This window comes from Arvicanthis niloticus, chromosome 15, assembly GCF_011762505.2.
Source record: "Arvicanthis niloticus isolate mArvNil1 chromosome 15, mArvNil1.pat.X, whole genome shotgun sequence".
Taxonomy (NCBI): domain Eukaryota; kingdom Metazoa; phylum Chordata; class Mammalia; order Rodentia; family Muridae; genus Arvicanthis; species Arvicanthis niloticus.
This window is the reverse complement of record NC_047672.1, coordinates 34,558,711-34,628,211: the sequence shown is the minus strand read 5'-3', so window position 1 is coordinate 34,628,211 and position 69,501 is coordinate 34,558,711. Positions and strand designations below refer to the sequence as shown.

Here is a 69,501-nt window from a genome sequence, read left to right as displayed (position 1 = left end):
AATGAACCTGGGTCAACCTAGTTGCTGACATATGCAGATGTTTGAGATCAGAGTAAGTTTTAAAAGATACAGGAGCATCACCATCCTCCTCTCTTTAAAGCAGTGAGAATTTCCATTCTCCGTCATTAGTCAGAGCTTTATTACAAGGAACTTTTATTTTCTGTCAAAATGTCTTTGGAGTCACCAGGTATTGCTGCTTCCCTCTGACAAATAATCCTACACTTCAGTAGTTCCTGATACAAGTGCAAGAGTTTTAATTTCCTGGGTTTTCTTTGTCTTTACCTAAGTTCTTTCCAGCTAGAATATGTATAAAATACATCCTGTGGCAGTCAGAATTCCAGCCATCCACCATCACATACACACGGATGTCAGTACACAATCTGCCAGAGGCTATGATGTAGGTGAGAAGGTAAGGAAGACTGACAGCTGCTAACTGGGGAAGTTGGGTATGGTGGCACACAACTACAGTCCCACTCCTGGAAGACTAAGGCAAAAAAATACAAAGGATAAGAAGATTGTCTGGATTATCTGGACATGGTTAATATAATCACGAGGGTCCTTAGAAGTAAAACATAGCAGAGGTAGGAAGGAGGCTGTGGCAGTGATTCAGTGAGATGCTTGTCTTATAAGCATGCCAGCGTGTGTAAATCTGTTCAGAACTTCATGCCCGGGAGGTCACCGGCCCTAGTGGGTAATCTATTACTGCAATTTTGCTAAAAAGACATGATAACAAACTGCCCTCTAGTTACCTTTGTACTCCTAGGCTAGCCCCCCTCTCAGCTGTGGCCAGAGAAGCTTCTTTCTATAGTAGGTGGGAGTCGACAGGCTCATTACTGGTTGAAATGCAACAGTGAGTGACTGTTGAGGGCCAAGCGCTAACCAGTCATCTGTATGTCCCACACACCCCTGTACTCAAGGAAAGCTATGGAAGAGGGGCAGGAAGAAAGTAAAAGCTGGAAAGTGGGAAGGGATGCTGCAAATGTCTTCTGGATATGGTGTGGTCGGTGTTATCATGGTCGTGTGGTTACTTGCATAAGACCTGTACAAGACTGGGCTCATTGATATGCCATTGTGGATGGGAGAAGGGTCCACAAGGTCCCATGTCTCCCTAAGGAACTATGGGCAATTAATGGTTGTCAGGGACAAGGGAAGTATTTTATTCAGTGGTGTAGCATTGAAGTCATCAATGCTCCATTAAATCACCTCCTGTCCATGCTTATGCAAACAGTCCTACTTAATTTAAACTCACTGGGACACACACACACACACACACACACACAGAGGGGGGAGGAAGGGAACAAAGGGAGGAAGGGTTTCAGTGGAAAAAGGATGGAACTGAAACAGGACAATATGTGGTAAGGACTAAAATTCCTCACATACATGAAACTGACCAAGAATTTTTTGATTAAGTACAATAAACTAAATTGAAAAAGAATATAAGTATGCTTTTCAAAAAGAACTCAAAGGAAAAGAAAAAAGAAAGGATAATATAATGAAGGATAAATATAGATTGTACTCTGAAAATACATCTCACTAACGTGTGAAACTATACAATAAATTGAACTCAAACTGTCAGTGCCTGTTCACTGGGGTCCAGAGACAAACGTCAACAGTTGTGTTTTATGACTTGTGATGAAGTTCTGTCTTACATTTCACAGTTATTCACTGGATAGGACGGTGAGCAACGGCGGCATCTTCTGCACACGCAGAAAGAGCTCCACAGCAATGTTACAATTTTAGACATGTTTGTTTTTTATCCCTTTGCTTGTGGATGCCTTTTTCTTTTCAGTCCTTCCTCTGACTGCCAGGACACCTGTGTTTTTGATCTTTGGTCACTCTCACTATTCTTCCTGTCAGTGTTTTGAAATACAAATTAAATTCTTCATTATCAAATGCAAGGGCAGGGGGGAAGAAATACTCGTGGTTAAAAGGAAAGTGACAGCAGTAAATGCAGTATGATCCTAGACACAATTCTGTAGTAGAGACGGGAAATGACACGAAGGATGTTCGGGCTAATTAATAATTTGGAACGCAGATGGTAGATTATAGTACCACACAGGTGTTAAACTTACTGTACTTGATGATGCTACTGCATTCTGTAAGAGGATAGCCTTGTTCTTATGAAATACTGATGCTTTCAAGGGTAAAGAGTGTGATACATATGTGCAATTTACTCTCAATGGTTCAGAAAAATATAACTGACAGAGTCCATGAAAAGGCTGAGAAAATAGAATAATTTTTAAAAGGTTTATATTTCCTGGGGACTAGAGAGGTGTCTGAGTGACTAAGAGTTCTTGCTGCTATTCCAGAGGACCTAAGTTAGATTCCTAAGCACCTACATCAGGCAGCTCACGACCACCTGCAATGCCAGCTCCAAAGCACCTGGTGCCCTCTTTTGGCCTCTGTAGGCATATGCACACATGGAGAATAAATAAAAAGGTTTTTTTTTTTTTTTTAACTATACACACACACATAGGTATATACATTGGTATATATACATTGTATATATTGGTATATATACATTTTTCAAGACCAGGTTTCTCTGTGTAACCCTGGCTATCCTGAAATTGACTCTGTAGACCAGGCTGGCCTTGAACTCAGAGATCTGCCTGCCTGTGCCTCCTGAATGCTGGGATTAAAGGCATGTGCCTTTAAAGTAAAGACAGTAAGTTCTGTCTTCTTTTTAAAAGGACAGATAAACAGTGATGTAGCCTAATGTTCCAGGTTTCATGTGTGGGCTGGTTGAATTTTGGTACGTGAACACCAGCACTCACAGGTGGACATTTCTGAGAAAGTCACCCTTAGTTGGCTCAACTGGTAGCAGTGTCCTTCTGGTCTCTCCCCTTCTCCTCCTTGTATCTCCATAAGTGATTTAGAAGCACCAGTGGAAGAGGAAAGACTCTTGCATTCACAGAGCCTTATAGCTATAGTGAGAGCCTTATAGTTCTCTCACTCTGTGCCTAGTGTACCCTGGAAGCCCAAGTCCATGGTTCACCAATCTGTTGTGTATCTGATGACCCACTCACCAGCCACTCAGCCACTGCTCATCACCCTACCAAGAACCTTTATGTCACTTGGTTAAGCATCATTGTGGTCATGCTAACAGATCCTGCGTGTATCTTGGTCTCTTCTTCTGATGAGCAAAGAGAAATGTGATTTGACAAACTCTAATATTTCTTTCAGATCTAACATCCTGGACTTTCTTCAACATGACCACCTTTCACAAGGCGAAATGGGTTTAAATAGTCCGGGTCTCAGAACCCTGCCTTCTTCCTCTGTGAGATGTACTCCTCACATCCTAAGCCACATGATAAATGCTGTTCATTGCTCATAGCTGGGTTCATCCTTAGGTCTCTGTTCTTCCCTGTCTCCTCACACTCATATGATCCACTGGTCATCTACTTCTTCATGTGCAGAACCTGAATCTGAAAGAAGACGGAAAAAAGAAGTGTACAGGCAGTATGACTCATAACGGGGTAGAGAATCCACTCTGGTTGGTGACCTGGATGATTCTCTCCACCCCTTGCCCACGTTGGTCTCTGCAACTGTGGGGATAACAGAGTTATGACTCCGACTTGTACACAGCCAAATATGACCTGAGTCATGAATGGGATAGAGCCTCTAACACAAGTGATGTACGGGAAGACAACAATATATCTCCAAAGGATGGTCCACTAATTGCTAAAAACCCTGTTCCCTTACATGCTGGAGAACTCACTGGCCGCCAGCATCCTCAAGTATTGACTAAAGTACCAGAGGGGAAGGCAGACAGTTCACCAGAAAAGCTCATCAAAAGACTGTACCGATTCCTGCTATTAACTATCAGGCAAGCAGATCTTAGCTTTTATTCTCCCTAGACGCTGAGCGCTACTTTAAAGGCTCAGTTTATTTTAAAATCTACTTTTTTTTTTTTAATTTATGACTAAGCCTAAGCATCAGAGAGAAGACAAAGTTCTGCTAAGATCTTTTCTATAACCATAGAGGGTTATTTTTTAAACCTCCTTAAGATCAAAAAGTAGAGGCCCCTTATCTCCTATTCAACCTCCAAGTGCAAGGACATTCCCTAGTGAGAAGCATACTGTTCAGCCGGGTAAGACCTGAAGCCTTAAGCTTGGTTTTGCTCTTGAACCTTAACAATCTCCATAGCTTATTTTCCTCTTCTCGGGCGTCTTCCTGCTAGAAAGGAAAACCCACTGATTAAGCCAGGTCTAATTCCCTAACTCCTCTAACAACCAAAGGAGGCTACTATACCTGAGGTGAATTCTAGTCACACTCAAGAGAGCCCCAAGGAATCAAAGCACATCCAGTAATGTGCCTGAGAAAGCAGCCCCAGGAGAGATGGAAAGCAAGAGCAGAAAAATAAAATCTCTTACTCTGAAGATACCAGTATTTTTGGTCTCTTTCCATCCATTTGGCTATTTATCAAATACCATATACTAGGCTAGAGAAAAAATGTTGAGAGCGCAAAGACAAATGGGCTGTGAAATGTGACCTGGAGAGATTTGCTGAGTAGCTATGATGGTTAATATTGTCAATTTGACAGAATCCAGAATCACCAAAGAAACAAGCATCCAGGCGTGCACGTGGGGGATAACTTTAATTAGAATCAGTCTGAGCATGCCCATGAGAGATTGTATTGACTAGGTTATTGAGGAAGGAAGAACCACCCTAAATGTGGCTGGGTAGTACCATTCCCTGGGCTAACATCTGAGAATGCAGAAAAATGAGAGAGCTGGCCGAGCGGCAGCCAGCCATGCTCTGCTGACTGAAGTGCAGTGGGATCCCCTGCTTCGTTCATTCCTTCCCCGGGACTTCCTGCTGGGGTGGGACTTCCTGCCATGATGGACTGTAGCGCGGAACTGTGACCTTTCTCCCTGAAGTTGCTGTTGGCGGGGAAACTTTATCACAGCAACAGAAATGTGAGCAACCAAGGCAGAAGCACGTTATAAACCAAACAAGAGCAATGCACAATGGCACACACCTCCAACCCCAGGACACAGGAAGCAAAAGCAGGAATGCTGTGGGTTTAAGGCAAGCCATAGGTGGGTATCAAATCCAAATCCCCCAGCCCCCAAAACACTGCCAACCAATCAGTGGGCCCATGGCAGTTCTCAAAAGAACACAGGTGGGCAATATTTTTTTTTAAAGTGTGCAGCACCCTTAGCCATCAGCAGGATGCAAACACTGTGTCTGAGCTTACATCTCGTCCCAGTCAGAACGGAAGTCATCAAGGATAAAGTAGCAAGACTGCTTAAGATGCGGGGAAAGAGGACCCCTTAGTCTCTCATGCAACCACTGTGGAAACCAGTGTGATAGTCTTTCAAAAAACTAAAACTGGGGGTGGGGAAGTAGGGCTGGGAGTGAGAACAGAAATCAGTAGGGGACATCTCTGGGACTATCTGAAGACCTAGGATGGGGGAGGCTCCTGGGAGGCTATGGGAGTGACCCTTGCTAAGACTCCTAGTAGCCAGGGATGTGGAGATTCAAGTGGCTACCTCCTGTAGCTAGGTAGGACTTACAGTGGAGAGGGGAGACATCAACCCACCCACATACCTTCGACCCAAAATCTGTACTGCATAAAAGATATGCAGGGGTAAAGATGGAGCAGAGATTAAGGGATGGCTAACCAATGATTGCCACAACTTGACACCCATCCTATGGGAGAGAGTCAATCCCTGACAATATGAATGATACTCTGCTATGCTTGTAGACAGGAGCCTAGTATAATGGTCTTCTGAAGGCTTCATCCAGCAGTGAATGGAAACAGATACAGAGACCCACAGCCAAACATCAGGCAGAGCTAGCAGAGTCTTGTGGAAGAGTGGGGGATATTAAACGAGCCAGAGGGCTCAGGAACACAACAAAATGACCTACAGAGTCAACTAACCTGGGCTCATGGGGACTCACGGGGACTAAACCACCAACCACAGAGCATGCAGGGGCTATCTGGACCTAAGCACCTCACACTTTTGTAGCAGATGTGCAGCTTAGTCTTGATGTGCATCCCCTAGCAGCTGGAGCTTGGGGGCGAGGCGGGTACTGTCTCTGACTCTGTTGCCTGTCATTGGATCCCCTTCCCCTAGCTGGGCTGCTTGGTCAGGCCTCAGTGGGAGAGGATGAGCTTAGACCCAGAAGGACCTGATGTCCCAGGGCAGGGTTGTACCCAAGGAGGATTTCCCCTTCTCTGAGATAAAGGGGAGAGGGTAATAGGGGGAGGGATTTGTAAGGGTAGGACTGGGAGAAGAGGAGGGAAGTAGGGCTGTGATTTGGATGTAAAGTGAATAAATTAACAAATTACCATAAAATCCAATTACAACCAATCTTCAAGCTTCTAATTGTTATATAAGTGTATTTATGTGTAATTAAGTGTAGGGGCCAGAAAACTAGAAAAGGAGTGGGTCCATGGGATGCAGGAGGCCTTAAACAGGGGCTATGGGGGGGGGGGGGAGTAATAGAATCCTACAATGTAAAAATGAGAGAAGGAACACTAGGGGCAGAGGGGACCGTGGGGATGGGGGTGACAGGGACAGAAGGTAGGCAATCAACCAAACTAAGTAGGCATGAAAATGACATTATATCCTAATTAAAATATGAAGATGAGGGGGCTTGGAAAATGACTCAGTGAGTAACCTTGCATTGATGAAGACCTATGTTCCTATCTTAAAGCTTCGTGTAAAAAGCAGGGCACAATGACACACATCTATAACCTCGGTGTTCAGGAGGCAGAGAAACACAGAGATCCTGTGGGCCTGCTGGTCAGCAAGAAATGCTGTTTTAATAAACATGGCAGAGGATTGCAGAGATGGCTCAGTGATTAAGAGCGTGTACTGCTCTTCAGAGGGCCCAATTTCAGTTCCCAGCACCCATGATGGATGGGTTACACCTCGAATTACAGCTTCAGGAAGATCTGACAGTCCAAGTTCTGAGGGTACTTACACCTACCAACACACGAGCGTGCACGTGCGCGCGCGCGCGTGTGTGTGTGTGTGTGTGTGTGTGTGTGTGTGTGTGTGTGTGTGTGTGGTGTGTGCGCACACACAAAATTTTAAAAATAAATCTTTCTGGAACCAGGCATGGTGGCTCACATTTTTCATCCCAGTACCTGGAAGGCAGAGGCAGGCAGAACTCTAGGAGTTAAAGGCCATCTGGTCTACCTAGTGAGTTCCAAAATAGCCTGTGCTACATAAAGAAACCTATCTCAAAACAACAACAACAACAAAAAACAAAAAGCAACTATTTCAAAAGTAAATAATATGGAGAACAGAAGATATTTAACATTTCCCTATGGCCTTCACATTTACATATGCACCTATACACACATATGCAATACAACACACGCACACACACACACATATTAATTTTTCAAGAGTTTAAGGCCACGTAGGGCTACAGAGTGAAACTCTGTAAAAACAAATAAATTCCAACAACTAAAAAATTGATCTCATCGAATGACTGAGATTTCTATGATTAGGATTTCTATAGACTGGGAGAGTTCCAAGGGGAAAGAGATGGGGGGATGCATGAGTACTTGCAGAATTCTGGCGTGCCATTGCAGAGGTGTGGTTATAAATAAGGCTCGGCATACCGCACATGTCAGGATGCTAGGATTCTGAATGTTCTCATCATAAAGAAATGACAGGTGTTTGAGAAGGTATGTTTAACCTGACTTAGTATATGTTACAGGTTTAGAAACATATTGCAAGATACTTTACTATTATGTACACATTTTACGTCTATGTATCAGTTGAAAATGTTCAATAAAAATATAAATAGTAGACAGAAAGCACCATGGCACACCACTGTAATCCAGCACTTGGGGAGTAGAGTCAGGAGGATCAGGCAGTAACGGTTACCTTTGGTTACATAGCAAGTTCAAGGCCAGTTACCCAAGACCCTTTCTCAGTAAGACAAGCACAGGGCTGAAGAAATGATTGTTCAAATGGCAGGTAACAAGCCTCTTAAACTCCAACTCAAGAATGCCAATGTTCTCTTCTGCCCTCTGTGGGAGGTGCACATGCATGGTGCACAGAACACATGCAGACAAAACACCTACATACGTAAAATAATTTTTTAATTTTTATTTAAAGACTCAGAAATCTACCTGACTCTGCTTCCCTAGTGCTGAGATTAAAGGCTAGTGGCCTGTTCCATAACACCCATGTATAAAATCATTTTTTAAAGAACAAAAATTAAAACAAAAAAAATATAATATATAAGATAAGTTAAATTTAGATGACTATATTAATACTATTATACCACCAGTGGTGTGTGTGTATATTTTACTGGGCATGGTGGTACATACTTATATTTAATTCTACTATTCCAGAGGCAAAAGTAGGCAGATCTCTTGGCGTGTGAAGACAGCCTGGTCTACATAGTGACTTTCAGGCCAATCAGAGCTACATAGTGAGATTCTGTCTCGAAAATTATTTAAATTTCTACCTTAAAACTGATCCGATTGTTGTTTTCTTAGAAGTCATACACAATACAAAGATAAGAGCAAAACAGAAGTGGGCTGTTGGGGGCGAGGGAGACAGAACACATCAGGACATGAAAGCAGAAGGGAAGGGGATGGAGGTCGAAAGCTCTAAATCATGAAGAAAGGGATGGAAGGACAATGAGGTGTGGGTGGTGGGTAAACAAAACTAAAGGAAAAAACAGATGAACACCTATGACTTTATTAAAGATGTACAATCTTGGCCCTGGGCATCATGGTAGCACGGACCTTTAATGCTAGCACTTGAGAGGCAGAGGCAGAAGGAATTCTGAGTTTAAGGCCAGCCTGATCTACAGCGTGAGCTCTAGGAGACTTAGGACTACAGAGAGATCCGGTCTCTAAATAAATTATGTATAATATTTATCTTTTTGAAAGTTTTAAATAGACGTGTTCTCCATGAATGAATGATTCTTCTAGAAGCTATGGATTATTAAATAAAAATCCCAGTCCCTGGTGTGGGACATCTCCCTACAAGTTATTGCCTAGGAAGGCCACAAAGGTTCCCCCAAACAGTACAGGCTATTGATGTTTCTCTTGGTTTTTCACCCTAAGTTGGTGGTAAGACCCGGTTGCTGAAGACATTGTGTAATTTGGTCACGTGACATAAAGAAATAAAGCTGGAAATGAGCTGCAGGCATCCTTCCGACTAGCTAGCCTTCATTGTGTCAGAAGGTGGTATGCAAGCTACTGTGGGCGTTACGTTATCAACATTCTTACTTGTACATCAGTATCCTATGAGCTGCAATAATGACCTGCCAGGGAAGATGTGTTCTCCGGTGTAATAGTGGTATGATTGTTATGGGGATTACCAACCTCCTTTGGGTTGAAGTTGAGGCCCATGTTGCAGAACACTAGGTTCTGTAAACTTGATCAAGAACCTGTAGTCCCAGGCCCCAGGGAAAAACCTACTAGTGTTGTTTGGCTAGATGATCTTGTCAAACCACCTTCTAAATATCCATGCATAGACTCACAGATCAAGGCTGAGCCCAGTTATTGTCAGGGAAGCTTCTTGTTGCAGCAGGTCGTGATTACTGTGGAAGCTTCTAAATGGCCGAAATATTTGAGCAAGAGACTCTAATTAAGGTGCTAGAGAGGTGGCTCGGTGGTTAAAGGCGGTTACTGCTCTGCTAGAGTTTCTAGGTTCAATTTTTACCATCTACATGGGAACCTGCTATTGTCTGTAACTCCAGTTCCAGGGGATGTGACAACCTCTCTGACTCCTAGGGGTACAAGGCACGCATGTGAAACATAGTCAAATATGCAAGCAAAACACTCATACACATAAAAACAAAGTTTTTTTTTTTTTAATTTAAAAAAAGGAGAGAGAAAAAAACGCCTTTATATTGAACTCCCTGGACCTCACACAAAAAAAAAAAACATGAAAGTTTGATGGGGATTTGCTGACAAGAATTCCAGTGGAGGAGGAGAAGGAACTTGAGAGGAGGAACTGAAGACGTAACGAGAGTGTGTAAAATTCGTTTTATAAATGCATGAAAAGGACAAAGAAAAGAATTTAAGCTCAACAAATATTGCAAAAGCAACTATGGCTATGGATCTGTCCGTCCTTCCTAGAACTACCTAGAAATAACAGCAACCACAGGACTGCCTACATTTAATGGGAGCAAGATAAAGAAATGAAGGAAGTCTATTGTTAGCTTCTTAGCTTGATGTGCCGAGATAGCTTTCCAGGGTATCAGGAATCCCAGCTGTGGTGAAAAAGAAGCACGCATAAACAGATTACATCTTGACTATGAAGCGGTAATTATGAAAGCATCAGGCCCCCTCACAAAACCCTTTAGAAAGCTTTTCCACTATGGCTGCTCACACCACACACACACACACACACACACACACACACACACACACACACAATTCCAACCTAAGAAATTTGTTATCTGTCAGGCAGTTAAAGCCCTGAGGTAGCCCTCCCTGGAGTAAAGCACATAGATTAACATAATGGAATATGGATTTGAGCTCAGAGATCAATATAAGGAACTATATATCCAGCCTTTTCAGTCACCATTTACTTTCACACTCTACTTGTGTCCAGATGTATAGACACCACCATTGAGGAAACACAGCTCAAGTCACTCAGGTTTAATGACCACTGCTATTACCACAAAGACACCACTTCTGTTCCACTGAAGTCTGCTCATGCAGATAATCAGGTCATCTCCTCCCATCAAAAACATTGTTAATCAAAGTCTTCTGCACCCCCAAACCCTCACAAAACAGATCTCAGTAATAAAAATAGCAAAAAGATATATATTAACGGCCAAACATTGGTCTTTCAGGTCCAAAGGTCTTTAGAACCAGGAAGAGCAGACTGATCAAAGAAAAGAATTGGGCAACTGAGAGAGCTTTGACCCAAGTTGTATGAGAGCTATCTTTCCTTAAAGAATACAATTAACCAAAAGAGAAAAAAAGAATAGAATTAACTTTTGTCAGGATCACAGAGCAGAAACTATTTCAGCTGAACTTTGCTTTTCCTGTGAGGGTCCTAACAGTGTTTTTGGAATCTGCAGCAAATTACCTCTTTTTTCCTGTCCCTGCAAAAGCAAACACAGCTGGGAATAAATCTTGGCAGAAATTCCTTGTATCCCTGCAGGCCCCGGCTTACTGTCCAAATGCTCTGAAAGAAGCTCAGATTTCATTTCTTATACAAGCTCAATGTTGAGGAAAAGACCATAAAGTCATCCATTCACACTCTCGGGCCAGCCTTAAGCAGGAGAGGTTTATTTTTAATCCTGTCCTGGCCCAAATAGGACCAATTTGGAAATCACAACGCTGCTCCAGACCCTCTCTCTGGGCTATGCGCACAGTGTTAAAGTAAGCTGGTTCCCGGAAGTGAGGTTCCAAGTTCTGGGATGAACTCACTATTCCTCAGCCCTTTGGACAAACGGTTACTGTTTCTAACTCCCTGGTCTCTTTCTAGCTTGATTTTAATGTCCCAAGAGAATTAGGACAAAAGTGGACCAGATTCTGACAGAGAAGGAATACATACTTACTGTGTATGTTCCAGAGTCAGATAAACTCCCCTGGGAGTCATATTTACTCCTAGCTCTGAGCCGGGAGCATAATAAAATATCTTATTTATAAAGACTCTCGCCACTTCCCTAACTTGCACCTCCTGCCCCCCAGCCTTTCTCCCTAGCCTGCTCCACATACACACCATCACAGGATGCTGTCTCAACACTGGCAGTATCCCGAGAGCCCAAAGATAAAGCAGCGTTAATGGCACTTGGCTGATAATCCCATTCTACTTTGAACTGCTCTGAGTTCAACACAGTGAAGAAATAAATAAGAATGCAAGAGAAGAGGCCGTAGAAATCCGAGCCTGCCCTTCCCACATAAAAGAGGCACGGAGATTTCAGGAGTTGGTGAAAAAAGAAAGTATCTATCATCTCTTGCCGGAAGGCCACCAGCTCCCTCCACTTGGGAGCCGCATTAGCACTTGCTTCTCCTCAGGACTGAAGTGCAAGATCGTGAGGATGGCGGTAAGCGTCTGCTGGCGGCCCAGGCTGTCTGGCAAGGTCAGGAAGCGGTAGATGATGTTTTTGAGATACTCCAGGTTGGCTCCCTCCCTGCTCTGGTCCCTGATGTTCTTTTCGATGTGGCTCTGAAGGACTCCAACCTCCTCTCGATGCCGCTCGCCTTCTTCCAGCAGCCTTTCCTGCAGCTGATGGGCCTCTACCTCCAGCCTGTGTTTCTGCTTCCTCAACGAAGTGATCTCCACCTCCTTTCGGGCCAGCTGCTCCGCATAAAGAAAGAAGGTGGGCTCGTTGGCTGCAGCAAGCTGCAAGGCTTGAGTCAAGCTATCTGAGGAAGCTGTGTCAGCTGGGTCCCCAAGACCTCCACCACCCACACCTCCCACAGGACTTCTGCGTCCTGGCAACCCGGAGGACAAGGCCACAGAACGTAGTTGCTCCAGCTCCAAGTCCTTCTCAGCGAGCACAGCCAGGGCCCGGTCCCGCTGCTTATGTAGCTCCTCCTCCAGTTTCAGTGTGCGGTCCCTGAAGTCCAGCTGGCTGCGTTCCAGTTCCTGCCGATGGAGCTGCTGCAGCCGGGCCAGCTCCTGCTTCCAGTTCTCAGCCTCCTGCTGGCGCTGGCTTTCAAGCTCCTCACAGGATAGTCGCAGGGAGATATACTTGTCCTTCAACTCAGCAAGCTGCTCCTGTGCTGCCTCCAGCTCCTTCCCCAGGTTCCCGTCTTTGGTGTTCTTGCTTTTGAGCACAACCTGGGCTCTCATCTTGTAACGCTCAAACTCTTCCTTGAGCTGCTTCAGCTCTTGTTGGTAGTAGAGTGCGGTAGCCTTTTCCCCATCGGCAGCCTCGGAGTGGGCCATTATCTCAGGGTCGCAGAGCTTCTCCACATCCAGGGTCACCTGGCTCTTCCTAGCTGCAACCTGCAGTAGCCTCTTGAGCTTCTCCATCTTGTCCTTCAAGACATTGATATCCAGACTGGATTCATCTCCGTGGATGTCAAGAGAGGACCGGCTAGAGGCTGCCAGGGCCAGTGTCTTGTTCTCCAGATCCAGCTGCAAAATTCGCTCCTTCAGCTTCTGGATGGCCTGCTGGTCTTTCTGTTTGGCCTTCTCATAGGTGCCCAGCAGTTCAGACACCTCAGAGATCTGGTTCTCCAGGGCTGCTACCCTTTGTTCTTCTACCTGAGACTGCTGTCGAAGCTGGTCCTCTGCAAGGGCTGTCTGCAAAGCAAGGAACAGGTGACAAGGCATCCAGGAAAGCCACAAAACCCTAGAGTCAACTGGGTGTCAAGGAGGAGACAGAGAAGTGAACGGAGCTTGGGACGGCATGGAACACGTGGGAACTGGGGGTTTCTAACTGAAGTTCCTTTGTATATGTGCTGTTTCTACCATAGTTTTTCATTTCTCATTAAGCTTGAATAACAAAGTATGTTCCCGCTAGCCACACACTTTCCGAATCATTTAAAGAAGCCCTGTAACATTCTTTCCCTTTCCCAACATTCCTGGAAATTCAAAACCAACCTGGATCCCTCTCTCTATTGAAAGGGAACACTATAAAAACAGTTTTCTAAAACAGGCAAACCTCAACTGATCGCATACGCAACACATTTCTTCTGGGAAAATCCCCTTTGCTTCCTTCAGTCACTCTACCTATAAGCACACACTTCTCAAGATACACACAAGCGTTTCCTACACAGCTGTCACTATATTGCCTCAAACAGCACAGCTGGTAAGATGCCAACACCCAGAGGCCTAGATAGAGCTTGAATCCAGAAATACTCAGAAACTCCTCATCCAGTTAGAAGGACACCACACAAAACCAGACTTCCTAGGACTCCCTGGTGGAATTTTTCACTTGGCATCAAATACCAGTGTGCGTGTTGGGAATGTGGAACCACACCGAAATCCCAGCACCCAAGCTAACAAGCACCAGACATCCCTTGGCTAGAACAAGACCCTGTCTTAAGTAGGGAGAGGGGTACCTTTAATCCTAGCACTTGGTACAGAAAAGCAGGCAGATCTCTGTGAGTTCAAGGGCAGACTGGGTTACATGGTAAGACCCTGCCTAATGAAATACACACACACAGATGCACGCACATGAACTATAGTTATCTAACGGTCAAAAGAGAAAAATAATAAAATAGTAATATTTCCTATGTCAGTTAAAATGACTGTTTGAAGGACATAAGAATAATTACCTTCCTCATTTCTTGCTGCAGTTGGGCCTGGAAATGGCTTTTAAGACGGGCAGCCTCTTGCTGAAGCTCCTGCAGCCGGGGGTCTGGTCGGTTCTTCTCATCTCGAATGGCTTGCAGCTCACCTTTCAGCTCCTCTACCTCCCGGGTCAGCTGCTTGGTCTGCAGTTCAAACCCTTCTATCTGATCAGCTGCATAGGCCCGCCCTGCCAAGGCTTCTCTGGTCTCTTCTAACCGAAGCTCCAGGTCCTGGCGCTGGGTCCTCTCCTCCTGCAAGAGCTTCTGTAGCTCCCTCAGCATCAAGGCATGGTCGCTCTGCTCCTGGGCACGATCATGCTGCTGTGTAATAAGTCGGGCTTTGGTTTCTGCTATCTGCTCTTGCAGCCCCTTCAAGTCTCCCTCCAGGCGGTCCCGCTCTTCCTCTGCCTTTTTATTGGCATCTTCTAAGTCCTGCTTCATCTTCTTCTTATCAGCCAGGTAAGATGCTTCCATACGGGACTTTTCCTGAGTGACTGTAGCCAAGGAGCTAGTCAAAGTGGCCAACTGAGTCTTCAGCTGATGCACTCTTTTGTCCATCTCACTACCCGCAGATGGCCCATCCCCACTGCTACTACTAACGCCACTCTCTGACCCACTGGCCTCTTCAGACTTTGGAGGAAGTGGTCCACGGGCCACTCTGTCATCTTCAACCCCAAATTCACCCTTGACACTTGTAAGACTGGCTGCAGTATCCAAGCTAGTGGCAGTTCCGGTGCTATCTTCACTGTGAGTGGAGCACCGGTCATCCACAGAATCAGGAAACGTGAGACCTGGAGGCTGGACACCTGAGAGGCCTACATCCGCCTCGTGGGATACAGACAGTACCTTGATGCTGGCCTCCAGGGCTTCTTTCTCCTTCAACAGGCTTTTATAGGCGCGGACCACATCCTTGAGCCTTGCCTGGTACTGGAGAAGCTGCTTTTTCTGTGTCTCTATAGTTTCCAGGAGATCCTTCTTGCTTGGGCCGCCCCCGAAATTCATCCCAAACTTCTCCATGGGGGTTCTGGAGTGGGCTGCCCCGCGTCAGCGTTCTTGCAGTCCTGGACAGAACCACAACGACAGCTAGAAGTGAAGCAGAGAGAATCGTCTGGCTGCTGGCAATACACCCGGTCCGTCCGGCGGTCCAGGCGGGATGAGGGGCCACAGTGGCCAAGCAAAAGCACTGCGGGAGCCAGGCCGAAGGTGGGAGCCAGTTCCAACCTGGAGGCGGAGTGACACTGGCCTCGCAGGAGCACACTCAGCCACGGCTCTCCAGTACAGGCCCTGAGCCTGTTCCACCCTAGCCGCTCCCCTGGCCACCGCAACCTAGATCCGCCTCCCTCCGCCCACGATCAGCCCAGGGTTTACACTAAGACCGGTTCCATCACGATTTCCCAACAACTGGGACAGCACCGCTTCCGGGTCCACTGGAAGTGACGGCAGCAAAACGCCACAGACACCGCCCCCAGTGGGCGTGAGATGGGTGGGGCTTCCGCATCCAGTGTATGCTGGTGGCTAGGAGAGGGAGTAACCTGCAGGAATAGTTAGCAAAAGCAAAGTCTAGACCACATGAGCAATGGTTTGGAGAAGCTGCCTAACTTTGCCCTCAAGCTACCACCAGTGAGCGACAGGGGGCGACGTCGCACTGCAATTGCCCCCAAAACCTAGACGAAAGACACATAAAACTATTTGGGGCAATGTCCAATATTTGGGGCAACGATTAGGACTCATTCTAGAAAAATGAGCCTAGTACCTAGTTAACATAAAACATAGCCCCCTTCCTTAGTTTTGCTTAGTAAGAGAGGCATTATATAGCTATAAGGTCCATCTTGCATACTGGCATGTGCTGGGGTGGGGGCTGTCTCACAAAAGTTTTTGCTATTTAGTCTTTGCAAAATTCTGTTCAGAGGGTATCATTAGCACCAATTTACATTTACTGAATCATACAGTAAAATGTACAGCGGGGTAACATGTCCAATGTCACCCAGCTACTAAGTTTAGGAATTCTATCTCAGTCTGCCTCTCAACATACAACATACTAAATGCTATACCAGATAGCACCATTGAAGAAACATGGCCTTGTCCCAAGAAACTCCTAACAGCCAGGAAGCAGACATGCAAACAAGTATATTCTGCCTTCACACTAGTATGTATGGGTATCGTGGAAGTGGTATAAAAGAGACAAGGCACCTGTCAGAAGGACAGAGACTCTTAGGGGAAAGGATTTGAAGTTTGAGGGATGAGCAAAGACCACCGAGCTAAATGCAGATGTGGGAAACCAGCATCAAGGAAAGTGAAAACCCCATTTACAGGGACCTTGAGGTATCAGTGAGCCTGACTTGCCCAGGAAGCTTATCGTGTGGAAGAGGGGTGGCTACTGAGGAGGCTGGAACAAAGGGTGGGACCCAATTTAAAGGCATTTAGATTTCATCTTGGGTGACAAGACATTAAAAGATTTTCATCTCAAGAGGACACCGTCAAGACTCTGTAGGGTCTGTAAGAAGGCTCAGCAGTAAGGCACTATTCCACCAGGCCCAATGACCTGATCTGAGTTCTATCACCAGGTCTCACACGGTGGAAAGAGAGAAGATCCCTACAGGTTGTCCTCTGAGCTCTACACACCTCCACACACGAGCATGAAATAAAAGTGGGGAGGGGCTAAAAACAAAAGAAGATCCTGTGACACTATGAAGATACCAAGGGTTGGGGGAAGAGAGAGATGAAATAAGAGTGACAATGGGTTTATTGAAAATATTTCTGTAATAAAAATCTACTCGGGAGGTCAAAGCAGCCGCCGCATCTCTGAGTTTCGAGACTAGGCTGGTCTACATAGCAAGTTCCAGGCCATGCAAGGCTACTTAGTGGACATAGTGTTTCAAAACAAAAGGCAATGAGCTACTTTGAGAATCTTTTACATGTACTTTTCCACCCTATCAAAGCCTTCTTAGGAATGCAAGTCTATGACTTAAGAGTAAAGCAAAGTCGTGCAGTCACTTGAGACGCAGAATAACTCCCTTCCCAAGCCCTCGGCCTCAGGCAGGCTGCCTGGCCTCGCTAGACTTCAGTTCTTCCGCAAACGCGCCTGGGGGCGGGGCTGGGGCGGACCCGGAGGGGCGGGGCCACGTGACGTCGGGCGGACCCGGACGCGCGGAGGTGGCGGCGGCGGCGGCGGCGGCGCCTCCTCCTTCTGCTGTTGCGCCCCATCCCCCCGCAGCCGGCCGGTTCCAGCCCTCGCCCCGCGTCCCCTGCCCGCACCCCCGCCCCGGGCCCCGCCATGGGCCTCACGGTGTCCGCGCTCTTTTCGCGGATCTTCGGGAAGAAGCAGATGCGGATCCTTATGGGTGAGGCAGATCGAGCGCGCGGCCCGCTTGGGGCGCCGGCCTCGCCGCAGCCCTCCCGCCCCCGCGTCCCTCCAGCGCCGCTCACCTGGTACTCTGACCCCGAGACACCCCACCGCCAAAGCCTCTGGGGCCGCGCTCCCGTGCAAGCCAGGATCTGCAGTGTCGGCCCCGGGCCTGAAACCCGGAGCTGGGGCCTGGGTGGGGTGACGCTTCCTCCGCCCCTGCCCGGCTGCTAAGAAGGGAGGATTCCGCCCTTGGAAACGACTTTTCAAAGGAACGCGGCCTTCCTTCCGGGCCCCTTACCTCCCTAGCCCCTCTTGCCCCTCGGGCACTTGAGGGGCAGGAGTTGGCACTGGCCACCCAGACTGCCCTCAAGGCCCGGAAGGTGGAGAGCAGCGCGCACCTGGAGGCGCTCCCGCTCTCCGCCCCCATCACCATCAGCTGGCCAGGCCTCTCCCTTTCCCTGGTCTCTAGGGGGCTCCCTCACTCCCGTCTCCATTCTTTGCCCCTCTCTCCTTTGCAGTTGGCTTGGATGCGGCTGGCAAGACTACCATCCTGTACAAACTGAAGTTGGGGGAGATCGTCACCACGATCCCCACCATAGGTGAGTCTGGTAATAAGGCAGGGGAAAGAGGGAATGTCGCTTTGGGCCTTGTCGGGGTCTGCTCCCACTTATGCCGAGGCCCTTATCTGTTCCTGACCCTGACACCAGATACGGCTACTTGAGAAGTGGGTCACCGTATCTCTAAGCGCCTGATGGTGCCTGAGGCGTGGACCGTGAACCTAGCCTATCTGTTGACCTCCGGTCCTCTGGATTCTATTCCCCTTGGCCTTGATGGTCATTGCCTTCTGGGTTTGTGTGCTTTGCAGAGATCCAAGTGGTTTTAATGAGTTCCTTTCAGGACCTTTTTCTTCTCTCAAAAAAAATTTCTGCAGGCTTCAATGTGGAAACAGTGGAATATAAGAACATCTGTTTCACAGTCTGGGATGTCGGAGGCCAGGATAAGATTCGGCCTCTGTGGCGGCACTACTTCCAGAACACTCAGGTGGAGTTGGGTTGGAAGGGGGAGGGGAGCAACCCCCGGGAGAGGGTGTTGAAGCAGGACTGAGTTGTTGGCTGAGTCGTATGCTGTCACCACTCTCCCCTTTGCTAAGCTTAAGAAGTCACCCTCATCTTATTCTGGGAAGCAGAGTTCTAGGGCCATGCTGTCTACTGTAGCTCTCAACAGCACATCTTTTAGCTCACTCCCTCAGTGGCCTGTGCAGACCCTTACTAGAAGTTTACCAGATGAGAAAGGCTGATACAACTCAAGATGGGAGAAGGGAGACTGGGCCAGGTAAGGGTGGGACTTAGGTAGGAGTGATCCCTTCTGCCTCCTTTCTTCCTTCCCACCCAGGGCCTCATCTTTGTGGTAGACAGCAATGACCGGGAGCGGGTCCAGGAGTCTGCTGATGAACTCCAGAAGATGGTAAGTACCCAGCTCTGGGAACTGAGCCCTTGGCTTTTGGACAGAGAGTCCTCTGGGGTGGTGTGGAAGTCCAGTACACTAAAGGCAGGAGGTTTTCCTTCGTGGCACTGGTTAAGTATTACCCCACCCAGTAGACAGGACTTTTTCATTTAAATCCTTTTCCATCTGAGTCTGAGGAGTTGGGAGAAAGAGAGAGGATTTATCTATGCTAAAGACAAACAGCATCTTACTTGTTTTGTCTGTTGTTTTCTGTTGGAATTTTTGTCATTTTGGCTTAGAACAAGTTCGTAGTTGTTTTTTGTTTTTGTTTTGTTTTGTTTTGTTTTGTTTTTTTGTTGTTGGTGTTGTTTTCCCCAGAAGGTAAAGTTTAGGGCTTTTGAGCTCTAAGTCTGTCTTGTGTTCTCAGCAGTGAGCTACACAGTACACTGTATTTTTCCTGCAAAGAATCTGGACGTTTGAAAGGGGTGCTCCCCAACAGTAGAGTCAGCAGGGAGCCTAGGGATTCCTGCAACCCCAGGTTCCACCCTCTCTTCACCCCTCAGCTGCAGGAGGATGAGCTCCGGGATGCGGTGCTGCTGGTGTTTGCCAACAAGCAAGACATGCCCAACGCCATGCCTGTGAGCGAGCTGACTGACAAGCTGGGGCTTCAGCACTTGCGTAGCCGCACGGTAAGGACCGTGTCCCCTTTGCACTGGGCGCTAGGCTTTCCTCTGGAAAAGGTATCCCTTTTCTTCCCTGATGCTGATTCCTTCTTTTTCTTCCTACAGTGGTACGTCCAGGCCACCTGTGCCACCCAAGGCACAGGCCTGTATGATGGGCTGGACTGGTTGTCCCATGAGCTGTCAAAGCGCTAGCTAGCGAGGGGCAGGCCCCTGCTGCCCGGAAGCTCCCGCGTGCATCCCGGGATGACCAGACTCCCGGACTCCTCAGGCAGTGCCCTTCCTTCCCACTCTTCCTACCCACAGACAGGCCTCTGCTCCTGTGCCTGCCTGCATGCTCTCTCTTGTCAGTTGGAGCCTGGAGCCTTGCTCTCTGGGCACAGAGGGCTCTGCTCTCCTGCCTGCTGGGACCTGTGGAAGGGCTTCCTGGCCAAGGCCCCCTCTTCCAGGGGAGGAGCAGGGATCTGGATTTCATTTTGTTTTGTTTTGGGTTTTTCTTTTTTTTTTTTTTTTTTTTTTTTTTTTGTGTTTTGGGTGTACCCTTGGGGCCAGGTTTGGGGGGGGGAAGAAAGCGAGGGCTCCGGGTGGTGCTATGATGTGGAACTGGATATTGAGTAATAAATTTGCTGTGGTTTGTACCCGGTGTTGTCTGTCGCCTGGAAGTTGGGAAGCTGAGTTACTGTGGGCTCAGAAAGACAATGTGGGAGAAGCTGAACGCAGCTGAAGCCGGGAGGGCAACATAGTTAACATGGTTAATTTAGGCTATGAATACCTTTCTGATTCCACAAACCACAGAGTCTGCTCCCTGTCTCTTACCTAGCTACTTAGCAGTTCATCATAGCTCTGTACACTGGGGAGAAATGGAAATTAAGGTCCCCCAAGACACACAAGAACAATGATCAATCCCGATCCCGTCACCCCAACAACATGCGTGTTTAAAATTACCCAGACAATTCCAGCGCCCGCCGGTGAACATCTGGGACCCTCATTTACTGAACACTGGTTGAGCCTTTGCTGGGAATCACTGGGACACTGTCTACATGGGAAGATTCCATTGATGCAAAATCAGGAAGTGCACCTTAAAGACCGGACTCTGGGCTATTCTCCAAGCAAGGTTCATTACTTGTTTCTCTGTGGACCCCAGCAAAGCTTAAGCAAGGCCTGTTGTCCCCAATTCAAGTACCTCTTTTCATCCTCTCAGTTGGTCTAGATTCTAGGCTGTTTTCTCCTTGAGCTTTGCAGGAAGTGATCCAGCAGAGCTTTTGGGGGGAGGGGAAGGCTGGTATCCTTTCTGGCAGATCTGGCTTTCTGCCCAGCCAGGTCACCTGTAACCCAGCTGGGCTTGGTAAAGCACAGTTCTGGGGTTTCCTCCACCTTAGACTGTCCTTCCTGAGCCTTTAAGGTTTTAAAAGTAATTTAATCCTCAATGGTTACGTATTCAGTTTCCTTGCCTTCTCTACAAAATAATTTCCAAAACGTTCTGACCTTGTCTTCATAAGGTCCCTAAAGAACGATAAACTTTTTGTTTGTTTTTACCTAGGCTGACTTGAACTAAAAAAAAAAAAGAGAGAGAGAGAGATGAGCCACAGAGAACCAAGCCCTTGTTAGGAAGTAAATAGGTTGATTCCTATCTTGTTAATAAGAAAGAGGGACAGATCTAAAGTCACGGGTTGCAGCACTGATTCTCAGTTTAATCCTACCTCATTGCTTGGAGTTAGGAAGACAAATGCCCAAATCTCCAGGCTCACTTCCTTTGGCCCATGATTGATGCTACTATGGCAGTGCCCTTTCCCCACTGTGGTGGGATAAAGGTAGCCTTTACAGTCACAATGCTCCCAGGTCACAGAGGTGCTGTGCCCTAGGCCAGACCTCTGTGCCTGAGAAGTTTTCTCTGGGAACAGCTTCTGGTGGGTTCTACCGGCCTTATTCCGGGCCATATGGCCTGTGGGACCTTACCATTGGGGGGAAGCCTGGGCCGGACAGAGTCATCCCTTGTGACACCAGCCACATGGCTGAGGTGGACTGGATACACAGACATCCCAAGGCGGAAGACCTCAGGGTTGGGCTCATCAGCTGGGCAGGAAGCTACCTCACCTTTGAAGCATATAAGAGTACAGTCACAGCTACTGCAAAGAGTTTGGGCAGGAGACAGGTAACAAGGCGAACCTGGACTAGAACCAGTTTTCTGAATGGTGTGTGTGTGTGTGTGTGTGTGTGTGTGTGTGTGTGTGTGTGTGTCACACTGCCAGCCTAATCACACCTCTCCAGGCTTTTGCTCATGGATCCTCATTGCTCCGCCTTCCAAAATTATTTCTCTAAGATGAAGTCTCAGTACTGGCCTGACTGCTTCAATGTTTCCTACACTCCATCCCAACAAAGGGTGGTTGTGTCATCACAAAGCAGAGAGGTAGGGAGTCGAGGCTGGAAGGCAGAACCAGGCATCTAGAGGAAGTTGGACCAGAGTACAAGACCCAAGCACTTGATGACTTGGAGTCTGTTAGAGAGAAAAATATGAGCAAAGTCTTCTCCCATTAAACACATTTATCACAGTGTACCTACAAACTGTACCTCAGCATCTGTACCAAGAGTCAGCATACCTTTTTGGCTCTTCTCCGGTTGGAAAAGTGGACCCTGCAGGTGGAGGTACTGGGCACTGTGCTGTCCAGGGGCTGTCGGAGAGTGAAAGAAATAAAACATAAAACAAAGTTTGTTTTCTTGTAGGTATTGAAGGTTTGGGAGCAAAGGGAAGAGGAAGGTTTAGCTTCTCTGAGGTCCTAACCTAGAATTTCTCATTGGTTCGCTCTTGTGTGTGTGTGTGTGTGTGTGTGTGTGTGTGTGTGTGTGTGTGTACAAGTACATACATGTGAGGTCAGAGGACAATTTTCCAGCGTCTGTTCTCTTCCACCTGGATGAGTCAATCTCTAGTGGTTTGCCTACACTCTGCTTTAGGCCATAGGCCCATGAGCTCCCAGAAGATTCTTTAATCTCTGCCTCCCATCTTGCCACCGGAATGTTGGGATTCCAGATGCTTGCCACTGTATCAAGCTTTTAAAATTATTACATTTTTATTCAGTGTGTGTGTGTGTGTGTGTGTGTGTGTGTGTGTGTGTGTGTGCGCGCGCACATGGGTGTACCATGGCACACATGTGGAGGTCAGAGGCCAACTTGCAGGAGTCAGTTCTTTCTTTCCACAAAGTGGGACCCAGGGATCAAACTCAAGTCATCAGGCTTGGCAACTTTGCCCATTGCACAATCTCACCAGATTGCATCTAGCTTTTAAAATGTGGCTTCCAGAGATAGACCACAGGCTATCATATTTTTGAGCCAATTGCTTTACACTGAGCTATCTCTCTGGCTCCCATTGGATCTTAAGAAGTCCTGTCGCTCTAGAGGTGAGCAGCCCATAAATCTTTTTTTGTTGTATTTTTTTGTTTGTTTGTTTTGTTCTGTTCTGTTTTGAGACAGGCTCATTGTGTACCCCTGGCTGGTCTAGACCTGGCTATGCAAACCAGGCTGACCTTCAACTCACCAAGAGCCAGCTGCCTCTGTCTCCTGGGTGCTTGGAATTAAAGGCAAGAGCCACTAACCCCAGCCCAGAAATCTTTTCAATTGAGTTGGTTGAGCAAGAAGACATTTATAGCAAGAAGATGCCAAGGAGATGAAGATATGGAAGGGGGGAGGGTGACTGGTCTTGTTGGAGGTGCTGGTGGTACCAAGGGGCGTGGTTTCAATTGTTGACTTGGTACCACTTATTTCCCTGCTCTTTCCTGACACCTCTAGACCTGGGAGCTCCTGGTGAGCAATGAGCATGAAGCACAGGCTGTGATACGACTAAAGAGCTTGCAGGGCCTCTACTTGCTGTGCGAAGCAGATGGTACTGTGTGCTATGGAAAGCCAAGAACTAGCCACCATGGATGCTTCCTGCTCCGTTTCCACCGAAATGGCAAATGGACCCTCCAGTGCATAATCTCTGGTCGCTATCTTGAGTCAGATGGTGAGGATGTATTCTGCAACTCCAGGGTTCTTTCGGCTTACCATATGTGGACTCCCAGGCCAGCCCTGCATGTCCACGTGATCCTCTATAGCCCCACCTACCACAGCTATGCCCGAGCAGACCACACTGTGGGCCGAATCTGGGTAGACGCAGCAGTCCCCTGCCTAGAGGAATGTGGTTTCCTGTTACATTTCCAAGATGGATGCTACCACCTGGAGACTTCTACACACCATTTCTTGTCTCGTGTAGACCGTCTGGTCCCTCGACGCTCACCACAGACAGCTTTTCACATGCAAGTGCGGCCTCGAGGACTCGTGGCCCTATGTGATGGAGAAGGCGGCACATTATACCCACAGGGTTCACATCTACTTCTGGGCCTGGGCTCCACTCCCGTGAAGGGTGAGGAGTGGTTTATCCTACAACACTTCCCAACCTGGGTCAGCCTGAAGTCAAAGTCTCGGAAGTTCCTCTCAGTCGTCTATGGCAAGTACTGGGTCCAGTACCACCATAGGGTGGGGGTGGGGAGAGGGCTGGGCGCTAAAAAGAGGAAACTGTGCTCAGGATGTGCTCTAGATTTTTGTTGCTGTGATAGACACCATGCCCAAAACAACGTGGGGAGGAAAGGGTTTGGTTGGGGGATTGGAGGGGGGGCGGTGTCATCATTGTCATCGTCGTCGTCGTCGTCATTGTAGCTGCTGCTGCTATTTTGGTTTAGTCTTTGTTTTTTTTGTTTTTTTGACTTACACTTGCAGGTTACAGTATCACACTGAGGCAAGTAAGGACAGAAACGGAAACAGAACCATAGAGAAACAGTGATTATCGACTTGTTCCCCAGGGCTTGCCCAGTTTACTTTCTTGTATCACCTAAGAACATTGGCCCAGCGATGGTACTGTCCACAATGGGCTGGACCCTGAACCCTCCCACATCGATGACTAATCAAGAAAATGCTCAAAAAAAAAAAAAAAAAAAATGCTCCCACCGAACTTGCCCACAAGTAATCTGATGGAAGCGACCCCTCGGTTAAGATTCCCTATTTCCGGATGACTCCTGCTTGTGTCAAGTCAGCAAAACACTAACTGGCACAGGACAAGCAAGAAATTTTGAACCTTAGTCATAAGAAAGATCCTAGGACCCCCAGGCAGACATCTTGTGAGGCAGACTAACAAATGACAATGCAGTTTTAAAGGAAAGCCACCTGGGCTTGTCCAGATTATTCCGTTTTAGCATAAAATTGAGGAAGGAAAAATACAGGAAACCCAGCGATAAGCATGGACAAGGGGCTGGCTCTGAGCTAAAAAGCTGCTTGCCTACCTTCTCTTCAGATGCTGAGGTGTGTGCTGCTTCTGAGCGCTTGACCCAAATGTCCTTGTTCCAGTATGAATGTGACAGTGAGACTCCGACCTTACAACTTCGTTCAGCCAATGGCTACTACCTAGCCCAGGTGAGACTTTGGTCTTCAATGCAAGAAACTGTAAACTCTGAGCTTTCCCTGCTAGACATATTTTCTCCTTCCCCAGCGTGTATGGCCAGATAAGATTAAATGAGCTGTAGAGGCCCAACCCAATAGACATTCATTTTTACCCAATGGGCCCTTTTATTTTTTTAAAAAAATCAAATTTACTAGTACATTAGTAAAACAAATGTAAATTATATGATGTCTAGTATACATTATATATTGTGTATAAATGTATGAATGATATGTTATATGAATAAATTGACCTACTTTAAGTCTAAAATTCAATATGCTTCAGCAAATGTATGTAACCATGCAACCATATCACAAGGTAGAGAATGGTTCTGCCATCATACAAATTCCCTGACTATCCCCTCAGGTTTCCTCTAGCCTGAGCCTTCTCACACCCACTAGACTGTTTGTTCTGCCATTATAGATTAGATTTGTCTGCTCTAGAATTTCATCTAGATGAACTCATACGGTATGTATGCTATACAACTTTCTTTTTTTAAAAAAACAGATTTTATTTTATGTATGTGAGTACACCATCACTGTCCTCAGACACACTAGAAGAGAGCATCAGATCCCATCACAGATGGCTGTGAGCCACCATATGGTTGCTGGGAATTGAACTCAGGACCTCTGGAAGAGCGGTCAGTGCTCTTAACTGCTGAGCCATCTCTCCAGCCCTATGCAACTTCTTTTGGAGAGCAGATGATACTCAGTCCCACCCGTGTTGCTGAATGTATCAGTAGCACATCGGCTATGCAGTAGCCTCTTACACTGCTCATAAGCATAAACATGATTTGTTTTATCCGTTCAGTTTCTGTTAAGCACTTGTGTTGTTTACAGTTTGGTCTCTTATGAATAAAGTTGCTATGAGTGTTGGTGTAGAAGTCTTGTGCAGGCTTTTATTGTCATGTATCTTAGATAAGCACCCAGGAGTGGAGCTACTGGGTTATGCGATAGATAAGTGTTTAATGTCTCAAGACAGTGTCAAACTGGTTTCAGCTGGGTGTGAGGCTTCGTGCCTATAATCCTAGAGCTTGGGAGGTAGAAGCAGGTAGATCAGGACAGATAGATCAAGAGTTCAAGTCTGGCCTTGGTTTTATGTGTGTGTGTGTGTGTGTGTGTGTGTGTGTGTGTGTGTGTACAGTCTAAACTACATAAGATCATATATTAAAGGAAAATAAGGGCAGAAAATATCAGTTTTCAAAAACGACTATACCATTTTATATTTTCCCTTCGGGGTGCAGGGTTATAACTGTTGCCTAATCTCACCAGCACTTAGCATTGCCTGTGTTTCATTTCACTCTAGTGGCTGCATAACATCTTATTACATTTCTGTGTTTATATTGTTTATAAGTGGTTATTTAAGTTTCTCTTCAAAATCTATTTGGTAATGTCGTCTTCGTTAGGTATCTTCAAATTTTTGCCTATTTGTTATTGGGCCGGTAGTTTTATAACTGAAATGTATGAGATCTTCATGTGTTCTAAATTCAAGTCCTTTGCCAATCTATGTGTTGTGCATGCTTTCTCCAGTCTATGCCTTGCCTCTGCGTTTTCTTGTTATTTATTTATGTATTTATTTATTTTTATTGTTTTTTTTTTTTTTTTTTTTTTTTTTTTTTTTTTTTTTTTTTTGAGAAGGAGCCTCACTATATAGCTTTGGCTTGTCCTATGACTCACAATTTAGACCAGGCTGGCCTCAAACTCACAGATATCTCCTTGACTCTGCCAGGATTAAAGGCATGTGCCACCACAACTAGACTCCTTTGCATTTTTTAATGGCATTTTTGAAAAGCAAGTTTGTTTGGTTTCATTCACAAAGTCCAATTTTTCAAATGTTGAATTGTTTTCCATCCCACAAAATCACTGTTTGACCCCCAAGTTGCGAAGTGTTTCTCTCAGGTCTTCTAGTTGTTTTATAATCTAACTTTCACTTTAAACATTTCAAAATTATTTTGAAGTCAGGGTCAAAGTTTATTCTCTTCTTAAAATATCCTGGTCCCTTTGTTTTCTGCTTCTCACTGGATTACAGTGCAGACCAAAGGAAATAGGAAATCTGAGATCCCAAAATTATTTTTGTGGCGATAATTTTTTCTTTTTTGCCTTACAAAAAGGTGTTGAAAGCATAAAGCATACTCTAGAAAATTACAGAAGCTGGGGAGGGGAAGGGGGAGGATATGGGAATGGGGTCCAGGACTAAAAGTGATGGGGAAAAAGCTGAGGTTGTCCTCATCCTTACTCTTGGTCCCCACATTCTCTCCAGAGGAGGCACCGGGCTATCATAGCTGACGGACACCCCATGGAGTCTGACACCTTCTTCCAAGTACACTGGAATTGTGGGAAAATCATCCTGCAGTCCCCCAGTGGACGTTTCCTTAGCATCGCCTCCAATGGCCTGCTGATGGCAAATGTCACCGTCCCAGGTGAGCCCAGGGACTCTCCTCCCAGTCTAACCCACATCACATGTGGCTTTTACATTTGTTGTTGCATATGTACCACATCCCAAAGAGAGGAGAATATTTAAATTTCTTATGCTCCAAGCCATGCTGAGTGTCCTTGCAAACATTTTCACAAGCACCTAGTAAGACCTGGCACATAGTAGGTGTTCCTTAAAGGTTAAAACACAGACAACATTCTGGGGCTAGAGTGATTGATGGCTCAGTGAGCATAGCACTTGCTTACACCAGTATGAAGACCCCAGTTCTGATCACTGACATCCACGTAAGAAGCTGGGTGTTGTGTGGTCACCTATATAATAACCTCAGCACTGGACAAGTGTTGAGGCTCGCTGGCTGCCAACCTTCAGGAAAAACACCAAGTTACAGGTTCAGTAAGAAACCCTATCTCAAAGGCATATGACCAAGAGTGATAGAGGAGGAATCTGGCCCCCTCCTCTGGCTTCCATGCATATATGTGCATACACAGACAACACCCTTAAGCATCCTTAGGGCTCCCTTTCTTCCATCTGGGAAATCACAAAAAGCCAGCCTATCCAGATGACCCCTTCCTGTGTTTTTTCAGGCCCTAATGAGGAGCTGGGGATTCGATTTGCCAATCGCCCCTTTCTTGTCTTACGAGGCCGGTATGGGTATGTGGGCTCCTCCTCCAACCATGACCTGCTGAAGTGCAACATGGATCAGCCTGACTGCATTCAGCTATTGCCCTGCCGCCAGGGCATCTATCACTTTCAGGGTGAGCGATCCCTCTTCCGTTATCCAACGCTAGCCTCAGCCCCAGGCCAGACTTTAGGACCTGGTCCTAGAGTCACTACTCACCATAAAAAGGAAAACAGGAGTCTGGTTTGGTTTCAAACTTCAAGGCTCTAGCGTGACTTAGCAGAATAAGCATTGGTGAGGTTTCCACTGGCCCTCCTGCATTTCCATAGATGGACATGCTAATGCAGACAGGATGTGATCCCCAGAGGGAGGGTAATATTGCCTCTGGGAAGCCCTGTTGGAGCTTTTATTGTTAAGAAAAATTGCTTTTCAAATGGCCAACCAACCTGAACTCTTCCCTCCCCAGCACAGGGTGGATCCTTCTGGTCAATAACATCCTTTGGCACCTTCCGCCCTTGGGGAAAATTTGCCCTCAACTTCTGTGTAGAACTTCAGGGGAGCAGCCTGCTCACGGTGCTGGCACCCAATGGCTTCTACCTCCGAGCTGACCGAAGTGGCACACTATTGGCAGACAGCGAAGAAATTACCAAAGAATGTATCTGGGAATTTTAGGTAAGAGAGAAAGAGGTCAGTCAGGGAAGCAGGAGCTGAGGCAAAAGAGAAGAGAGGTAGGTGGAGAGGCTTGTGGTAAAAAAAGACCAAAATTCAGGAATGGGCCGACTATCTAAGAGCTGACCAGCCGGCTCTTAGAAGGCATTTATTCCAAATCGGCACCTTCCGTCCAGACTTTTAAACCTGTTCTTGCTAGAGAGGGAAGAAGAGCATCATGTCTGAGCTTCTCAGTATTATGCCGCACTGAAATGTGGGCCTGCAAGCAGGCCTAGATGTACTAACTTATGTCTCCTTTAAGATTCAGACTTCTACCCCATTTTGGGGTAAAACAGGTGACTTTGAGGAGGTATCTGTCCTTACTACTGGTTTATCTCCACTCCGAATCTTCTCTGAAATGCCAACGTCATTTCTCTCCAACTTCCAAAAGGGAGGTTGATTTGCCCTCAACCATCCAGTCCCTCAAAATCAGCATGACTGATCCCCTTCCACAGTCCTCCCCTTTTAGGTGACTCTTTGCTGCCATATCTTCCCTCCCAGCCTGATCACCATTGTCCTTCAGGGTAGTCAGAGTCAAAGACTGGGTACTGCCTGTCTAACCAACCTCCTTTTGGCAGCCTTTACTGAACCATGCAAATTCTTGGGCATTTCCTTACAAAAAAAAAAAAAAAAAAAAAAAAAAAAAAGCATTTCCTTAAGGATGCTTCTTGACTGCACTCTGCTTTATAGTTACCAGTCTAGGTACTGCTTTAATGCCCCCTCAGTAACAGTCGCTGTCCCCAGATTCATCCCCATTCAAGCTCTTCGACACCAAGCTTATTTTAACATGCTACCTCTGTTTTCACTACACTCTGTTCAGAACTCCAAGATACTTGTTCTTCATCCTGTCCTTCTGTGGGGCCCCATTTTCCTGGCCAAATGAACGTTATAGAAAGCACTTCAGGTTTGTAGTCATGACTGCTGTCACTGGGTCATATAATCCAGGATGGCTTGCAACTTACTCTGTAGTCAGGAATGTCTTTGAAGTCACGATCCTCCTGCATCACCCTCTTGGGAGCTGATTGCTGCATACTCCATCATACCTGGTTTTAGGTAGTGTTGGAGATGGAACCCAGGGCTTCCTGCATGCGAGGCAAGTATTCTTCTAGCTAGTACTGTGACCTTAGGGAAATTGCTTTCACATTTCAAGACCCCTGTTTCCTTGTATGTAAAGTGGAAGTAATTTACTTGATAGGTATTGTCAAAGCTACAAGTCAAGCAGAAACTCTATAGAGACCTTCAGTTTATGTCCCCTATCTTCTCCACACAGCCACCTTACTGTGCACAGACTCTGAGAAGTCAAGTGAAGTCCATTTGGCTTCAACTTTCTTATCTATGTCATGAAGAAATAGATTTGGTTTGACAAATATTTCTCAGGCTCCTTCTGAGCCCCGCATTCTAGTAGACAATGCACTGTAGTCCCAAACTCCTCAAAATCTTTCACCCTTGATGGTGAAACAAGAATATGGCTCTGAGGGAATTGTGAGGATTACATAAGACACTAAATGCCCTGTGAAAGCCTCTGTCTTCTTCTCGGTCTATCCTAAGTCTTTTTTGTTTTGTTTCATTTTTTGTTTTGTTTTGTTTTTTGTTTTGTTTTTTTCCGAGACAGGGTTTCTCTGTGTAGGCCTGACTGTCCTGCAACTCACTCTGTAGACCAGGCTGGCCTCAAACTCAGAAATCCGCCTGCCTCTGCCTCCCAAGCGCTGGGATTAAAGGTGTGTGCCACCACTGCCCAGCTTGTCTATCCTAAGCCTTTAACTCTATTCAACTTCTTAGTAAACAGGCACTTGTGTTTAACATGATGGAGGTTCTGGGTTTGATGCCAGCATTAAAACAAGACAAAACAACTACACAAAAAACAGGTTCTTGGTAAACTACACAGCCTTTCTCTGAACCCCAATGGAAAGTTTTATTTGTCTTATAAATTCATTTCACACTTACTTAATGTTTATCCTCATCAAGAAGGGGATAAATCACTTTATTTTCTCTCCCTTCTTAGGATCTCAGCCAGAACTCTCCTGAAAGCTAGAAATCAACAAATGACTAGCTGCTGAGGGCCCATTTCCTCTTCTTTCTCCAGGTCAATGGGATGTTGCCTGCCAAACTGTAAATTCTCCAGGAACAACCTCTGAACTAAACAGAGCAGGAAACCAAGAGTCATGATCCATGAGAAGAATATGTGCTGTGCAATTTTTCCTACCAAGTTTAGCAAAACACCTGTTTTGAGCGACAATACATCACAAAAGGCTACCCCCAAGATCCGTATGTGTGTCTGACTCAGGAGACATACTGTGTGTCTGGCTCTAGAGTCAAAGGGTCTGCACCATTTTATTTTCTCTTACTACAGAACATTTATGTACATGTGAATGGCACAGGTAGGGGAGGGGGACTGTAAGGAAGTAGGAGGAATGACAAGTGAGGGGAAATGACAGGAGAGGTGACAAATGCTTCAGAGTTTCTCTCGTATGTGGAATTTGGACTTAAATAGACACACACACGTATATGTAACTTGAAAGCAGAAGAGGAAGGAAGGGAACCATTAAAAAGTGAAGAGATATGGTGAGAAGAGTACAAGGGTGAAGAAGAACGAGATAAAATTGTGTGTGTGTGTGTAGTCACATATGTACATAAATGCATACATACATACATATATACATACATACATAAAAATGTCACAATAAAACACATTATTTAGCTGGGCATGGTGATATATGCCTGCATTACAGTATTCAGGAAATTAATAAAGTTCCAAGCCAATTTAGGCTACACAGTGAGACCCTGTAAAAACCATATGTGCTCACACGTGCACACACACACACACACACAACACAACACAAGCCATACAAGCATTATTTTGAATACTAGCTAAAAATAAAAATAGAAAAGAAGAAAAGAGTAGGTGCCTGGTTGAGGGTTGAAGAATGTTGTCCCAGGATGCTGTACGTTCTGCCCAGAAGGAAGGACACCAATGGGTACCACATTCTCCTCTCCCCCAGGTCAAACTAATAAACTCTTCTAGTGACCCCTTGAAGATCCAGCCCTGCCTTGACTGATTCAGAATGCAGATGTGACTTTTACTGTCTTTTAGACTCTCGCCCCCCTCCCCCCCCCCCCGCCCCCGGGGAAGACCATTTCTCCCGCTCTCGCTATTCCTTGGTTGCCTGTAGTTCTTTGTCTAGGGTTGAGGCTTTCTGAGCTTTTCCCTTTCTATGTTAGCCCGTTTGTTGGTTACCCAATACCAGATGGCCAAATGTGAAATCATACACATACAAGTAACATATGGACTGAGTGAGATATATGTATTATGTATGAATGCATATAAGAATAATTAAAGAGAGGCCATTATGCTTGGATATCAGATATCATATACTAGAAACCTAGATAACCACCCTAGGCTACTGAAATCACAGGTCTTGGAGGATTCGCAGAAATCATAGCAACTGCACAAACAAAGGGCCAGAGGGATGGGGAGTCTGCTGTGAGGTGTTTTCTCTTAGAAATGCCAGAAGTAAGTTTCTCGCCAACATGGCTGCCTAAATGTGACCTGAAAAAGGAAGGCACCAATAGACATGCTAACATGGATGAGGAAATTTCAGGAGGCCTCAACCCTAGGCAGTGAGCTACAGGCAGTGAAGGAACGCTGAGAGCCAGAGAAATCGTCTATTCCTGGGGAAAACAGCCATTGGTTGTCCAATACCAAATGGTCGGCCATGAAAACATGCATAAAAGTAACATTATATGGACTAAGTAGGTTGTACACACACAAACACACACACCAGATTAAAGAATAAAGAGGCCATAAACTTGAAACGGTGCAAAGGAAGAGGTCAGTTTGGAGGTAGAAAAATAAAGGAAAATTAGGTAATTATAGTATGTATTGTAATCTCAAAAAATTGCATACCCATTCTCACGTTGGAATAAACAGTGCCATGATTTTGGAAGCAAAGGGGTATGAGGGTATGCAGGAGGGGTTGGAGGGAGGAAAGGGGAGGGTGGAAATAATATAATTACAATTTCAAAAAATAAAAAAAATATTAGAACAATGTCTTTGATGTTTAGAACAAACGAAAGAATGTTGATCTGTGGTGGTTTGAGTGGAAAAAGACCCCCATGGGCTCATAGGGAGTGGCACTAATAAGAGGTGTGGCCTTGTTGGAACAAGTCTGTCATTGAGGGTGGGTATGAAGGTTTCAGATGTTTAAGCCAGGTCCAGTGTCTCTCTCTTCTTCCTGCTGCCTGCTGATCCAGAGGTAGAGCCTCCAGGGACCTCTCTGCCACCATGTTTACCTGCACGCCACCACGCTTCCCACCATGACGATGATGGACTGAACCTCTGAACTGTAAGCCAGGCCAAATTAAATGTTTTCCTTTCTAAGAGTTGCCATAGTCACGATGTCTCTTCACAGCAATAGAAACCATACTATGTCGAAATCTTATGACCATGGGGTACTGATATTAACATCTATGTCCATACAACCCTCCCTTTTACCTTCCTGTCTGGCTTTCACCAAATCTCCTTGAACAATCATTAGCTTCAGCTTTGATGCAGTCACCATCTCTCACCTCTCCAGGGTGCTGGGCTCAGGGCCCTAACTCACTGCAGCAGAGTTCCTCACCCAACTCAGATGTGACTGATGGCTTCTGTCCTTGCCATCCAAGCAGAGCTCCCAGACTGTCTGTCTGTCTGTCTGGCACTGTCCTCGTTACTTTAGCCTCTACCTACCACTTGTCCTGTTTGTGTTTTCATTCACATAGACACTTAAGCACATTCATTTAGAAGGGAATATTTTATCACCCAAATCACTCGCCATAAATAGGAAGTTACTATAAAAATAAGCAGAATGAGCAGGGTGTTGGCGGGGCAGCGGCGGCGGCAGTGGCGGCGGCAATAGCAGCAGCACGCCCTTAATCCCAGCACTCAGGAGGTAAGAGCAGGTGGATCTCTGTGAGTTCAAGGCCAGCCTCTTCTACAGGGTAAGTTCCAGGACAACCAGGGCTATACAGAGAAACCTTGTCTTGAAAACTAACTAACTAACTAAATTAAACAAACACATCAATAAAATAAAAGCAAAATAACAACAACAAAAAGCACAATGAGAAAACAAAGTAATGTTATCAAATCCTGGTTCGGATTCCCCTCTCAGCCCAAGCTAGCTCTGGTCTTTCATTAAGGTTGGCAACTGTTAAGGAGGTGCTAAGTACATCCATGTGAGACTGTCTCCTGATACAATCAGAACTGAAAAGATTAAAAAGAAAATTTCCTCACTTCCAACTTATTATTTAATGTAGCGGGCTCCCTCTTCAAACTAGCATCCATATCCCCAACTTTGGACAAACTGCCCCATACGACAGCAAATGCTCACTTTAAAGTCCACCGACGAGAAAAGCTGAAATTAAAAACAAGAAAGATACTCAATTTGGAGAGAGGAAAATGGCCATAAGTTTCAGTATTTCTTTCTCAAGATATGTGAAAGAATTTATTCTTTTTTGGTTTTTCGAGACAGGGTTCCTCTGTGTAGCCCAGGCTGGCCTCGAACTCAGAAATCTGCCTGCCCCTGCTTCCCAAGTGCTGGGATTAAAGCCGTGCGCCACCACTGCCCGGCTGAAAGAATTTATTCTTTAATTTAATAAGTAGAAAATGCTAGAGAGTAAGAAGCCACTTTTCCAAGAGGACATTAAACATAGACCAGTGCCAGGTAGAAAGGCATGCGTCTGCGGTCCCAGCAACCTGAGAGGTTGAAGCAGGAGAATTACTTGATCTCAGGAGTTCCAGGTTGTCCTGGGCAACATGAGACTCTGGTGTAAAGCAGATCTTATCTAAAGAGATAGAGGCTTGCAGGTCATTTAATACAGAACCTCTCCTTCCACATTCTGTAAACACGTATACACACACAGGAGCATGGGCATGTGTGTGCATTGGGATGCATATGTGTGTGCAAACACAAGCATGTGCACGCACATGTACAAACACACCATCTTACACACAATTTCCCACAAGGGACCCTTCATCCTTTGCCTGTTTGTGTTCACGAGTAAGCCTCAGCTGAAATGACATCCTACCATTGTGGACATCAGTCCTGTTGCTACAGCGAGAGGCTTGTTCAACCGTGCTGTGCAGGTTGCTGTCCCATAGCCTTGTCTATTGTCCTGGGCAGCTCTATCCAGCAGACCTCCTGTCAAAAGCAGAGAGTTGGGGGGAAGAGCAGGCTGCGTTGTAGTATAGGCATTCAATCGCATCCAGAGCTCCACCATCCTAAAACTTTCTCTGCTGGTGGAAATGCTGCATAGTTTTCCCTGTCCAGAACAGCAGCCACAGCCGTGTGTGGTGTCTGAAATGTGGCTGGATCAGGTGGTAGCTGCTTGTTTGGATGCGAATAGCTATAAATAGATGCGTGGGTGCTCGTAGCTCCCGAATAGCCAGCTTTGAAGGATTTGATAATAGGACTATTTGAATGACATCCTCTCAGTCAGTGCCTATCCCAGGTGGAAAACACAACCGTGCTCCCACCCCCACTGCTCTTACCACCACCGTTATCCACCCCTCCCCCTCTCGGAAGACGAAGGGTATGTTGGGATCTGCAGCACATGCCTAGGATTCTAGTCCTTGGGAGGTTGAAGCAGGAGGATCATGAATTTAAGGCCAGGCTGGGATTACATAGGAAGAGAAGGAAGGAGAGAAAAGGGAGAGGGAAAGAATTCAGAACTACATGCCTGTCTTCCGTTCCAAATACCCCCTCACATAACTTTTTTTCTTTAAGCTCAATCCCTTTCCTCATAGCCCAAAATACCTAGGAGAGAGAAGCCTGAAGCTTTTTTTTTCCCAGTCAGACGAGAAGATTTGGGATGCAAGTGTGTCCCTGGCCACAAAGTCAGAAAAATCAAAATGTTATTTCTATTCTGCTGCTATGGCAAAAATACATCTGCAATTAGATAACTGTTTGTTTAGACCAAAGAACTATATAGTATTGTCTTGCCAGGCAAAGTAGTACATACCTTTAATCCCAGCTTGTAGGAGGCAGAAGCCAGGCAGATCACTATGAGTTTGAGGCCAACCTGGTCTACATAATGAGTTCTAGTACATCCAGAGCTATGTAGTGAGACTCTGTCTCAACAAAACAAAGCAAAGAAACAAGTAAAGGAACTATAGTAAAGTTTCTTAGGGGGAGTTAAGATATTATAGTTAGTTATGTAAGTAAAGCTCTTACTTGTTTGTTTTTAATAAACCTGTGGAGGACTTAAGAGTGAAGTGTTATGATGTAATATGATATGTGCATGTATGACCCCAATACACACACACACACACACACACACACACACACACACAAATATACCTACATACATGGGATTGATAGATTCGTTACTACATAGATAATTACGACTAGATACAATGCATGTATACATAAATTAGGAGATGGATAGATAGATAGATAGACAGAGGCATACTGATGTTCATGAGAAAAGAATAATAAATAGCAAGAACTATTGCTAACTTCTAAGAAAAAGTTTTTATTATTGCCAAATAGAGGCCTCCTATGGCCAGTGCGAGTAATTGGTTGATGGTGCTTGTCCTGGGCCTCCAAGCAGATGATGCACAGGGTGGCTGCTGAGGCAGGGCCAGGCAAATTCCATGTATGAGGAGGAAGCCACAGGAAGGAGGGAGTGGCAGTCTGTAGGAAGGAAATAATGGCATCAGATCTTACCCATCTCAGGGTTGGTCCAAGTCTTACAACAGTGCAGTACCAGATGGATTAGGGATGGAGTGGCACCAAGATTAATGACAGGGCCAGTGGCAGGAAGAGCAAAGGTGGCAATGGGAGTAACACCATGCAGGGCTCAGGGGAGCTTGAATCCCCTCCCCCGCCCCCCGCCGCCATACACTATGGGTGTGTGGGTGTGTGTTCAAATGCCTGCATGTGCATAAACAGCAGAGCTTAGGTTCCCCACACATCAATGTGTCCACTATTTGTGTGTTCAAATGCATTTGTGTGCACAAACATGTACCACAGCACACGTGTGGAGCTCAGAGGAGAGCCTGTTGGAGTTGATTCTCTCCTTCCACCATGTGAGCTTCTAGAATCAAATTCAGCTCATCCGGCTCAGTAAAGGGTGCTATTACTTGCTGAGCCATCTCACTGGCACCTGAGCTGGGCTTATTGGTCCTAGAGACATCTCAATGTCACTGAGGGGGAGGGTTGAAACAATTACCTAAGGGTATACAGACACACTCAGATCTCAATACCACTTCCTTTACCTTCTGCAGGTATCAGATCTACTATAGACTCCTCAGCTTTAAAAACCATCCAAGGAATGAGGGAAGCTGTTTGAGAGATTCCTTTGGTATCCCCAACAGGAGAATAATACCCTCTACAGAAAAGGAGCCAGCTATCCCATCCCACACCCTGTAGGATTGAGACCTGTTCTTAATTCTTACCCCAGTAGGGTTGGAGACAGGCTTGGGATGAGGTGTCACTGGAACATCTGTCTGGTGCTGTCCCCCAGCACAGCTGACAGAAAGAAGGACTCAATGGTTCCAGCACAGGCAGGGCTGCTGAAGGTATACTGCCAGGGGACTGCTAGAGAAAGCAAGAGGAGACCCTCAACTTCTAGTGAGCCTCCCTATTTGGAAATCTGGGGTAACAGGACTGAATGACTCCCAAGACCACCTGCCTCATCCCCGGGCTGTGTACTACACTCTAGAGGGTGCTTGCTATTCACATAGGAGTCCAGAAGATAGCAGTTTGTAGGAATTCACTGTGGAGGCCTTGGCTGTCCATAGGTTTTACCCATGCCTTCACCAGAAATAGGAGAGGCCATGAGATATCAGTCTTCCCAGTTCATAAACTCCCCCTCACCTCCCAAGTACCTGTGCAGAGATGATCCCTGGAGAATCTCTTGGTACTGTCAGGTCCTGGGAAGCACCTATAAATGAGGGTGAATCCACTCAGAGGGAGAAATAGACATGGGGACCTGGGGTGTGGTAAAAGAGGTTCCAGGAAAGGTTGCAACTTCTTGCAAAGTTTGGAAGAGGCGGATGTCACAAACTTAGACTGTCTTCTTTCCAAAACATGGCCTTAGGAAACTAGAAATAATGATTAAGTCCAAGGGATGATCCTGGGGACAGAGTAGCTCTTAAGAACAGCGTCTGTGTGTGCCCAGGATCTAACACAGAGCCAGACACATGAGGAATGCTGTGTAAATATGGCTGGATGAATGGGAGGATAGGTGGATGGATGGATGGATGGATGGATGGATGGATGGATGGATGGATGGATGGATGGATAGGTGGGTGGGTAGATGGATGGATGGATGGATGGATGGATGGATGGATGGATAGATAGGTGGATGGATGGATGGATGGATGGATGGATGGATGGATGTATAGATAGGTGGGTGGATGGATGGATGGATGGATGGATAGGTGGGTGGATGGATGGATGGATGGATGGATAGATAGATAGATAGATAGATAGATAGATAGATAGATAGATAGATGGATGGATAGAGGATGGATGGATGGATATGCACAGAAATCACCTGGCAACTGTGTTTCCCATTTCAGCTTCTCTTGCCTGCGCCATTTGGCTCTTCTGTTGGAAAACCAGACCTGAAAGAGAACAGGGACTGTCACTGGCTGTGTTTTTGGCCACCTGGCACCAGCTGCTCTTACCATGTGTCTCTGGCCTGGACTCAGAAAGTAGAGCCTTCCCCCATTCTGACACCCTTACACCCTGCTCCGGCCTTTGCTCTCTGTCTTTTTCCTCACCTGAAAGGCTTGGGTGAGGGGAAAGAGGAGAGAGCAATGGACAGAAAAGCAAGGAGGATTTCATCTCTCTTTTTTATTCAAACAAGCTTTTTCACCCTCTTGCTGCTATCTCTACCTCCACAGACCCAAAGCCCCGACCAGGACATTCTTCTCTACAGTTTCCTCACACTGTGTTCCAGAGCTCACTCACTCTCACTGTGTCTTCAGGCAGAGAGGTGGCAGCAGCCAGCTTTCCACGGGCCACTGAATCTGGATACTGCCCACGCTGGAACTCTGTAGAGACAGATTCCCACGGTGAGGGTAAGGGAAGGAGTAGGGCATGGTCTCCTTGTCAATCCCCACTCCCTACTTCTTAAAACCCTAAATAACCCTTCTTCCCAAGGCCAAGCCACCCACAGCCTGCACTCCTTCAGCCTTCGCACATAAGTCTCAAGGCCATTGCCTTGCTACCATACCAAGCAAGCTGCCATACCAGCAGCTTCTGCCCCACTGTCTACCCAAGCCCAGCACCTTTCTCCAGTGCCTCAGCTTGGCCCGGGGAGAAGATAGTCCGATTCCTGTGGCTTGTCCCTGGGTGGGGACCTCGGGGAGCCTCACAGTTACTGTGGGGACTGGGAAGAGCTGGAGCCAAAACAGCTGCAAAGGAGAACAATGTCTTAAGGCCTTCGTGATGCTGACTTTTCTGGTTATAAAGGGTCTCTTGCAGGGTAACAACACAGGCACAGAAGCAGAGCAGACCTAGCAGGATATGAGGTTCCTTGGCAGTTGCTATTCAATGTACTCAGTAGCATGGCACTACTTAGAGAAAATAGAGTTGCTCTAGGTTTGAAGAATGTCAAACAACATGGAGGAAGTTCTGAGAAGCTAAACAGGAAGCAGAGGAAGGGCATGAAAGTCTCAGTCTAGCAGAGACTGAATCTAGGAGTTAGGGGATGTATGTAGGTCCTGTCCGAGACATGCTAACAACTGGCTGACGACTGAGCAAGTAATTTCATTTTCCTGAACTTCCATATTTTACCAAGAGAGAATAAAGGCACATGCTAGACCCTTTTTAAGGGATCGTTGAGAGGGTGATTCACAAAACAATGAGAACTCATGACTGGCAGAAGGAAGAGCTCTAAAATGCTAAGAAATTTGGATCCGATTATCTCTGGCAACAACTCTAAGACCCACCTGGTGATCTGAGTTGTGTCCAGTGCAACCTCTGGTCTTCCTGTAGTACCCGAAGGACTCGATTGATGGAGGACACCTGGGGGTGTTGGGGTACACATTGGGAAGGTGGTATATGACCTAGGATTGCATCTCTAGAGATCCTTCTCCCTCTACTCAACATTCCCAAGAGTAGCAACTTCTTGGGAGCTGCTCTCTCTCCCCTCCCCAATACTTCTTCCTCAGCTCCCTGACCACCATCACATTTTAGAAGAGAAATTTTCAAGTCAAAGGCTGGTTGCAGCTTCCCTTAGCTCCAGCCCAAGATATCCAAATTGCCAAAGAAAGGGGGAATCTTCTCCCCCAGACAGTCAGTCCACTTGCAAACCCCAGGATGGGAGAGGGCACTTACACTGGGAGCCTTGTCCTGGGTACAAAGCCCTTCAGCACAAAGCTGGCGTTGGATCTCCCAGGCAAAAAGAGCTGGATACTCGTCCTTTAGCTGGGCAATTCGGGCCACCACAGCAGGTGTGGCCAGACGTGGTTTGCTTCCCCCAATACCCTTGGGTTCCAAGACACCTGTGCGGTAGTAACGTCCTAGGATCTTGCTCACACAGCCATTAGATACCTGAGTGTGGTGAGAAGTAAGAACAGGACACTGAAGATATGACAGGCAGAAAGTAGGTGAGCCTCCCCCAGGACAGAGGGAAGCTACAAGGCAAAGTGAGCATTACTGAACCAAGCCATGGAGTTGAGAGGTTCATCTCATCTTTGGGCACCTAAAACTCCCCTTCTTCCCCACCTCTAAGAGGGTCTTCTGAAAAAAAAAACCCTGACAGTCCAACACCAAGCTGTTGCCTTAAGAGAGGTCCTTGATGCCTGAATCTTGTTTCTATCACTGGGTAACGGGTTTGGCATTACCTTAAGGCTCCGTGAGATGTCACAGGGTCGCATCCCTCTTGTTGCTAGCTGCACAATCTGCTGTCGGGTGTCCAGAGGAAGGGGCCGTCCATTCACAAAGAGACCCCCCAGCTGATTCACACTGCTGAGTCCTGGGTGTGAGAGGTAAGCTTCAACACACAGCCTCTGTCCAGGTTCCCACCCACCTTTGCAGAAGGTCTCTTTGGTCTTGCAGCCTGGCTGCCCACCATACAGTATGCCTTTTTTTTTTTTTTTTTTTTTCCTGAGACTGCCCACCTTTTCCCAGAGTTCCCCAAACAAACCACTTTTGAGGGGAGTTGGCTACCTCCTAATCCAAAGGTAGCAGAGTAAAGCATAGAGGGAGAAACTGGAGAAAAAGTAGCTTGGAGCACTGGCTAAGGACAAATGACATTGTGTTTGGTGGAAGCCAAGATCCAAGGGCAATATTCTATCTCTAAGCCCTTCTATACTCTTCCTATTTCTCCCAGTCTTCTTACCGTCCTGCTGCATGCTTCACGATGGTGCTCCCCACAGAAGGACAGGAAGCCAACTGGCAAACTGGAAGGGGGAGTTCCTTCTAGAAGTTTCTCTTTGGGGCTGGTTCTGCAACAATAGAGGGTTACATGTGGCCTCTTGAATTGGTCATGGAATGAAATGATTGTGACAGAGGGTCCATAGGCTGGCTAACACTAAAGCAATAACATTCTCTTAAATTCTTATGTACCGACATCACAGGTTCAACTGAGGACAGGATTTTTCTCGATATCCTGATGAGCAGATTGGAAGGGGTGTAGAAACTAATTTCCCACATATCTGTTAAAGAGGGGCAGAGAAGCAGAAAGCACCATTCTTCTCAGTACATTTTTCTTCCCCAAGTGGACAACTTGACATCTGGCCCATCATAAGCCTTTTCAGAGCCCGGTTGACACCTTTGATCCAGAGACTCTGGTTCTTAAACTCAGGTTTCACTATTGGACAGTCCTGTGTTCAGTTCTCCCAAATACCAGTCAAACACTTCCTTTAAAGCACATCAAAGAAATCCAGACCTTTGTTTTTTGTGTTCTCTAGGAAGCTCTTGAGGGGAGGATTTGGGGTTCAGCTCTACCTTAGGTCCTGGGCTTTGGTCCCACTCACTGGAAAGAGATACATATAGCCTGAGGTGATGACTTTGCCTGGGAGACACACCTCCTAGCAGCTTCTAAAGTCACTGGAGCTGTTGATTCTTTTAAACATTGAAGAAGTCTAGATGTCACAGTGAAGTCTCATTTTCAATGGCTCCTTTCCAGGCACTGCATATTTTACTAACATTTCCTGACAGCATTTTGAGAGGAAGGGATGCTGTCTGTTTATGGGAGCAGAAGCCATCTTGAGCACAAGAGAGCCTGTGCAGCAACAGCCACAGTCATGTCTTTTCTGCTTTTATCAGCAACTAAGAGAAGTTGAAGCTGTCTCCTTTCATGCCTGGAATCTTGGCAGAGCTGTAGGTAACTCCAGGGAACAGCTTTATCCATAGAACTTTCCTGAAATAACCACCCTGTCTTGGCTCAGTTAACTCAACAGCAATTACTTAGTGAATAGGACATTAAACACAAGAACATTTGTTGTTTGTTTGGAAAGAAGCGAGAAAGAAAGACAAAAAGGACAGAGGCAAGCTGAGCATGTAAAGAGTTAAGTTATGCTCAGAGAGGGAGCAGGGTTAGAACATCAGTCCAACCTGAGTCCTCTAAAGGACTCCTTCCTTTTCAGTGGAGATTACAATGTACTAGGAAGGGGAAATCCTCAGGCGTGAAACATCAAGAATCCAGAGCCCATTGAGTCTAGTGGTTAAAGTGTCTTTTAGTTGTTTGTGTTTAAGCATCTAGAGGCATGCTCCTTTCGTCTTTTAGCATTCCAGAAACTCAGTAAGGAAGTTGAAATTTCTTTCCAAGATAGATAGATAGATAGATAGATAGATAGATAGATAGATAGATAAAATGTAGGCATAGATAGATTGGTGTCAACATAAATCAAGACCACCCTCTCAGAGAATAAAACTCAAGGTTTAGAAGCCAGCCCCTGACCAGAGGTAAATGTTTCTGACTCCTAAGCATGGAATTCTATTTCTCTGTCTCCATTCCTTCTTCATGCTTGAGAAATTGCCATTTAAGAAATGGAGAGAGGAAGGTTGCACTGGGAATGTGAAGGGTGGGGGATAGGGGCTTAGACCATCAGCCCAGCTCTGAGTCCTTCATAAGAGTTTATCTTCCCAAGTAGCCAAGGGTCAAAGTCACTGTGGAACACAGGTTCAATATCCAAATCTACAAAACCCCCTCCAAACCCAAATGAATCATGCCCTAACTCACAAACAGAAAACCCTGTTTCAAACAACTTCCCACATGGTACCAGTATTTGTGATAACTCATCAGAAAAAAAAAAAAAAAAAAAAAAAAAAACCTGACACCCAGTAGATGAGAAAGTAGGTTAAGGAGTTGAAAGGGCAGAAAAGTACATAACTGTACAGACAGAGGAGGAAGAAAGTTGAGTTTGGCCACACAAAGACATGGAAATAGCATGGGAGACAGACAATGAGCCTGCTGGTGAGCTACCTGGGTGGAGGTAAAAAAGGTGGGAATTCCAGGAAAAGCTCTCAGGGTCCTGTGCAGGCTCCAGGGGTTTCCAGTGGTCTGGTCTTGTGACAGCTTCCACTCTGCTGCTGCTTCAGTCCTGCCAGGGGGTCCAGAGCTTCACAGAGCCTGTGGCACAGGAGCAGAGGGCAGCCTTCTGGGAGTAGCCAGTGATGTCACAGGACATGAGCAGAGGAGGAGGGAAGTGTGCATAGGGCTGGCTGACACTGGCCCTGAGGCAGGGCAACCCACAGCCAATGACCCACTGTGTCCTTCTGCGGGGCTTCCGAGTCCACCTTGTATCCATCTACCCTGAAGGAAGTATAGAGGTATTCAGACAGGCTCTCTTGATCCAGAATGCACTCAAGCATGAGCCAGTATTCTTGGAAAGAATGAGGAACATGGAAGATGAGGACCTTCAGACTATGTACCCAAAGTTTCCCATGCATCAAAACACAAAAGAATATTCCAGAAGTACTGATACAGTTTTCCAGCCATAATGCATCTGTCTGAGCTTTTAAGTCAACCCCCAGATCATGTGTGCATTACTACAAAAGATAAGTGATATATATCCAGACTGAGTACAGACTGAGATGGCTTCTAGATCCTCAAGAGAAGGAGAGTGGATGGAGAAGAGTGTGTCACACAAATCAGCTGTCTCCAGAGAGGATTCCCACTGATTCTCTGGCTGATTCCTTGACTGAAATGACACAAAGTGTGAGTCCTTGCCTGGAAATAGGGCCATCCTGGACTTCAGGACACCGACAGTTGGAGGAGTGGTGGGAATTTGTGTCTGAGGATGACCAGAAATGCATGTTTCTAAGGACGACCACACAATCTAGTCTTGTCTCTTCCATCTCTGGATATTTTCAGACTCCATTTTACTTGGGATTTGGTATGTTTAGATGAAATAAAAAATGATACTGCTGTTCCCACAAAAGACACCACAGATTGTCTGGGCCATTGCAAGGCTGAGAAAACCAGTGGCTGAGTAGGGTAGGGGGCTGGCAGTGAGCGTGGTCCTTGGTGCTTGGAAACTCTGTTGCTATTGCAAGGGTGTAAAGGGGCAGATGTGGAAAGCCTTGTGGGTCCATTTTATATTTCAGAATCTGTAACTTGGTCACAGAAGTGAGGTTCAGGGAAGCACCCCTGAGTTATTGGGGCATTAAGAATAGACCTAGAAGTCAGAAGAGAGAACAGTAGATCTCATTGCTAAATGCTTTGAGTTTGGTAATAGAGAAGTGGGTAACGAACATGAACCTGGATCTTGGAATTGGAAAACTGTTGTCTTTGAAAGTCAAATGTATCACAGAAATAGGTCTTCAGTCTTACCCTGACACACACTCCACTCCCCTTTCCGTCTGCTCCAGCATCTTCAGGCTGAGCCAGAGCGATGGCGCAGAGGGAAGATTGCAACAGATAGTTTCAGCACCACGGGCAGGACAGCATGGGCCCTAGAGCAAGGAGAGCGGAGAGCGGCTCCACCAGGGGCAGCTGGGGGCTGCTCCGCAGTTTACTTAGCTGTTTGGTGAAAGAAGGTCCCCAAGAAGAGGGTAACCCTGGTCTCCTTCTCCTGCCTTATACTTTTCTCTGGACTTGTCCTTGCATCTTGAAGCTCAAGGCTCATGCCCTGACCGTCTTTTCCTCTAGACAGCTGCCTGAGGGTGTAGGTAGGGGTGTCAGGGGGGTAGAAAAGACAAGCCCTGGCAGATGGCGGTGGCAGCGATTTCCCCCATAAACTACCCTCTCGCTCAGTCTTTACAACAGGCTCTCGGGTCTGAACAAACAGAAGCTTTCGACCCAGAGGTGATAGGGAGAGGGAAAAAAGGGGAAAGGGCCCTGGCGGGGGGCCTAGCAAGCCCAAAGGCTCAGTCGCTCAACCCTCTGCCCAACGCGCCAGACTGTTTGAGGAGCAAATATCTGCCTTCACTGTCTGACTCTCCCAACTGCCCCCACCGGGTTTGGGGCTAATTGTCCCTCATTAGCTGGGCCCAGCCCCCAGGCTGCTGCCAGCCCCCGCCATCTGCTCACAATTATACATTAACTCAGAGGTCTTGTCGCACGCCAGCCAGGCTGTGCGCCCCTCTTCTGGGCCAGCCAAGGCCGTTCCAGCTCCTTCTTTGCCTGAATGTAGAGCCTGGATCGTTGGCTCCTGCCTTTGGGGAGTCCCTGTTTTAGGGGCCTGTGACTGTAGTAAAAGTCCTATTGTTAGTAGTGGTGGCTGAAGTTCCTCCCTGCTTTCCTCGTGATGCCAAAAGGCGAGCTAGCCCGTGCGTAAAGCTGGAGAGCACAGGGCGCGGCAGGCGCACCGGCCCGCTGGCTTTGTCTGGCAACTCCCTGAGAGCTCTTGGCACCTTTTGGAGAAGGTGATGCCAGTTTCAGGCTGTTCCACCTCTCCCTTTGTGTAGGCTATGGGATCCTGGCCCTCATCTTTCCTTTGTAAAGAGAGCCCCATCTCCTGCCAGCCCTTAACTTTTCAGAGCGCACACGCGCCACAAATCCAAAATCATTCTACAGCTGGCACCTCTTATTTAAAGTCCAAGCGGTTCCTCTGCTACAAAATTATAAGGGTTCTTCCAATTCCCTGTATATTTCTGAGTGCGGGAGTCGCGCTAAAGTGACACTCTCCATCCCACAAAATTCGTGTAGTCATTCTATTGCCCTAAACACGATTTCCCTCCAGTGTTAGAGCTCTGTCTGCCTGCAAACTCCTGTGCTGTTCAGTTTAGATTGTACACGACCAGGGTCCCCTCCCTCTGCTCGCCCCAGAAAAGTAGTGAAAAGCACATCCTTCATCCCGTTCTGGAGTAGGAGCTCAGGAAAGAAAAAAAAAATCCTTTCCTCTGTTCTTTTTCTCAAAGAGCTCCTAATCTCTGAGCTCATACGTGACCCAAGTTTGTTACAGGACTAGGGTGGGGCGGATGGGGTGGTGAGCCTGCATTTCCCCCCGAAGACGAACACCCCACAGAATCGGGAAGTTCAGAGTCTAGAGCTACCAGCGTAAGGAGAGACCATGAAGCTCAGTGGGTATGAAAGGCCAATCTAGAGCTACCAGGCCAAACACTGTACCTGCAATCACAGTAGAATCAAAAGGTGACAGGGTGCCAGCCACCAGCCCTGCAAAGCGGGAAGGGGCTGGGCAGGCACTGGGGTTCCCTGGGAATGTCTAACGCTGCGCGCGCGCTCGCTCGCTCGCCTCACTCTGCCTCAGTTTGCCTAGGACTGAGACCCTACAGATACGATATGTTTGACAGAGAATTGGCATATGCTCCACATCTGCTTCCCCGGGCAGTATGTTGCAGTACCATGGTCCATGCGTTGTAGCTAATAGACAGTATTGGCTTGCTGAAGGCAATTCTGATTTCCTCACTTCTTCCGGATCTCACCCAGGAGAGAACTTCACATTTGCCATCCCATCTCCTTCAGTTTCCCTTAGCAATTTCTCACTTCCTTCTGTTTTTATAATTGGAATGATTTTTTTTTTTTAAGGAATCGTGTATTTTATACACCATGCCTTGATAGAAAGAGCTTCTAACTTATTTTTCTACTGTGTAAAAGCATAAAAAGCACACATACTTATTAAGGGGTATTATGTGATGTCTTATATGTGTATCCATTGCGTACTTTTAAAATCAGCTTAAACACATCTCCCGAAACACTTAGCATTTCTTCATGGTGAAAACATTCAAAATCCTCTCTTCTCGCTTTTTAAAATATGCATTACATTATACATAGTACTGCTCAACAGAGGCACTCTAGATATTCTGGCTTCTGAGTCACTGTAACTAAGTTCCCCTTGCCAGTTGTTCCTTTCCTTTCTAATGTGTTGGGGTTTTGTTTTGTTTTAGTTTTAGTTTTAGTTTTTGCTTTGATTCAAAATCTTATGTGGCCTAGGCTGGCCACAAATTTAAATATAGCTGAAAGTGATATCAAGCCTCTAGTTCTCCTGCCTCCACCTCCCCAGTGTGAGATTACAGGCATTCACACCTGGTTATCTCGTGCATGTCAGATGGTTGGACTAGGCTGGTGACTTTAGGAGATGAAGGCCAAAGAGGTACATTGATGCTATTATCACATCAAATTAAGGGCACCTAGGCTGACATCGTTTGTAGCTATTGAGGTTGACCCTGATGATCTAGCTGAAGCGGTGTGTGTAAGTTCTGTCCACCTAAGTTAAGTCTCTACATTCCCATACAGCATTTTTTTCTGAAGGAAGTTGTTGATGTGTAAATCATATTTAATGATGGGGAGTTAAGTTCACTTACTTGAGAACACAGTGTCCACATAGTCAAATTGGACTTCTGTGAGGAGCCGCATTTGCCATTAAAAGATGGCGCAGGCTTCTGCTTCCTGGTTCTTCACGGAAGCTTTACTTGAGAATGTGCCTGCGCATGGCACGAAAACCGAGTATGACAATTGGATGAAAGATTTGAGCCAATGAGGGATCTGCATGTCTCCCAAAGCTCTATTTAAGCAGCGGGCTTTCTGAGCTCGGAGTCCTTCCCTCCACCTTACCATCATGAGAGCTGTTCAATAAATGCTGTCAGAAGAATCCTGAGTGTGGCGTTCTCCTTATCGGCGAGGTAGAGCGTCAGACTTCTCCTGTGAAAATTTGTCTCCTCTCTTATTTATGTGCTCAATAATTTATTTGCTGAATATTATTTGTGGGGTCAATATGGATGTATTTATTTATAAGAAAACTTATTTTATTCTTTATGGTATGATTAAACGTACTACTCAGTTTTGCTGCTCAGTCTGCTCCAGGGCTGGCCACTATGCCCGTGTTCCCTTCAGATGCCCTCGCTGGCCAAACCCAACTACAGCTGGTGTGGTTTTTGTTCAGGGGGAGTTGAGGCAGTGCTCTATTGCTTTCCGACACTGAAACACGCTCCAAGCTTATCTCCTCTGTTCTCCACTTCTAGAACCAATGGTTTCTCCAAGGAGCTCTGCTCTTTTTATTAGACAATGGTATGAGATAGCAAAGTCTGGGCATTAGTGTTTTAGCTGCTACTGAGGTGTCATTGCTTCTAATACATGTATGCTTCCATATGTAAGCATTTGAATCTATAGTAAAATAGCACAGTGTTGCTAACTGTAACCCATCATTACAAGAACCATTTTAGTTTTTAATCCCTGTTTATGTGTAAACTCTAATCGATCATCTACTTACCAATTTTCCCAATTCAAGTATACATTGTTATAGTGACAAAATGGATAATACATATCAGCGTTGGACAACATTTTATCAACTAGAGTACAGTACTTATTTACAGTTTCTTTGTTTCAGTGCTTGAGTTTGTCTCTAGGGGCCTACTTAATGCTAGATAACTCTCCATCACAGAACTACATCTCCAACCAGCCTCGGCACAAATACTCTCATCTTTAATTTTTAGACCCTGTCATTGCCCAAAGTTACCTAAAGCAGCACCTAACTACTATCTGCTTCTGTGAGGTTCCTTCATAGATGCACAGTGAAGCTGGTTTGCTTTGACATATTCTACATTTCTTGTCAAATTCCTCTGATTGTTAAATTTACGTGACTGTTTTGAAATTGCACACATTAGGTCTTGCTGTTTATGCTGTAACATTCTGTAGATGCCAGATTGATCAGCATTGTGTGCCCACAGTTATATCATCACACAGAATAGTACATTAGCTACCTAAGGATTACTGCTATGCCAAGTTCAACCTTTTTCCTTTCCTTATACCCCAGGTAAACACTAAACTTTTTAATCATAATTATAGTTTTGCTTTTTTCAGAATATCATACAATGGAATCACGGAATATGTCACCTTTTCATTTGCATTTATCTATTTAAAAATTTATCAGTGTCTATCCATGTCCTGATTGTTCTTTTTATTTCTTAATACTATGATATTGTATAGATGGACCACAGTTTACCTGTTCACCATTGAGGGACAGTATTATAGTTCAAGCAATTGTAAATTGGCCTATTGTTTTGGTATGCACACAAAATTTCAACACACAAGAAGACTGCTCTCAGTTTTGGAAAACAAAAAACTGCCAAAATATGTTCTAATGTTTCCACACCATTAAATATCCCTAGCAACAGCAGAGGACAGCTCTGTTGCTTTGTATCCTTGCCAATAATTGCTATGGTCTGTATTGTTTGTTTGTTTGTTTGTTTGAGACAAGGGCTATCTATTTTGTAGCTCTGGCTGTCCTGGAACTCATTTTGTAGACCAGACTGGATTTGAACTCCCAGAGATCCATCTGCATCTTTCACCCCAGTTCTGGATTAAAGGCATGCACTACTGAGCCCGGCTTTTGTGGTAATTACTTTTTTTCTTTTGTTGTGTCGTTTTGGCTGTTTATTTGTTTATTTGTTTGTCTCACTATGTAACCTGGCTGGCCTAGAATCCAGACATCTGGGCCTAACTTTGCCTCCCAAGGGCTGGAGTTAAAGTTGTGTGCTACCACCAACTGGCTGGGTTTGCTTTTTTGAGTGAGGTTCTGATGAAGTCAAGGTTTGCTTGGAATTTACTAAGTTGCCAAATGATGACCTTGAGCTCCTAATTCTCTTCCGTCCACCTCCCAAAGTGTTGGCATTGAAGACTTGCACCAATACTGTCTATTAAGAGGTTAAGAGGTTTTATAGTTTTGCATTTAACATTTAGGTTCATGGCCAATTTTGAGTTGACAGTTGTGAACTCTGTAGTATATGCCTATGTTCATTTTTAAAATATATTCTAACTGTTCCAGTTTGTGGAAAAGACTCTCTTCTCCGTCAAACTGCCTTTGCTCCTCGATTGAGAGTATTTGGCTGGGTGCTGGAGATGGCTCAGCAGTTAGGAGCACTTGCTCTTGCAGAGGACCTGGGTCTAATTCCTAGCATCCCCATGGCAACCCATAACCATCCATGACTCCCGTTACAGAGGATCCAATGTTCTCTTCTGAATTCTGTGGGTACCAGTCACACAGATGGTGCACAGACAGATCTGAGAGTAAAACGCTCATACACGTAAGATAAAATTTAAAAATCTAAAAAAAAATATTGAAAAGGAATATTTGACAGTGCTGGTCTGGATTTATTTCTGTGCTATTGATTCTGCATTGATCTAGGCCTCTATCCTCTCACTAATACCATGTTCTCTTTGTTATATAGCTTTAAAGTAAGTGTTAAGTTGAGGATGTGAGTTACCCAGCTTCATTATTCTCCATCAGTATTGTGTTGAGTAATCTATGTGTTTTTAACTTTTTAAAAATTAAGTGTGTGTGTGTGTGTGTGTGTGTGTGTGTGTGTGTGTGTAGGATATGGTGATGTGACTATGCTATGGCACATATGTTGAAGTGAGACGACAATGTACTGGAGTTGCTTTTCCCCTTCCGCTGTGTGGGTCCTAGGGATCAATTCAGGCTGTCAGGCTTGATGCTTTTACCTGCTAACCATCTTGCCGCACATAACTCTAAACTTTAATCAGTACGTCAATCTCCATAAAATAGTTCGCTGCAGTTTTGATGAATATTTTATTGACTCTATAGAGCAAGTTGGGGGGAAATGGACAGTTTAACACTACTGAGTTTTTCAATCCATTAATATTGATTACCTACTCAGCTATTCAGATTTTCTTCATCTATCAACCAGTGTTTAGTTTTTCCTTTCATAGATCCGGTACCTATTTTTTTAGACTTATATCTACATATTTTACTTTTTGGGGGTTCTTTATTTCGGTAAGTAGTATTTTTTTTTATTTCTAATTCTAATGATTTACTATTGCTATAAAGGAAAGCAATCCACCTTTGTGTCTTAGCCTTGTATCCTGAATTCACTTTTATATATTAGCCTGGTTTCCTAAGACCTTGCTATACTTACATATTAATTCCAAGACGTATAGACAGCCATATCTGGACCAATCTCATGTAACTCTGGGAAGCGGATGTCTAATGCTTTGGATGTTTACACATAGAAAGCATGCCAGTCGTGAGCAAGGTCAGCTTTTTTCCTTCTTCCCAATCTTTATCTTCTTATTTCACTAAGTAGGACTTTCGACGATACTGAGATACTGAGAGGTAACGTCAGTGGCTGGTTCTCAGTCTTGGGAGTTTTTCCGGCATGAAGTATCTAAGCAGTAGGGTTGTTTTGCTTCACAATCTTCGGAACACTTTTCCATGCTGTGCTGTGTATTCCCGTGTAAACCTTTACCCTTTCAAATATGCTACCCCACCTTTTAGGAGCCAGGAAAGCTAGTCTCCTTTCCACTACACTCTGGTCAGAGCCATTCTGCTTTACATCTTAGATTTACCATTAGCATGTGCATCTGTACATGAGTGTGAGTACATGTGTATGTGCGTGTGTGTGGGGGCACGTTTTATGTTTTGAAGCAGCTTCATGTTCTCAACAGAGTTGAGATGAGGGCCCAGGGATCCTTTTTACATTTGCATCTCCATAGACACACTGTTCTTTATTATCAATATCTCTCACCAGAATGGTACACTTATTACCGCTGATGAGCCTGTAGACATTGTGGAGATTTTTTTTTTAACCATTGAGGAAATTTACCTTTTCTTTAGTTATTTTTGTGGTTGGTGGTTGTTTTGTTGTTCTTTGTCATGGATGGGTATTCGATATTATTAGATGCTTTTCCTATATCAATTGATATAATGATATAATTTCTTCTTCATTAGCTTTCTGACGTGGTGAATTACATTAACAGACTTTTAAATATTTAACCAGTGTTGCCTAGCTGGATCACATCCCACATGGCCATGGTGGATAGGTATTTTATCACTGATGGAGTCAACTTGTTCACATTACGTTGAATACATTTATGTATTTCTCATATACATGTCTGCATTTTTCCTTTCCTTCAATACTTCCCTCTCAGCATTAGGTGGCTTCTGACTTCATTTACATGGGTTAGAAAATGTTCACTAGGATAGTCAGGCTTAAGGATGGGGCAGGGCTTATCAAGCAGATGCAACTCTAGTTGACACACACGAAGTCCTCATCCTGTATCTGTACCTCAGACAGTATGCTTACTTCCTGACTCAGCAAATCTCAGTTTTTAGCCCAGACCCGCTGTGCCACCTTCATGATCATGGATCGATTAACGGCTACTTCAGCAAATAATTCCTAAGCCCATGCTAGGCTGGAAAAGAGCAGTGAATAAAAAAGAACAAAATTCTAGACTTCTACCTTGTATTTTTTTTTTCTCATGATTCACTGGACAACTTTCTATATTTTTCCAGTATCTATAAAACGAGCTGAGCGTGGTGGCGCACGTCTTTAATCCCAGCGCTCAGGAGGCAGAGGCAGCTGGATCTCTGTGAACTCAGGGCCAGCCTGTTCTATGAAGTGAGTTCCAGATCACACAGCAAGACCCTACCTCAAGCAAACAAAAACAAACAAAAGACAATATGGCTGCCTCATTGCGACTCCTGTGTTACATAAGCTAACACATGTGAAAACATTCTGTGTGCTTGCTAATATTATTCTCACTATGCATCAGTAGTTTAAAATTGTTGTGTATTGGCTGAGTTCAGTAGTTGCAATCTAGCCTTAGAGAGTCCCAGGTCAACTCCTCCATCCCATCCCCCAACTCTGTAGTTCTCTAATTTCTGGCTCTCTGCTTCACAGTTGACCCTTGTGACCTCTGGATTTACTCGCCTATCTTACGAAATCCCTTTGCTGACCTAGAGTTACCTTGCTTAGCAAGTAGTTGGGTAACTTTCTGCTTTTGAAATTACAAAATGTTGCATTTTTAAGACATGCCCCCTCCGTGTGTGTGTGTGATAGGTATGTGAGTGTAAGTGCAGACACACACATGCCACAAAATGAGTGGAGGTCAGAGGACAAGCTTGGATATCAGTCCCAGCCTTCCACTTCGTGTGAAACAGGGTCTCTATTTGCACTGTGTGTGCTGTGCTAACTGGCCTGAGAGCTTCTAGCCAATTCTCCCACCTTGCCCTCCCACTCCGCTATGGGGGTGCTATGGTTACAGGTACATCCTGATGTGCAGGTTTATGTGGGCTCTGAGGATCTAAACTTAGATCCTCACGCTTTCATGGTGAGGGTTAACTGTCTCCTCAGCCCCATGCTTGCATTTATGAAAAGGAAGGAGATGAGGAACACAGTTTATTGATGATCCGGCAGTTTTTGTTTATATGCTCTTTGAAGATTGTGGCCTTTGGCTTAGGTTACAGTGATAATAGATGCTATTAGTTCTTTTTTGTCATCCCTGAAAATAAGATAATAACCTGCTGTCTGGAGGTTATTATCTAGCATGGACAGCCTTCCACTGCTTAGCCAGACCCATGGAAATGAGAAAGAAACTCCCTCCTTCCCAATAAGGGTCTTACCTCTGTTCCAGACATCCGGGCCTCTTCATCTTCACTGTGTCCACAAAGATCCCCAAAACAACACCTGCTCAGCCCGACAGAGGCTCTGCCCTACCTAGAGAGCGAGCTATGTAAAGATAGGTAATTATAAATAAAGTCTTATTACTATCTTTGGCTTGGCACCGTTAAACACAATAATCAGATTTGAATGACCCATTGCCATGGATTTCATTGCCAGCCCAGATGGCATCATCCCTGAACCCTAATCCTCAGCTCACCTCTCTTCTAGCCGTCCTCACATGTTCTTGATTCTACATCAAATCAGATCTTTGCTCTCCACTCTCCGTGCCGGAAGTCAACATTTTAAGCGCTGGCTAAGTTTTACATCACTCCAGACATTTCTCTTCTCCCTGCCAGACACCTAAGACAGACCAGTGCCGGAGGAAGCTGCCTTCTGATCTCTGGGTTTTGTTTTCTTTCCTCTCTCTAACATTTAGTTCTTTCGTGATCACCCTTTCTCCGGTTAATGACCTGATTTCTTTTTAGCATCCCAGCCCTTTGTGTTTTTTTTTTCTCTTGGTTTTGTAATGTGTGCTTTAATTTCTCACGATTGAATGTGTAGTTGGAAACGCTATGGCTGAACAGTATTTTGAGACAAAGCTTCTTGACCTCAGCCTCCTGGTTCAGTCAGGTTCCTGGGAGCGTGGCAGGTACAGGCTGCTGCATTGGGTCGGCTCCTGGGCGCCCCCTGCAGTCTTCCTACGTCTGTAGTGACTCTGAGAGGGTTGCATCTGCAGCCTCATTCCCTTCCACAGCACACCTCCCACCCCCGCCCCACCCCCACCAATGACAGCAAGAGTGATGTCAAGAGAGGCAGATGACACCCAACTGGAGGTGACAAAGGAGTCGAATGAGAGACAGAACAACAAACAGAGCTCTGAGACATCTCTTTTCCCTAAAGACTCCATCCCTTGCCACTCGTCTGACTTTCTCGAGGGAAGAAATTGAAGACACTTGTGGGCTCCAGCAGTTTATCCTCCTTTGGGTTACAAGCATCGTTAGGGGAAGCTGAGCCTGAGAATAGATTTATCTCCTGAGAAAACGGGAATGTATCTCATAACAAGCACTGAAAAGGTAAATTAAATTATCTAGTTATAATTGCCCCTAGAAGCTAATCTTAGTAACCCAGAGAGAGGGGTAATTATGTTGGATGAGCAGTAAGGAATGTGGATTCTACCTCCGACTCCTCTCTTTTTAATTATGGCAGTCACATCAAATTGGCCAGTTTAGTCTTTTTCAGGCTATCGGTGAGTGGTAATACGTGCAGTCACAATGCTGTCTAGAACACCATCACTCTTTATTGCTACAACATTTTTATTACTCCAAAGGAAAGCTTGTGTCCTTAAAGAAATAACTGCCACCACTTTCAACTGTTAGTAACATCTATTCTAGTTTCTGTCTCTGCCCATTTGCCGACTTTAGGTCCAACACATAAATGGAAGAATCAGTGTTCATTGCGAATCAAACCCAGATCCTTGCTCTTCTTTTACCTAGGCACACCCCCAGTCGACCGTGATAGTTTTTAGAGTGGGGTTCTTCCACATTTCTACTTCCCTCCTCTTCATCACCCAGTCTCAATGAACAATGAAGGCTCTTTTGAAACTCTTGGTGAGCTTTGGAGGCAAAGGGGTACGTCAGTGTATGAGCTTTGGGCAATAGTGAAGATGCCACTCTAGGAAGATGACAAATGAAATCAAGCCTGTAGATGTCGGCCTGTGGAGGAAGGAGAAGCCTGTGGAGGTCATGGTTCACATATCTCCAGTACAAGGAAGAAGACAGGCAGGAGGAATTCATCAGTCAGTTTATAGAAATGCTAAGTAGTTTTCCCAGGCAATGGTGGTGGACAGCTCTTCCCTACAAGAAAGGTTTTCTGAACTGGAGAGAAGTTTCCCTGAACTTGGCTCTAGTTAAAAAGGTAAAAGACACCAAGCAGTGGTGGCGCACGCCTTTAATCCCAGCACTTGGGAGGCAGAGGCAGGCGGATTTCTGAGTTTGAGGCAACCTGGTCTACAGAGTGAGTTCCAGGACAGCCAGGGCTACACAGAGAAACCCTGTCTCGAAAAACAAAAAACAAACAAACAAACAAAAAAGGTAAAAGACATGGAAAAAGTAAAGAAATTAAGATGCCCAAATAAACCTACCCATTTTCTATGCTCTCTCCCAACCAGTCCTTATCTTTTGGGAGATCTTTAAGTTGAAGTCTTGAAAATACAGGGGTTGGGGTGCCATCCTTGCTCAGGTCTTGCAAAGCAGTCATGTTGTTGAGACTTCGTTAGAGTAATTAAAAAAAAATAGGGTGGGCCCATGAGATGGTTTCAGCACATAAAGCATTTGTTGGGTAAACCTGATGATGTGAGTTTGATCACTGGGAATTATGTAAAGATGAGAAAGAGAGAGGACAGATTTTATAAAGTTGCCTTCCGCCTCCCACATCTGCACCATGGCATGTATATGTACAGGTGCTTGTGTGTGTGCAGACACACCATACACACAATAATTATAAGTTTAAAATATTTTTGAAAGGTTTAACACTAGGAAACAAAAGAGGAATAAATAAAGTAGGAGGACATAAGGTGTGGGAGGGATCAAGGAGAGGCATGGGAAATCTCTATCAGCTTGCCTTCTGTGGCTGCATGTGTTTTGCCTCATCGAGAGGGGAGGCATCACCATCAAGTGAGTGGAAGGGAGCACATTGCCTAAAAATTCTGAGGTTTAGGCTCCTGCCTGACACGTCTTTTGCAGCTTCTATGTGGGACTTCTGCTTAGTGATTATTAAAGTGACTCTAGTCCATCTTTTCTTTTTTAATTATAAGAAATGTATTAGTTTGTCAAAGCTGCCATAACAAAGGATTACAAAACCAAGTACCTTAAACAATATGAATTTATTTTGTCAGTGTTCTGGACACCAGTAGTCTGAGCTCAAGATGTCTGAAAAGCTATACTTCCTCTGAAGACACCAGGGTATGGTCTGGTCCAGGTCTTCTAGATTCTGGTAGTTTGTTGACTTGGTAACTGCAACTCCAAATCCTTGCAGGATGTTCTTCCTGCATGTATGCATTTGCCACACCGATCTTTTATATAAGGACGTCAGTCACACTGGAGCAGAGACCTACTTTATGCTGGTATGACTTCATTTAACTTACTCTACCTACAATAAATAGTCTCCAAATACAATCATATTATGAAGTACTTGGGTTGAAAACTTCATCCTATGCTTTTGGGAAAGACACAACTTAACTTACAGCAGGAATGATTCCATTATCTTGATTGGTACCTTTTCTATAGCCACCCCATAACACTGAGGCCTACAGAAGGAGAGCCAGGCCTGTCCAAGGCATAAATCAAGAACGGAGCATCTTCTGTTCTATATCGCCCTGCCTGGCTCCCAAAGTGAAGCTTCTTCTTGAACAGGGCTGTGAGTAGCATACAAGCAATACCCCTGGACTTCCACCAACACGTCATCTGCCTCCACCCTCGCTACAAAGTCCTTTTTTTTTTTTTTTTTTTTTTTTTTTTTGTGGTCTATCTTACTCTTAACTGATCATTATGGTCACAATGTCTTTGATGGTTATAGAAATCTCATCTTAGGTTCATCTTGTCTTTTCTGACAGTTCTAAGGGCCAGGGCAAGAAAGAAACCAGAAGCTGGCCAGTGTCTACCTGACTGTCACAGTCCTCATGCTACCTGCTGTCTTCCAGAATGCATGAGTCAGCATGGAACAAGAATAATGGGGTCCTGCCTGGGTACCCAGCTAACAAGACCCCTGCTGGGAAGCCAAAGGACAGTGTTACCAAGCAGCTGGCAAAAAAGCCCTCCCCCAAAGGGGGAGGAGGAGAAAGCCTTGAAAATGAAGATGGAATTGAGACAAGCAAAGATTATCAAAACAACTATCTTTCTTTAAAAAAATTAAAGTTATTTTATTTTAAGTGTATGGGTGTTGTGGCTGCACGCACGCTTGCACACCATTGCATGTGTGATGCCTGTGAAAGCCAGAAGAACTGTAATTCTGGACAGTTGTGAGTGACCATGTGGGTGCTGGACGGGAAACCCAGATCCTCTGAAAGAGCAGCCAGTGTTCTTAATGGCTGAGTCACCTCCTCAGTACAAATATTATTCTTAATTATTCCCAGAGCACTTGAAGAGGTTGCAAAGACTGACAGCTCTGTCTTAGCCTAAGAAGGAAGCGATAAGAGGGTTCATCTAATTATCAATTTATAGGAATGAAATTTCTTAACGGAGATTGTTAATGGTAAAGTTGGATAAGAAGGAAAAAGCAGGTTTCTAGAGGAGAAATAAGGTGGCCATAGGAGCGTGTAGAAGCTCTTCTCCATATCACCCAGCCTTGCTTTTCCCAGTGATGGGAAAAAGGGACGCAGCCTCATCTGACAGCAGAAGCAAGGACGAGTAGAGAATGGGCCTCTGAGGTGACAGCACATGTACATACGTAGGAAATCTCATAAAAAAGGAAAGATCTGGAATAATGACATTAGCTTCTGTGTGGAGCGGGACAACCTCTAAGCGGCTCCCACAAACAATGCCTTATGAGTCTATTCACGGATAGCAGATAGCAGGGCTTGCCTCAGGAAACAAATAGAATGGGTTGGAATTTCCCTAAAGTTATGCTTTATTTGCCTTAGAATGGAAATGTTTCTGTCATGGGATCACTATAACAATCTCACAATATATTATAAAATACATAAAACATATAGTACTGTCTCTACTCCCACTTTAAATACTGAAAAGGTAGTTTGTATAATTGACTTAGGCACCAATAGAAGGCAACAGGAGGTGTGTGTGTAGGGTTGGAGGTGGCAGGGGTGGGGAGGGGATTGTGTGCTTGCCCAAGCAGGTGCATGTGGAGGCCAGACAGAGATGCTGGGATCTCTTTCTGAATTGTTCCTCTATCTTATCATTTTAGATAGGATTCCTCCTTTAACCCGGAGCTCACTGGTTAGGTTAGACTGGTTGGCCCAGGAGACCCTGGATCTGCTTCTCTGCTGGGGTTACAGTAGGTGTGAGCTGCCATGCCCAGCTTTTATGTGGATGCTGGAGACCTAAATCCGGCTCCTCACGCTTATGCAGTCAGCGCTTTGTTCTTCGAGGCATTTCCCTAGCACTGGGAGGCTGTTTAGCTACTAAACATTGTGAGCATATGGATTCTGCAGCACCCTGATAGGACACTCAAGAAAGCAAGGCCAAACAAAACACTCACATAGGAAAGGGCCTTTTGTTACTTCTCCAAGCTGTTGTTTTATGGCCACAAGGGACTCACTCCTATTTATTACTCCTCGGTGAATTCTGATCTGGAGGCTAGAACGGCATAGCACTGTAACTATCAGTCATCCTGTCACCAGCGAGAAGCAATCTGCTCTCTTCTCAGAGTATGTGTTGAACTGTATTGGCCTGAAGGGGTGACAAAGGCAGGGCTTATAGACCCAGCCTGCCTCTTCAGCACTCACTGCCTGATCCTGAAGGGAACTGAGGAAGGTGCTGCCCAGGAGCCTCGGGCAGGAAGGAGGGTGGGCGACCTCTGTGAGTACCCAAACACTTCTGGGGTACTTTGTGGGGAGAAGTTCATCCCTTCCATCCCGTATCAACTACGACTTTTTATTGTGCTTCCACTATGTTCCAGCTGCTCTCTCTCTGTCTCTCTCTCTCTGTCTCTCTCTGTCTCTCTCTCTCTCTCTCTCTCTCTCTCGTTCTTGGACCCTAAGACATTTTAATCTGATGTGAAATCTTTAAGGAAAGCAACGCATGAACACAAAATTTTTAGTTTAAAGGGGGAAAAAAGGGGTTGGGTTCCAAGTGCAAGCGTTCTGAACAACCACTGTGGAAGTATCCAGCGTTTAAAATAATCTAGCCTTGGAAGTCACATCTGCTAGCTGGATGTGGTGGCAAGAGTCTGGAAATCCAGCAGTTTCGAGGAGGGTGAAGCGGGAAGGTTCGGAGTCTGAGGTCTGTTTAAGCTATAGACTTTCTCCAAAAACAAGGTACTCTCGCAGTATTCTGTTGGTTGGGGAGAGCAGAGACCCATACAGATCCCACTTTAAAAAAAAAAAAAAAAAAAAAAAAAAAAAAAAAAACCAACAAATCCACTTTTATTTATTTACTCTTTCCATTAGTTTAAATCTGGGATGAGTACAGCGTCACACAGATTCTGCGTCCAGTGGCCTTTACAAGGTTGCTTCGGAATTTGGCACGAACCATGCCACTGTTTCCATGGGCCCAGGTTACTTTTCTCCAGATCACTCTGGTTTGGTTTGGTTTGTCTCCAAGAATCACTGTATTGTGTTTTGCTTTATACATATATGCACTTGTCTTGCCTATGTAGAACTCAATTTCATGTCTGGCATAAACGTCTTCAATTTTAAGAAGAGCCGTGTGCTCTCTTGGTTTCCGGAGACCTCGCTTGTAGAGAGCAAAACTGGCCTCCAGCCACAGCCTTCCAGACATGCTTGCTTTTTGTTTTAGAAGTTCCCAGCAGGCCCCCACAGGTGCCAAGATGGCGGGAAGTGACTGGATCTCACCTTTTAAGAGAAAAAAAAATGTAAAGGTTACCTTGTTTTTGATTTTTTAAAAAATGTTTTGAGAGATATTGCCGTGGCCATCTTTGGACAACACGAACTTTCAAAAGTCAAATGGTTTTAGATAGTAGAACGGATACAAGCATGCTGATACATGATTCCAGTGAGGATGACGAAAGAGTGGCCATAGGAAACAATGTGGCCCAATCTATTCATGTGCAAAAAAAAAAAAAAAGGGATTCATATTGCTAAACTCCTGAGAGATTACTTTTCTTTTTTAAATCTTCACACTCAGGAAGGATAACAAGTAGGTTCTGAGCATTCATTTCTCAACTTGGGTGGTGAATTTCAACCTTCTTTTCTGTTATAAATCATTGAATGGTACGTCTTTGCTTTGTATACTTTTAGATCTTATATTTCACAATAAAAAAGGTTAAAAAAATTCATCTCTTAGTGAGGAGAACCGGTTTGTCTGTTTTGCTAGGTGATTGGACCCGGGATCTCCACCACTGAACTACAGCCTCCTCCCTTCTGACTTTTTCTGTTGAGACAGGATCTAACTCTGTCGTACAGGAAGGCCTTGAGTTTTCCACCCTCTTCCCTCAGCCTTCTGAGGACTTAGAGACCTACGCCACTATGTTTATTAGAAAAAAATCATTATGAACCCTAGAAACATTACTCAGCAAGAAAACAGAACGTTAAATTCCATTCCCATCTCTAAAAATTCTGTTGTATTATTTTTTTTTTTGTTGAGCTATTTTTTGATTTCTACACATATTACTAAATCTTTGTGCCTAATATGCAAAACTTGCATAAATGTAAAAAACCATGTCGCACATTGGCTTATGTGAATTATGGATGCTTAATACAGCATTTTTACATAGTTTGTATATGTGTAGTTTTAATGGCTTCTTGGTACTTCATTTTATTTAGGTAAATACCATGTTCTTTATCTTTTCTTGTCTTTTTGATTTTCAGTAGTTTTAAATCGTCCAGATTGTCATCATCTCTAAACTGATTAAGAGTTAGACCTCAGGTATCCTAAATCATTCATCCCAATCCACAGCTGCCCATTTCATAGATGTGCAAATTGAGACTTAAAGATGTTAAATAACTTGCAAGTTTCACAAGGACTAAGTTTCACAACAATCCTGAGAGCTACACTCTAGTACTCTCAGTTCTTAGGCCACATTTGTTTTGAACTCTTTCCACTCTGCCCATTAAGTGGAAGGTCAGACTCATGCCAAGTTTGAGAAATCCAATTTGAGGGCTTCTCTGTATAACTTTATTCATAAAGATGGTATTGATGAATGCCTACACATTATCTTCTTTTCTTGGTCCACTTGCATGAGTTTTGAAAGTCGTGTTTTCCCTTTTTGATGTGTTTTGGATGTTGATGTTTGTAAAGTAAGAATTAAATATCTTGGTATTACTTGTGGGTGCCTAGTGTGTATGTCTGTGTGTGTGTTCGTGTGTGCGTGTATGTGGTGTGTGTGTCTCTGTGTGTGTTGTGCACATGGGTATGTAGGCCATCCAGAGGCCAGAGGAAGATGTCTGTAGTTTTCCTTTAATTGCTCCCAGGCTAATTCTTTAAAGAGAGGGTTTCTTATCAAACCAGAAACACATCCACTGATTTTTGGCTATCCTGGCTAGCCAGAAAGGATCTGGCTATCTCTAACCACTAATCACATGCACAGCTGGGCCTGGCTTTTTACATGGATTCTTGGGGATTCCAGCTCAGGTCTTCTCGATTGAATAGTGAGCACTGAACTATTTCCTACTTTTGAAAGCAAAGGTTTTTGTTGTTATTTACATATATAAATATATATAATATATATTGTTTACATATATGTATACGTTATGATTATTCTTTTCCTACCATGCAATTTTACTAACTTAACAATCAAAAAGTATCTTTTTAGGTTTTTGTGTGGACTTTTTACAAGAACAGTAATATTTCTCAATCTCTTTAAAAAACTTTAAAATATTGACTGCAGTATTAGGGTTTTTATATACATATAATTATATATAATAAATGCCTTTAAAATTCAGTATCAAGCCGGGCAGTGGTGGCACATGCCTTTAATCCCAGCACTTGGGAGGCAGAGGCAGGCGGATTTCTGAGTTCGAGGCCAGCCTGGTCTACAGAGTGAGTTCCAGGACAGCCAGGGCTACACAGAGAAACCCTGTCTCAAAAAACCAAAAAATAAAAAAAAAAAATAAAATAAAAAATAAAAAAAAAAAAAACCAAAACAAAACAAAAAACAATTTCATATCAAGGAAAATGCTTGGCTCTTCCCATCAAGTAAAATGTTTCCTCTGATCAATGAAAATTTTATAACCTTACATTACCATTTTTATTTTGGCTGCCAGTACTTCTTGCAGACTTCACATTTAAAGTTTATCTAGCACAGTGGTTCTCAACCTCCCTGATGCTGCGCCCGTTTAAAACATGTTTCCTCATGTTGTGGTGACCCCAACCATAAAATTGTTTTGTTGATACTTCATAACTGTAAGTTTGCTACTGTTGAATCCTAATGTAAATATCTGGTACCCAGGATGCCTGATATGTGCTCCTAAGGGGTTAAGACCCACAGGTTGAGAACCACTCAGTACAATGACTGGGTCTCAGACAGTACAGATTTTTGTCTATCTCTGTTTTCTGCATCAGGGGCAAAGCTCCAGGCAAAGAAACAGCTCAAGGTCCTATGTATGGTGGGAGTCTCATTTTCCAAATGTAAAAGCATTATGTAAGTCTGGTTGTTTAGTAGCTTGTTTCAATTTTGGTATGAAGCACCATCCTGTAGACTCTGAAGCACTCTTAAGAAAGGAACTCTTCTAACCGCTCCTTGCTGAACAAAGGGGTGTTGTATATTGAGAATTGTCTTGCTGTTTCACAGAACCATTTCTTATTGGAATTTGTTACAAAGAACAGTCTTAGGGATAGTTTTCTGGGTTTTGTCTCTTTAGTATTAGGATGGAACCTGGCTCAAAGATTTACCTTCTGGAAGAATTAACCTGGAAAAGATCCAGCAAGGGGCACCTGAAATCCACTGTGAGTGGACCATGCACCTCTCAAGCTGCCCTCTGAGCCCTGGCTGTGTCTCAGCTCCGCCCTTGCCCTTTGCCTGAAGCTGAGATATGTCTTTCTGGTCTTGTACTAGGGGCTGCCCCACTCTGACTTCTATCTGCTTTCCTCTTCAGAGCAGGTGGCTCACTTTGCAGCTGTTTCTCCTTGCGCTCCTGACCTCTTCTGTCGGTTACTCTTTGCCATTCTGGTCCCCTAGTTAAGATAGCTGACGTTGCTTTCCTTGTGGGGATCATGCCAACACAGACATTTAGCCTTTGTTCATTTCAGGTCACTGCCTTGCCCGGAAAGGGCCCCAGGGCCGCTCTTCCAGAGACTTGTGCCGTCTTCTGGTTCTATGTTCTATTTTACTTAGATTGAGAACATACAATGTGACCATATCAACGTCTTTCTTCTCAAAGTATGTGTCTCATGTGATCTCTTTTCCTTTGCTTGTTATGTAAGCAATCAAGTAACCAGGTTAAACTACATGCAAATTTCAATAATCAGGCTGGGGGTGTAAGTGAATTATAGAGTGCTTTTCTAGTGTGCATACCGCACTGGGTTCCATGCACAGCAGTGTTGTCTTTGGCTCTCCAGCCTGCTTTGTGGCTTTTGGACTAGCTAACCCTTTAACAATACGAGTTATTTCTGGGGCTGGAGAGATGATTCAGTGGTTAACAGCTTCCTGCTCTTCCTTAAGACTTGATTTTGGTTCCCATCACATTGGGCTGCTCACCACACAATGTAGCTTCAGCTCTAGAAGTCTGATGCCATTTTCTGGCCTTTGCAGGCACTCACATATATGTTTACACAACACACACACATACGCACACGCACACACACACTCCTTTTTTAAAAAGTTAGTTCTTAAATCAACAGAGATAGATTTAGAAACAAACCCTTTTAGTTTGTTTTTCTGAATAAGTATGAATGGAGTATGTATGGTACAAGACAGGTTTTAGAGGAACAAAGTATTTATTTACTTTCATATAATGTATATGTACATGTGTACATTCATGTGTACATGTGAATATGTGTGTGCATATGGGTGTGGGGGTCAGAGAACAACCTGGGGTGTTGTTCCTCAGGTGCCTATTATCTTTTGTTTGAGACAGGGCTGGAAACTTTACCAAGTGGCCTAGGCTAGACAGCCACCAAGCTCCAAGGATCTGGAGCTTCACCTCCCATCCCACCAAGCTGGGATTACAAGTGTGTGCCACCATGCCTGGCTTTTTATGTGGGCTCTGGGGATCTGAACAGCTTGCAAGATTAGTGGTTCACCAACCGAATCATTCTCCAGGTCCAGGAAAAACAAATCATAAAAACAGTTTGGAGTGGGGAGTAGAGACAGGGTTTCTCTGTGTAGCCCTGGCTATCCTGGAACTCACTCTGTAGACCAGGCTGGCCTCGAACTCACAGAGATCCAACCGCCTCTGCTTCTCGAGTATTGGGATTAAAGGTGTGTGCTACCACCACCCAGTAAGAACATTTTTTTTTTTTTTTTAAAAAAGAATTAGTTCTGTGGTTTCTAAAATTGGATCTCTAATCCTAACTATACACCTACTAGCAACAACGTCCATGAGAGACAATTATATGGATAGTCTATGATGTGACCACACAGACAAGCACAGTGTCAGCACTGGGTATTCCAGACATTCCTGAAGAGTCCTAGCTCTACACGAACATGTATATACATGGATAACACCAAACATAGTTGTCCCAGCAAAAAGCATGACAGAGATGACTGCTCAGAATGTTATGAAGTAGGAAAAGAGAATGTTGAGAATTGGGATTCAAACTCCTAAACCTAGTGCTATATATGTGTCCTGAAAGTGACTAGTTTTGCATGGAGTCCAGAACAAGATAAGGCTATCATTAGTATGTCAATAAGCCCTGGAACTGAGCCTTAATATAGACCAAATGCTTAACCTTGAGCCACTAGATGATCATTTGTCCTGAGTAGCCCGTCATGTCCTGAAAACTATCTGACCAACCAGACAATAAAGGTAGTATCTACAGTGGCATTGTTTTATTGAATAGAAGTACACAAACACACAAACTCACATATATGGTTGTGTCATAATAGGCCTTGAAGGCACACTTAATTTGTGTGAAAGGGCTCCAATGTTCCAAATCCCCACACTTACTGTATTACCTTCTCTTTCCTAACTGCACCTATGAGTGAAAGAGGAAGAGAGGCCTGGCTCACCAGTGGCTGCAATTGCCCACTCCCTTCTCTGGAATTCCTATAGGACAGTGATGAATATAAATTTATCCATTTAGTTTTTAGAGCTTGGGTCAGTGCACCTAAATTGATTATTTTGCATGGTAGGAGAAATAGCCAGATATTTAACTATTTACCAATTTATGAGTTGTGGCCAATATTCTGAAGCCCAAAGATTAGAATGGAAATGGCTAGATTCTTCAGGGTAGAATATATGCTCTGAATCACTGTTCCATACTGGATGCTGATTCTTCTATGGTTGAGATGAAGAAGTCTGAAAATGTCTTTTTAAACCTGGCTGCATGTGAAATCGTCACCCAGATAACTTTGTAAGTTCACTTCCATGGACTCTTTCCAATGTGATCATATATTAAGATGAACTTGAGTAACTCTCCAGAATAACTCTCCAGAATATGCTCAGAACAGACTTTCTGATAAAATGCCTACTAATAGTTGGGAGATTGGATAACATGGAAAGCCATTGGCGTGGTCTATTATATAAGAAATACACTTCTATATCACTTTAGTGTATTATATAGTACAAACTATGTTATATAATTTAGTGTTTCTGTTGCAGTGAAGAGACACTATGACCACACCAACTCTTAAAAAGGAAAACATTTAATTGGGGCTGGCTTATAGTTCAGAGGTTTAGTCCACTATTGTCATTGTGGGAAACACAGTGGCATGCACACAGACATGGTGCTGGAGAAGGAGCTGAGAGTTTTCTACATCTTGATCCGTGGGCAGCAGAAGTAGGCCTAGATCGAGCATCTGAGACCTCAAATCCTGCCCCCATAGTGACATACTTACTCCAATAAAGCCACTCCCTATGGGCCAAGCATTCAAACACGAGTCTCCAGAGGCCATACCTATTCAAACCACCACAGTCACTAAGTAATATGGTGACCTGTATTGGTTCTTTTGTTTTAACAGCTAGTTAGTCCTTTGTGAAACTAAGACACACATACTTTTGTTGAGTTTAGGAAGAAATGGAGACACAGACTACTGTAAGCAGGAGATAAGTAAAATCCATGTCTCAAAGAATTATTCCATGTCAAAATTTATTCAATGAAGAGTTGGAGAGATGGCTTGTTGGTTAAGAGTATTTGCTGCTCTTGCAGAGAACCAGGGTTCAGTTCCCAGTACCCACATGGCAGCTTACAAACATCCAGTTCCAGAGGACACAGCATCCTCTTCGGGCTTCTGTAGGCACTAGGCACACATGTAGCATACTTACATGAATGCAGACAAAACACTCGTACATATAGAACATAAATAAATCACAAACTGTTCGATGGTAACAGCCCTCACTGTAATCTCAGCGTCCACTTTAATATCCCCAACACTGATGGAAGGGAAAAGAGAAAGAAGACGATCTCCAACTCCTGTGCAGACACGAACCAACAGAAAACTTACTTCTCATTGCAGCCCAGCCAGGCTGGATCCAAACTCAGCATCCTTGAAGTCAACATTGACACTCAATATCCTGTGTCTACCTCCTGAGTGCTAGGACTACAGATGTGTGAGTACATCCAATTTTATGCAGTGCTAGGGATCAAACTTGGGGCTTTGTGCACCTTGAGTACTCTGAACCAACTGAGCTATATTCCCAGACTCCATTTTGGTTGTTTTCTTTAGAAAAGGTCTCTGTTGCCTACACTAGTCTGGAACTCACTATGTAGCTCAGGCTGTCCTCAAATTCACAGTAACCCTCTTTCCCACTTAGGCTAACCTTCACTAAGTGTTGAGATTACAGGAATGAGTCACCATACCTTGTTCTGGCATGCTTTCTTTATAAGAAAGCAATGCTAGGCAAACAGGGGACATAATGTTACTGACTCATAGCAGCTTATTATAATAAAATTTATAGGTTCAACCACTACACAAATAACTACAATTATGGGAAGGATATGGAACACATATTCTTCAAAGGGGCTGGGGATACAGGAGAATTCATTTCTGGTTGGAGGAAAGCTGTATCTGAACTGACTGATAGGTAATTCCAAGTGGAAGGAATTGGGTGAACAAAGTCACTGGGGTAAAAAGCTGAGTGTGTTTGAGTGAGTTATATGGTGTAGCTAGAACTGCAGGAGCCACACTGAGCAACCCTAGGCAATGGATCCCTGCTCTGTATCTTCCTTGAAGGCCGTTGAGGGAGTCTGCCTTAGAAATGAGTCTTGGTCCAGAGACAGCAAGGTTAAAACACAAGCTTATTGCTTTCTGTTTTGTAAGTCTGGAGAGCATGGGACCAGGATTCTACCTTGAAGAATGTCTGAGATAGGGAATAAGCCAGAGTTCTAAGAAGGCAGACTAGAACAAGAAGTCCAGTGTTGATGCCACTTTCGTACCCACTCTTGATTTCTTCTCCACTGCCAATTAAAATGACATCTTTGTTGCTTCTGCAGTGAGGAGAGGCTTTGCAAAAGGTACTTCCAAGAAAACAAACGCTTTCCTTTTTTTTTTTTATTTTTTTTTAAGGGTATCTATTTTTGGAACTGATCTTTCCTTCATTTTGCCTCCCCTTTTTCTTCTAGTGCTTGGAGCTGAAGCAGCTATTCTACAACTATAAAAGGCAAGCCAAGAGAACTGCGCATGTTTTACTGACAAGACTGAGCCTCTAAACAGGCATTTCCAACTCCTTGATCTGTGAGAGAAAAGGTATGCTTATCTTGAAGTTAATACAGCTTGCTACTCTTTGGTGAAACCTTTATAACTGAGTGCTAACCACTGACTTCAGGTTCTAGGAATAGACAGAAATGTTCCGGTTCTATCCTTCTTGACCATATTTTGTTAGAGATCCAGAACAATATGCTTCTACTGTTGTCTGCAGATTTCCTTGTTTTGGTCTTTCAAAATTTTTATGGCATGCAGTCTACAGTGATGAAACTCAACAGTGCTCACAAGCCAATAGCGAGAGCAGGAGTAAAACAATTACAGTTGTACACGGAACTGACAAGCTAAAGGGATTGAATGCCATTTAGGAGAAGGAAATGAAAATTGACTTTGCCACTAGCAGTACGACTAGGTTCAAGGTTGACCAATTACAAGTTTCATAACCATTACCCAAATCATATATATGAAGTTTGCACTATAAGGTTTGCAAAAAAAGTCTTTATACCTCAAAGTTTAGGACAAATTGTCTTCTTTCTTTGTTTGGAATTTTGAGGCAGATCTTGCAACGTAACCCTGGCTAACCTAGCATTTGCCATTTGGCCCAAGCTGGTCTTGAACATGTATAATCCTCTCTTTCTGACTCCCAAGTGTTGGGATTTATAGGTGTGTGTTCCTATACTCTTTTCTCCCCTTTCCTCTTTCTCTTCTATTAAAAAAAAAAAAAAAAAAAAAACTTTTTATCAAAACCAAAATTCTCCCTTAGTTTCCTTGAGACAAAATCTCACTGTACCTGAGACTGACTGGAAACTCACTATGAAACCCAGGCTGGCTTTGCTTGCCGTCCTCTTGCAGAGACTAGAGAGGTAAGAGCCATCACACCTAGCTTTTCCTTTTCTTCTTTCTTTAAAACAGGATTTGAGCTCCACCTCTAATGCTACAAAGTAAAACTTCAGGCTGATATGTATATGTATGAAACACCCCCCACCCCTGACACACACACACACACACACACACACACACACACACACACACACACACACACACGCTGAGAAGCCAAGGACTCTGGAGGCTAAGGCAGGAGAGTTGAGAGTTTAAGTTACCTTGGGATACTATAAGAGACCTTATCTCATAAATCAATTTAAGAAAAAATAAGGATGATTTATGTCATTATGCACTTTACCAAGTTTGGGGTTCACATGGCATATACAAACACTTTAAAGACTTACATAAAAGATTTTAGAAGCAGTGCAGCAGCTCTGGCCCTGGTTGAGGGGTTGAGGGTGAGCCAGCCTTAGGACGAGAGGAAGAGCTGGCCCTGCCCACTTGTTTGCTGTGAGGTGGCATGGATATGGAATGATGCTCCTGCACCCTTTTTCTCCTTAAC

At 44.8% G+C, this 69,501-nt stretch overlaps 4 protein-coding genes and 1 pseudogene across 13 annotated transcripts in view; 2 read left to right on the top strand and 3 right to left on the bottom strand.

Annotated features, from left to right (window-relative positions):
• Window positions 1-10,579: 10,579 nt before the first annotated feature.
• On the bottom strand, window positions 10,580-17,947 carry Gcc1 (GRIP and coiled-coil domain containing 1). 3 transcript variants are annotated; one of them, XM_076913628.1, is made up of 4 exons: window positions 17,621-17,947; window positions 15,563-15,726; window positions 14,180-15,277; window positions 10,580-13,202 (listed from the first exon to the last, which is right to left on the bottom strand). In XM_076913628.1, exons 3-4 carry the CDS (start codon window positions 15,209-15,211, stop codon window positions 11,898-11,900), a joined length of 2,337 nt encoding a protein of 778 aa, XP_076769743.1. In that variant the 5' UTR covers window positions 15,212-15,277; window positions 15,563-15,726; window positions 17,621-17,947; the 3' UTR covers window positions 10,580-11,897. The 3 variants fall into 3 exon arrangements, with proteins under 3 accessions (XP_076769743.1, XP_034374894.1, XP_076769742.1); XM_034519003.2 differs by having other exon boundaries at window positions 14,180-15,726; XM_076913627.1 differs by lacking the exon at window positions 15,563-15,726.
• Window positions 17,336-20,301, top strand: Arf5 (ARF GTPase 5). The gene is made up of 6 exons (XM_034519002.2): window positions 17,336-17,535; window positions 18,059-18,139; window positions 18,472-18,581; window positions 18,933-19,004; window positions 19,547-19,672; window positions 19,772-20,301. The coding sequence occupies exons 1-6, from the start codon at window positions 17,469-17,471 to the stop codon at window positions 19,856-19,858; spliced, it is 543 nt and encodes a 180-aa protein (XP_034374893.1). The 5' UTR covers window positions 17,336-17,468; the 3' UTR covers window positions 19,859-20,301.
• A 1,240-nt stretch (window positions 20,302-21,541) lies between these two features.
• On the top strand, window positions 21,542-32,007 carry Fscn3 (fascin actin-bundling protein 3). Its single transcript, XM_034519001.2, has 7 exons — window positions 21,542-21,815; window positions 23,444-24,140; window positions 24,981-25,099; window positions 27,384-27,543; window positions 28,142-28,312; window positions 28,643-28,848; window positions 30,968-32,007. The coding sequence occupies exons 1-6, from the start codon at window positions 21,672-21,674 to the stop codon at window positions 28,846-28,848; spliced, it is 1,497 nt and encodes a 498-aa protein (XP_034374892.1). The 5' UTR covers window positions 21,542-21,671; the 3' UTR covers window positions 30,968-32,007.
• Window positions 32,008-36,373: 4,366 nt separating this feature from the next.
• On the bottom strand, window positions 36,374-54,025 carry Pax4 (paired box 4). 7 transcript variants are annotated; one of them, XM_034519593.2, is made up of 12 exons: window positions 53,645-53,853; window positions 43,306-43,635; window positions 41,218-41,323; window positions 40,721-40,851; window positions 40,212-40,427; window positions 39,824-39,899; window positions 39,161-39,286; window positions 38,841-38,923; window positions 38,422-38,491; window positions 37,751-37,806; window positions 37,319-37,460; window positions 36,374-36,554 (listed from the first exon to the last, which is right to left on the bottom strand). In XM_034519593.2, exons 3-12 carry the CDS (start codon window positions 41,228-41,230, stop codon window positions 36,418-36,420), a joined length of 1,050 nt encoding a protein of 349 aa, XP_034375484.1. In that variant the 5' UTR covers window positions 41,231-41,323; window positions 43,306-43,635; window positions 53,645-53,853; the 3' UTR covers window positions 36,374-36,417. The 7 variants fall into 7 exon arrangements, 1 of the variants encoding a protein (XP_034375484.1); XR_013104152.1 differs by lacking the exon at window positions 36,374-36,554 and adding exons at window positions 44,656-44,777; window positions 53,902-54,024 and having other exon boundaries at window positions 37,362-37,460; window positions 37,751-38,491; window positions 53,645-53,750; XR_013104151.1 differs by lacking the exon at window positions 36,374-36,554 and adding an exon at window positions 53,902-54,024 and having other exon boundaries at window positions 37,362-37,460; window positions 37,751-38,491; window positions 53,645-53,750.
• A 15,100-nt stretch (window positions 54,026-69,125) lies between these two features.
• The window catches only part of LOC117721068 (large ribosomal subunit protein eL33 pseudogene), a 3,187-nt pseudogene continuing 2,811 nt past the window's right edge, over window positions 69,126-69,501 (bottom strand). The window contains exon 2 of the transcript XR_013103938.1: window positions 69,126-69,501. This exon is cut by the window's right edge and continues 82 nt beyond it. The product of XR_013103938.1 is annotated as a large ribosomal subunit protein eL33 pseudogene, transcript variant X2 (transcript).

Coding starts and splice junctions, on each gene's coding strand:
- Gcc1 (XM_034519003.2), bottom strand. CDS start 15,211: ATGGAGAAGTTTGGGATGAATTTCGGGGGCGGCCCAAGCAAGAAGGAT. Junction 13,203..14,179: donor TGCAGCAAGAAATGAGGAAG/GTAATTATTCTT, acceptor CTTGCTTTGCAG/ACAGCCCTTGCAGAGGACCA.
- Arf5 (XM_034519002.2), top strand. CDS start 17,469: ATGGGCCTCACGGTGTCCGCGCTCTTTTCGCGGATCTTCGGGAAGAAG. Junction 17,536..18,058: donor GCAGATGCGGATCCTTATGG/GTGAGGCAGATC, acceptor TCTCCTTTGCAG/TTGGCTTGGATGCGGCTGGC. Junction 18,582..18,932: donor ACTACTTCCAGAACACTCAG/GTGGAGTTGGGT, acceptor CTTCCCACCCAG/GGCCTCATCTTTGTGGTAGA.
- Fscn3 (XM_034519001.2), top strand. CDS start 21,672: ATGGCTGAGGTGGACTGGATACACAGACATCCCAAGGCGGAAGACCTC. Junction 25,100..27,383: donor ATGGCTACTACCTAGCCCAG/GTGAGACTTTGG, acceptor CATTCTCTCCAG/AGGAGGCACCGGGCTATCAT. Junction 28,313..28,642: donor GGGCATCTATCACTTTCAGG/GTGAGCGATCCC, acceptor TTCCCTCCCCAG/CACAGGGTGGATCCTTCTGG.
- Pax4 (XM_034519593.2), bottom strand. Junction 38,924..39,160: donor AGCTGAGGCACTGGAGAAAG/GTGCTGGGCTTG, acceptor CTGTCTCTACAG/AGTTCCAGCGTGGGCAGTAT. Junction 37,807..38,421: donor ATGGGAAACACAGTTGCCAG/GTGATTTCTGTG, acceptor CCTCATTTATAG/GTGCTTCCCAGGACCTGACA.